The sequence below is a fragment of the Rhipicephalus microplus genome, chromosome 8 (genome assembly GCF_043290135.1).
Source record: "Rhipicephalus microplus isolate Deutch F79 chromosome 8, USDA_Rmic, whole genome shotgun sequence".
NCBI classification, from domain to species: Eukaryota; Metazoa; Arthropoda; class Arachnida; order Ixodida; family Ixodidae; genus Rhipicephalus; species Rhipicephalus microplus.
In genome coordinates, this window is record NC_134707.1 from 125,799,201 (window position 1) to 125,867,953 (window position 68,753).

At 51.8% G+C, this 68,753-nt stretch overlaps 3 non-coding genes across 3 annotated transcripts; all 3 read left to right on the forward strand.

Annotated features, from left to right (window-relative positions):
* Positions 1-17,800: 17,800 nt before the first annotated feature.
* On the forward strand, positions 17,801-17,874 carry TRNAS-GCU (transfer RNA serine (anticodon GCU)). The gene has a single exon. It is a non-coding gene; the product is annotated as a tRNA-Ser (tRNA).
* Positions 17,875-23,073: 5,199 nt separating this feature from the next.
* On the forward strand, positions 23,074-23,147 carry TRNAS-GCU (transfer RNA serine (anticodon GCU)). Its single transcript has one exon. It is a non-coding gene; the product is annotated as a tRNA-Ser (tRNA).
* A 4,171-nt stretch (positions 23,148-27,318) lies between these two features.
* TRNAS-GCU (transfer RNA serine (anticodon GCU)) lies at positions 27,319-27,392 on the forward strand. Its single transcript has one exon. It is a non-coding gene; the product is annotated as a tRNA-Ser (tRNA).
* The last annotated feature ends 41,361 nt before the right edge of the window (positions 27,393-68,753 follow it).

Consider the following 68,753-nt stretch of genomic DNA (forward strand, 5'->3'; position numbering starts at 1 on the left):
GGTTCGAGCCCACCCGGTGGTGGTGCGCCGGTTTTTTTTTCTTTGGGCTGATAGCTCTGAAGAAATGTTCTGACGGTGATGAGTGTGGAGCACGACTGTCTCCGTGGCGCAATTGGCTAGCACGTTTGGCTGTTAACCGAAAAATTGGAGTTTCAAGCCCTCCCGAAAGTGGTTTGTCGCTTTTTTATTTGCGCAGATAGCTTTAAAGATATGTTCTGATGGTGGTGAGAGTGGAGCACGATGTCTCCCTGGAGCAATTTGCTAGCGCGATCGGCTGTTAACTGAAAGGTTGGAGGTTCGAGCCCTCCCGGGAGTGGTGTGTTGCTTTTTTTTCTTTGGGCTGATAGCTTTGAAGATATGTTTTTATGGTGGTGAGAGTGGAGGAGGACTGTCTCTGTGGCGCAATTGGCTAGGGCGATCCGCTGTTGACCGAAAGGTTGGAGGTTCGAGCACACCTGATGGTGGTGCGGCGCTTCTTTTTCTTTGGGCTGATAGCTCTGAAGAAATGTTCTGACGGTGGTGAGAGTGGAGCACGACTGTCTTCGGTGCGCAATTGGCTAGCGCGATCGGCTGCTAACCGAAAGGTTGGAGGTTCGAGCCCTCCCGAGAGTGGTGTGTTGGTTTTTCTCTTTCCGCTGATAGCTTTGAAGATATGTTCTGATGGTGGTTAGAGTGGAGGAGGACTGTCTCCGTGGCGCAACTGGCTAGATTGATCTGCAGTTGACCGAAAGGTTGGAGATTCGAGCCCTGCCGGGAGTGGTGTGTTGCTTTTTTCTTTGCGCTGATAGCTTTGAAGATATGTTCTGATGGTGGTGAGAGTGGAGCACGACTGTCTCCGTGGCGCATTTGACTGGCGCGATCGGCTGTTAACTGAAAGGTTGGAGGTTCGAGCCCTCCCGTGAGTGGTGTGTTTCTTTTTTTCTTTGCGCTGTTAGCTTTGAAGATATGTTCTGAAGGTGGTGAGAGTGGAGCACGACTGTCTCCGTGAAGCAATTTGCTAGAGCGATGGGCTGTTAACTGAAAGGTTGGAGGTTGGAGCCCTCCCGGGAGTGGTGTGTTGCTTTTTTTCCACTGATAGCTTTGAAGATATGTTCTGATGGTGGTGATAGTGGAGCACGACTGTCTCCGTAGCGCAATGGGCTAGCGCGATGGGCTGTTAACCGAAAGGTTGGAGGTTCAAGCCAACCCGGTGGTGGTGCGGCGCTTCTTTTTCTTTGGGCTGATAGCTCTGAAGAAATGTTCTGAAGGTGGTGAGAGTGGAGCACGACTGTCTCCGTGGCGCAATTGGCTAGCGCGATCGGCTGTTAACCGAAAGTTTGGAGGTTCGAGCAAAGCTGATGGTGGTGCGGCGCTTCTTTTTCTTTGGGCTGATAGCTCTGAAGAAATGTTCTGACGGTGGTGAGAGTGGAGCACGACTGTCTTCGTGGCGCAATTGGCTAGCGCGATCGGCTGCTAACCGCAAGGTTGGAGGTTCGAGCCCTCCCGGGAATGGTGTGTTGCTTTTTTTCTTTGCGCTGTTAGCTTTGAAGATATGTTCTGATGGTGGTGAGAGTGGAGCACGACTGTCTCCGTGGCGCAATTGGCTAGTGCGATCGGCTGTTAACCGAAAGTTTGGAGGTTCGAGGTCTCCCGGGAGTGGTGTGTTGCTTTTTTCTTTGCACTGATAGCTTTGAAGATATGTTCTGATGATGCTGAGAGTGGAGCACGACTGTATCCGTGGCGCAATTGGCTAGCACGACCGGCTGTTAGCCGAAAGGTTGAAGGTTTGAGCCCTCCCAGGAGTGGTGTGTTGCTTTTTTCTTTGCGCTGATAGCTTTGAAGATATGTTCTGATGGTGGTGAAAGTGGAGCACGACTGTTTCCGTGGCGCCATTGGCTAGCACGTTCGGCTGTTAACCAAAAATTGGAGGTTTGAGCCCTCCCGAAAGTGGTGTGTCGCTTTTTTCTTTGCACAGATAGCTTTGAAGATATGTTCTGATGGTGGTGAGAGTGGAGCACGACTGTCTCCGTGGCGCTATTGGCTAGCGCGATCGGCTGTTAACCAAAAGGTTGGAGGTTCGAGCCCTCCCGGGAGTGGTGTGTCGCTTTTTTCTTTGCTCTGATAGCTTTGAAGAAATGTTCTGATGGTGGTTAGAGTGGAGCACGATGTCTCTGTGGCGCAATTTGCTAGCGCGATCGGCTGTTAACCGAAAGGTTGGAGGTTCGAGCCCTCCCGGGAGTGGTGTGTTGCTTTTTTCTTTGTGCTGATAGCTTTGAAGATATGTTCTGTTGGTGATGAAAGTGGAGCACGACTGTCTCCGTGGCACAATTGGCTAGCGCGATCGGCTGTTAACTGAAAGGTTGGAGGTTCGAGCACTCCCGGGAGTGGTGTGTTGCTTTTTTTTCTTTGGGCTGATAGCTTTGAAGATAGGTTCTGATGATGGTGAGAGTGGAGGAGGACTGTCTCCGTGGCGCGATTGGCTAGCGCGATCTGCTGTTGACCGAAAGGTTGGAGGTTCGAGCCCACCCGGTGGTGTTGCGGCGCTTCTTTTTTTTGGGCTGATAGCTCTGAAGAAATGTTCTGACGGTGGTGAGAGTGGAGGAGGACAGTCTCCGTGGCGCAATTGGCTAGCGCGATCTGCAGTTGACCGAAAGGTTGGAGGTTCGAGACCACCCGGTGGTGGTGCGGCACTTCTTTTTCCTTGGGCTGATAGCTCTGAAGAAATGTTCTGATGGTGGTGAGAGAGGAGCACGACTGTCTCCGTGGCGCAATTGACTAGCACGTTCGGCTGTTAACCGAAAAATTGGAGGTTTGAACCCTCCCAGGAGTGGTGTGTTGCTTTTTTCTTTGCGCTAATAGCTTTGAAGATATGTTCTGAAGGTGGTTAGTGGAGCACGACTGTCTCCGTGGCGCAATTGGCTAGCGCGGTCGGCTGTTAACCGAAAGGATGGAGGTTCGAGCCCACCCGGTTGTGTGTTGCTTTTTTCTTTGCGCTGATAGCTTTGAAGATATGTTCTGATGGTGGTGAGAGAGGAGGAGGACTGTCTCCGTGGCGCAACTGGCTAGCGCGATCTGCACTTGACCGAAAGGTTGGAGGTTCGAGCCCACCCGGTGGTGGTGCGGCGCTTCTTTTTCCTTGGGCTGATAGCTCTGAAGAAATGTTCTGATGGTGGTGAGAGAGGAGCACGACTGTCTCCGTGGCGCAATTTGCTAGCGCGATCGGCTGTTAACCGAAAGTTTGAAGGTTCGAGCCCTCCCGGGAGTTGTGTGTTGCTTTTTTCGTTGCGCTGATAGCCTTTAAGATATTGCCGCATTCAACCTGCAGAGGGGAGCTCGCACAGCCAGAGAAGAAGACGAAGCTCTTGCCCGGTCCTCTTTCCGAGCGCCTTTCATTCTTAATTAAAGTGAGCTCTTCTATATTGAACTCCTGCTGTGTCTGCGTCGTGACACTGGTGGAGGTGCTGGGTACATGTCCAGGACACCTTCCAACAGCCCGGGATCTAGTTCACAAAAACTGCCGCTCGTCGAAACACCCGTTCACCGCGCCAGCCGCCGCCTGTTAGGCCTGAGCCCAGAGTTCGGTCCTTGGACGGAAAACACGACCACACCGGGAAGCAGTTGCCCCACCATGACGAGCCCATGCACGACACAGGTGACTGTTTTCACCCCTAAAACTCCTGTGGACTTTCATGGCAACACATATGAGGACGCAGATGACTGGCTTGAGGAGTTCAAGCGCACAGCCAACGTTAACGGGTGGAACGCCGCACAGAAGTTGGGGTACGTGTATTTCCCTCTTCAAGACGGGGCTCGCACGTGGTTCACGAATCGCGTGTGGTCAACGTGGGACGAGTTCCGGCGGAAGTTCCTGGACACCTTCGCAAACACCGAAAGGCGGGAGCAGGCACAACGACTCCTTGAATCACGGATACAAAAGCCCAACGAGTCTGTTGCAATGTTTGTTGAGGACATGGCTCGTCTCTTTCATCGAGCCGATCCCGATATGTCCGAGAACAGAAAGATCAGCCACCTCATGCGTGGTGTTAAAGAGCAGCTGTTTGCTGGTCTCGTACGGAACCCACCTTCAAGCGTCGACGAATTTTCGAAGGACGCGACCGCCATAGAACGCGCACTACAGCTACGGTACCGCCAGTACGACCGTCCAAACAACAGCGGACAAATCAGCGCAACCGCCGTGACCACCGTGACACCTGACGAGCGTTCTTTGCGTGACCTGATACGCGAAATTGTACAAGAAGAGGTGAAGAAGCTCGCTGCCACACCGGATGACTGCGCGAATGCGTCGGTCACAGAAGTTGTTCGCCAAGAAATAAGGCAAGCACTTTCACTTCCCGAGCCGTACACTGAAATAGTTAGGCCAACATATGCAGATATTCTCCGTCGACAGCCTAGATCTAACGTGCCGCCACCTCAACAGTACCACCAGCAACAGCCGCCGACAGTGCCTTGGTACTACAGGGAAACGTCGACGCCGATGCGACCCCCACTCCGCAAAACCGACATATGGCGTACCCTTGACTACAGGCCCCTGTGCTTCCATTGTGTGAAAACAGGCCACATCGTGCGGTATTGTCCTCATCGCGTTGCCGGGTATCAAGGATTTCCGTCCACTACCCCTCGGCGCTATTTTGACGGAAGACGCAACGTTGAAACGAGCGCGACGATCCCGCTAGACGTTTCTCCTGGGTTCCGGTCACGCTCGCCCTCCCCAGGTCAATTTCCCCGATCTAATAGGGGTAGCACCACGGACATGGCGAGAGGAAGGTCTCTCAGTCCACGCCGGGGAAACTAAAAGCAGCGACCTTAGGGGGGAAGGTTGCCAATTGCCGAAGATTTGAAAATCCCCCATTACCGCCGCATGAAGTGCCGCACATTTCGAATGAACCGACGAAAGACGAGATTGTCACCGCCGACATTACACTTTCAATTGACGGTCACGACGTGACCGCACTGGTCGACACTGGTGCGGACTTTTCAATAATGAGTGCGAATCTGGCCGACCAACTCAAGAAGGTAAAAATGGAATGGACGGGGCCGCAAATTAGAGGAGCCGGAGGCCAGCTGCTGACACCTACCGGAAAGTGCACCGCACGAATCAAGATTGGGGATTCATCATTCGTGGCAACCTTCGTTATTCTTGCTGAGTGTTGTAAACAGGCCATCTTGGGTATGGATTTCCTGCGGGAGTACGGTGCCATTATAAATATACCGGACGGTGTACTGACCTTCTCAGCGGACCATAGCGCAGTGCTGCAGCGCAAGCCCATTCGCGTGATTGACGACGTGACCATGCCACCGTTGTCATGCCGCCTCGTCTCTGTCACGTGTAACCCGCAGCATAGTGGAGAAGGTGCCGCGGAACAAATATCGACGCTTTTACTCTCTCGAGGAATCGCTATTGCCAGAAGTCTCGTCACTGTAGTGTCTGGGCAAGCAGAGGGCCTGTTGACAAACTTCAGCAACGAGCGTCGACACATTGCAGAGGGTACCACAGTTGCATACTTCGAATAAATTGTAGAATTCCGCGAGTGCTTCGCAGTACAACAGGCAGAGACACCGGCCGCTTCAACACCACTGCCTGTCGACGTGAGCACAGATTTATCGCCAGCGCAGAGGCAGAGTCTTCTAGATATTCTCGGCCAGTTTGAAGATTGTTTTTCGTCGACCTCGAGAGTAAATCAAACGCCACTGACAAAGCACCGAATTATAACGGAAGAGACGGCAAGACCAATTCGACAAAACCCATACCGCGTGGCACCGAAAGAACGCGAAGCAATCCAAGAACAAGTCCAGAAAATGCTCAATGATGACATCATTCAGCCGTCAAACAGCCCTTGGGCATCACCGGTAGTGCTAGTTAAGAAGAAAGACGGCAGCTTACGCTTCTGTGTGGACTACCGCAAGCTGAACCGCGTGACAAAGAAAGACGTATATCCACTACCGCGTATTGCCGATTCACTTGACAGGCTGAGGCATGCACGCTTCTTCTCGTCAATGGACCTGAAAAGCGGTTATTGGCAAATCGAGGTAGATGAGCGGGACAGAGAAAAGACTGCTTTTGTTACGCCTGACGGGCTTTACGAATTTAAAGTCTTGCCCTTCGGATTGTGCTCAGCCCCAGCAACATTTCAGAGACTGATGGATACCGTCCTATCAGGCCTTAAGTGGCAGACGTGTCTGGTATACCTCGACGACGTCATTGTTTTCTCACCAACATTCGAGGAACATCTAAGACGGCTGCTATTAGTATTTCGAGCAATACGGTCCGCTGGCTTATCGCTGAAACCTGAGAAATGTCATTTCGGTTTCAAGGAACTCCGAATCTTAGGACATGTGGTGAGCCATGAAGGTGTTCGTCCGGACCCCGACAAGATCGACGCCGTCCGAAAATTTCCGGTGCCAACAAAAAAGAAGGCCGTAAGACGTTTTCTTGGCCTTTCCGCCTACTACCGCAGATTTATCGCCAATTTCTCGCACATAGCGTCGCCTTCAACACGCATAACGAGAGACGATGTTCCATTTTTATGGGGCGAAGAGGAACAAGCAGCATTTGACGGTCTACGACAGCGCCTGCAGACACCCCCTGTGCTTGCTCACTTTGACGAGGACGCTCCAACCATGATCCACACTGATGCCAGCAACGTAGGTTTAGGCGCTGTACTCGTCCAGTGGCAAGACTCAGCCGAGAGAGTGATTGCATATGCAAGTAGGACGCTTTCCCGTGCCGAGTCCCATTATTCCACAACGGAAAGGAATGTCTTGCTGTAGTATGGGCAGTTCTGAAGTTTCGCCCATACCTCTACGGCCGTCCCTTCCACGTAGTCAGCGACCACCACTCTCTTTGCTGGCTGACCAACTTGAAGGACCCATCCGGTCGGCCAGCGCGCTGGAGCTTACGCCTACAAGAATTCGATATGACGGTCGTCTATAAGTCGGGAGGACAGCACTCTGATGCTGATTGCTTATCCAGGTCGCCTATAAAGCAAGATGATGTCTCAGAAGATGATTACATGGCATTTTTAGGAGTGGTCGACACGGTCACCATTTCGTCTAAGCAGAAGGAAGACAGTGAGTTGCTCCCTCTTATTAATTTTCTTAACGGCCAGTCTACAAGCGTTCCCAAGATATTTGCAAGGAGCCTGCCATCATTCTGCTTGCGCAGTGGTGTCCTATACAAGAAGAACTTTGCCCCCAGCGGAAATGCCCACTTACTTGTCGTCCCGATATCCATTCGCGATGAGATCCTGAGCGCTTGCCACGATGAGCCAACCTCCGGCCACCTCGGATACACGCGCACATTGGCCAGAATCCAACAAAAGTACTACTGGCCGAAGCTTCTAGGCACTGTAAAGCATTACGTCCGCACGTGCCTCGATTGTCAACGACGAAAATCACCACCTTTAAAACCAGCCGGATTGTTGCAACCAGTTCAAGTGCCCATCATGCCTTTTGCACAAATCGGAATGGATCTCCTTGGACCATTTCCGACTTCGCATACTGGAAATAAGTGGGTAATTGTCGCTACGGACTATCTTACTCGCTACGCAGAAACAAAGGCTTTATCAAGTGGAACCGCAGTAGAAGCGGCACGATTTTTCATTGAAAATATCGTTCTGAGGCATGGCGCTCCTAGAATTATAATAACAGACAGAGGTACCGCTTTCACGGCCATGCTCCTCAAGTCAGTGCTTGAGTTGAGTGGAACAGCGCATCGAAAAACTACCTCCTACCACCCACAAACCAACGGCTTAACAGAACGCCTCAACAAGACAATTGCTGATATGCTTAGTATGTACATCGATGTGGATCATAAAAATTGGGACGACGTTCTACCATACGTGACGTTTGCCTATAATACGGCGCAGCAGGAAACTACACGGAGCACGCCATTTAGTCTTCTTTATGGCCATGAAGTGACGACAATGCTTGATGCCATGCTGCTGCACGACTGCGAGGATACAGACACGGATGTTCAAGCCTTTACCCAACGAGCTGAAGAGGCACGGCAGCTAGCACGCGTGCGAATCGCCCGACAGCAGAGTTACGACGCACAACGTTATAACCTGCGACACCGATACGTCACTTATCAACCAGGCGAGAAAGTGTGGGTCTGGAGCCCTATTCGCTGACGCGGCCTTTGTGAAAAGCTACTGAAGAAGTACTTTGGTCCTTACAATGTTATACGGCGCCTAAGTGACGTGAATTATGAGGTCATCCCTGACAGTTCTTCGCGAGCTCAAAAATCTGAAATCGTACATGTTGTGCGGATGAAGCCATATTGCACTGAGCTAGTTGCGTAATACGTAAACTATATATACACCGCGTATTCTGTAGCCGAGCATCGGGTCGATGCTCTTTCTGGAGGGAGGCAAATGCCGCATTCAACCTGCAGAGGGGAGCTCGCACAGCCAGAGAAGAAGACGAAGCTCTTGCCCGGTCCTCTTTCCGAGCGCCTTTCATTCTTAATTAAAGTGAGCTCTTCTATATCGAACTCCTGCTGTGTCTGCGTCGTGACAATATGTTCTGATGGTGGCGAGAGTTGAGCACGACTGTTTCCGTGGCGCAATTGGCTAGCACGTTCGGCTGTTAACCGAAAAATTGGAGGTTTGAGCCCTCCCGGGAGTGGTGTGTTGCTTTTTTCTTGGCGCTGATAGCTTTCAAGATATGTTCTGATGGTGGTGAGAGCGGAGCACGACCGCCTCCGTGGCGCAATTGGCTAGCGCGATGGGCTGTTAACTGAAAGGTTGGAGGTTCGAGCCCTCCCGGCAGTGGTGGGTTGCTTTTTTTTTCTTTGGGCTGATAGCTTTGAAGATATGTTTTGATGGTGGTGAGAGTGGAGGAGGACTGTCTCCGTGGCGCAATTGGCTAGTGCGATCTGCTGTTGACCGAAAGGTTGGAGGTTCGAGCACACCTGGTGGTGGTGCGGCGCTTCTTTTTCTTTGGGCTGATAGCTCTGAAAAAATGTTCTGACGGTGGGGAGAGTGGAGCACGACTGTCTCCGTGGCGCAATTGGCTAGCGCGATCGGCTGCTAACCGAAAGGTTGGAGGTTCGAGCCCTCCCGGGAGTGGTGTGTTGCTTTTTTTCGTTGCGCTGTTAGCTTTGAAGATATGTTCTGATGGTATGAGAGTGGAGCCCGACTGTCTCCGTGGCGCAATTGGCTAGTGCGATCAGCAGTTAACCGAAAGGTTGGAGGTTCGAGCCCTCCCGGGAGTGGTGTGTTGCTTTTTTTTCTTTGGGCTGATAGTTTGAAGATATGTACTGATGGTGGTGAGAGTGGAGGAGGACTGTCTCCGTGGCGCAATTGGCTAGCGCGGCCTGCTGTTGACCGAAAGGTTGGAGGTTCGAGCCCACCCGATGGTGGTGCGGCGCTTGTTTTTCTTTGGGCTGATAGCTCTGAAGAAATGTTCTGACGGTGGTGAGAGTGGAGCACGACCGTGTCCGTGGCGCCATTGGCTAGCGTGATCGGCTGCTAACCGAACGGTTGGAGGTTCGAGCCCTCCCGGGAGTGGTGTGTTGCTTTTTTTCTTTGCGCTGTTAGCTTTGATTAATGTTCTGATGGTGTTGACAGTGGAGCACGACTGTCTCCATGGCGCATTTGGCTAGCGCGATCTGCAATTGCCCGAAAGGTTGGAGATTCGAGCCCTCCCGGGAGTGGTGTTGCTTTTTTCTTTGCGCTGATAGCTTTGAAGATATGTTCTGATGGTGGTGAGTGTGGAGCACGACTGTCTCCGTGGCGCCATTGGCTAGCGCGATCTGCAGTTGACCGAAAGGTTGGAGGTTCGAGCCAACCCGGTGGTGGTGTGGCGCTTCTTTTCCTTGGGCTGATAGCTCTGAAAAATTGTCCTGATGGTGGTGAGAGAGGAGCACGACTGACTCCGTGGCGCAATGGGGTACCACGTTCGGCTCTTAACCGAAAAATTGAAGGTTTGAGCCCTCCCAGGAGTAGTGTGTTGCTTTTTTCTTTGCGCTGATAGCTTTGAAGATATGTTCTGAAGGTGGTGAGTGGAGCACGACTGTCTCCGTGGCGCAATTGGCTAGCACGATCGGCTGTTAACCGAAAGGTTTGAGGTTCGAGCCCACCCGGTGGTGGTGCGGCGCTTTTTTTTTTCTGTGGGCTGATAGCTCTGAAGAAATGTTCTGATGGTGGTTAGAGTGGAGCACGTCTATCTCCGTGGCGCAATTGGCTAGCGCGATCGGCTGCTAACCGAAAGGTTGGAGGTTCGAGCCCTCCCGGGAGTGGTTTGTTGCTTTTTTTCTTTGCGCTGTTAGCTTTGAAGATATGTTCTGATGGTGGTGAGAGTGGAGCACGACTGTCTTCGTGACGCAATTGGCTAGTGCGATCGGCTGTTAACCGAAAGTTTGGAGGTTCGAGCCCTCCCGGGAGTGGTGTGTTGCTTTTTTCTTTGCACTGATAGCTTTGGAGATATGTTCTGATGATGCTGAGAGTGGAGCACGACTGTCTCCGTGGCGCAATTGGCTAGCACGACCGGCTGTTAGCCGAAAGGTTGAAGGTTTGAGCCCTTCCAGGAGTGGTGTGTTGCTTTTTTCTTTGCGCTGATAGCTTTGAAGATAAGTTCTGATGGTGGTGAAAGTGGAGCACGACTGTTTCCGTGGCGCCATTGGCTAGCACGTTCGGCTGTTAACCAAAAATTGGAGGTTTGAGCCCTCCCGGAAGTGGTGCGTCGCTTTTTTCTTTGCACAGATAGCTTTGAAGATATGTTCTGATGGTGGTGAGAGTGGAGCACGACTGTCTCCGTGGTGCTATTGGCTAGCGCGATCGGCTGTTAACCGAAAGGTTGGAGGTTCGAGCCCTCCCGGGAGTGGTGTGTTGCTTTTTTCTTTGCGTTGATAGCTTTGAAGAAATGTTCTGATGGTGGTTAGAGTGGAGCACGATGTCTCTGTGGCGCAATTTGCTAGCGCGATCGGCTGTTAACCGAAAGGTTGGAGGTTCGAGCCCTCCCGGGAAAGTTGTGTTGCTTTTTTCTTTGCGCTGATAGCTTTGAAGATATGTTCTGATGGTGGTGAGAGTGGAGCACGACTGTCTCCGTGGCGCAATTGGCTAGCGCGATCGGCTGTTAACTGAAAGGTTTGAAATTCAAGCTCTCCCGGGAGTGGTGTGTTGCTTTTTTCTTTGCGCTGATAGCTTTGAAAAATTGTCCTGATGGTGGTGAGAGAGGAGCACGACTGTCTCCGTGGCGCAATTGGGTACCACGTTCGGCTCTTAACCGAAAAATTGAAGGTTTGAGCCCTCCCAGGAGTAGTGTGTTGCTTTTTTCTTTGCGCTGATAGCTTTGAAGATATGTTCTGAAGGTGGTGAGTGGAGCACGACTGTCTCCGTGGCGCAATTGGCTAGCACGATCGGCTGTTAACCGAAAGGTTGGAGGTTCGAGCCCACCCTGTGGTGGTGCGGCGCTTTTTTTTCTTTGGGCTGATAGCTCTGAAGAAATGTTCTGATGGTGGTTAGAGTGGAGCACGTCTGTCTCCGTGGCGCAATAGGCTAGCGCAATCGGCTGCTAACCGAAAGGTTGGAGGTTCGAGCCCTCCCGGGAGTGGTGTGTTGCTTTTTTTCTTTGCGCTGTTAGCTTTGAAGATATGTTCTGATGGTGGTGAGAGTGGAGCACGACTGTCTTCGTGACGCAATTGGCTAGTGCGATCGGCTGTTAACCGAAAGTTTGGAGGTTCGAGCCCTCCCGGGAGTGGTGTGTTGCTTTTTTCTTTGCACTGATAGCTTTGGAGATATGTTCTGATGATGCTGAGAGTGGAGCACGACTGTCTCCGTGGCGCAATTGGCTAGCACGACCGGCTGTTAGCCGAAAGGTTGAAGGTTTGAGCCCTTCCAGGAGTGGTGTGTTGCTTTTTTCTTTGCGCTGATAGCTTTGAAGATAAGTTCTGATGGTGGTGAAAGTGGAGCACGACTGTTTCCGTGGCGCCATTGGCTAGCACGTTCGGCTGTTAACCAAAAATTGGAGGTTTGAGCCCTCCCGGAAGTGGTGTGTCGCTTTTTTCTTTGCACAGATAGCTTTGAAGATATGTTCTGATGGTGGTGAGAGTGGAGCACGACTGTCTCCGTGGCGCTATTGGCTAGCGCGATCGGCTGTTAACCGAAAGGTTGGAGGTTCGAGCCCTCCCGGGAGTGGTGTGTTGCTTTTTTTCTTTGCGCTGTTAGCTTTGAAGATATGTTCTGATGGTGGTGAGAGTGGAGCACGACTGTCTTCGTGACGCAATTGGCTAGTGCGATCGGCTGTTAACCGAAAGTTTGGAGGTTCGAGCCCTCCCGGGAGTGGTGTGTTGCTTTTTTCTTTGCGCTGATAGCTTTGAAGAAATGTTCTGATGGTGGTTAGAGTGGAGCACGATGTCTCTGTGGCGCAATTTGCTAGCGCGATTGGCTGTTAACCGAAAGGTTGGAGGTTCGAGCCCTCCCGGGAAAGGTGTGTTGCTTTTTTCTTTGCGCTGATAGCTTTGAAGATATGTTCTGATGGTGGTGAGAGTGGAGCACGACTGTCTCCGTGGCGCAATTGGCTAGCGCGATCGGCTGTTAACTGAAAGGTTTGAAATTCAAGCTCTCCCGGGAGTGGTGTGTTGCTTTTTTCTTTGCGCTGATAGCTTTGAAGATATGTTCTGATGGTGGTGAGAGTGGAGCACGATGTATCTGGGCGCAATTGGCTAGCGCGATCGGCTGTTAACCGAAAGGTTGGAGGTTCGAGCCCACCCAGTGGTGGTGCGGGGCTTTTTTCTCTTTGGGCTGATAGCTTTGAAGAAATGTTATGACGGTGGTTAGAGTGAAGCACGACTGTCTCCGTGGCGTAATTGGCTAGCGCGATCGGCTTTTAACCGAAAAGTTGGAGGTTCGAGCCCTCCCAGGAGTGGTGTGTTGCTTTTTTCTTTGCGCTGATAGCTTTGAAGATATGTTCTGATGGTGGTGGGAGTGCAGGAGGACTGTCTCCGTGGCGCAACTGGCTAGCGCAATCTGCAGTTGACCGAAAGGTTGGAGGTTCGAGCCCACCCGGTGGTGGTGCGGCGCTTCTTTTTCCTTGGGCTGATAGCTCTGAATAAATGTTCTGATGATGGTGAGAGAGGAGCACGACTGTCTCCATGGCGCAATTTGCTAGCGCAATCGGCTGTTAACCGAAAGGTTGAAGGTTCGAGCCCTCCCGGGAGTGGTGTGTTGCTTTTTTCTTTGCGCGGATAGCTTTGAAGATATGTTCTGATGGTGTTGAGAGTGGAGCACGACCGTCTCCATGGCGCAATTGGCTAGCGCGATCGGCTGTTAACCGAAAAGTTGGAGGTTCGAGCCCACCCGGTGGTGGTGCGCCGGTTTTTTTTCTTTGGGCTTATAGCTCTGAAGAAATGTTCTGACGGTGATGAGTGTGGAGCACGACTGTCTCCGTGGCGCAATTGGCTAGCACGTTTGGCTGTTAACCGAAAAATTGGAGTTTCAAGCCCTCCCGAAAGTGGTTTGTCGCTTTTTTATTTGCGCAGATAGCTTTGAAGATATGTTCTGATGGTGGTGAGAGTGGAGCACGATGTCTCCCTGGCGCAATTTGCTAGCGCGATCGGCTGTTAACTGAAAGGTTGGAGGTTCGAGCCCTCCTGGGAGTGGTGTGTTGCTTTTTTTTTCTTTGGGCTGATAGCTTTGAAGATATGTTTTTATGGTGGTGAGAGTGGAGGAGGACTGTCTCCGTGGCGCAATTGGCTAGGGCGATCTGCTGTTGACCAAAAGGTTGGAGGTTCGAGCACACCTGATGGTGGTGCGGCGCTTCTTTTTCTTTGGGCTGATAGCTCTGAAGAAATGTTCTGACGGTGGTGAGAGTGGAGCACGACTGTCTTCGTGGCGCAATTGGCTAGCGCGATCGGCTGCTAACCGAAAGGTTGAAGGTTTGAGCCCTCCCAGGAGTGGTGTGTTGCTTTTTTCTTTGCGCTGATAGCTTTGAAGATATGTTCTGATGGTGGTGAAAGTGGAGCACGACTGTTTCCGTGGTGCCATTGCCTAGCACGTTCGGCTGTTAACCAAAAATTGGAGGTTTGAGCCCTCCCGGAAGTGGTGTGTCGCTTTTTTCTTTGCACAGATAGCTTTGAAGATATGTTCTGATGGTGGTGAGAGTGGAGCACGACTGTCTCCGTGGCGCTATTGGCTAGCGCGATCGGCTGTTAACCGAAAGGTTGGAGGTTCGAGCCCTCCCGGGAGTGGTGTGTCGCTTTTTTCTTTGCGCTGATAGCTTTGAAGAAATGTTCTGATGGTGGTTAGAGTGGAGCACGATGTCTCTGTGGCGCAATTTGCTAGCGCGATCGGCTGTTAACCGAAAGGTTGGAGGTTCGAGCCCTCCCGGGAGTGGTGTGTTGCTTTTTTCTTTGCGCTGATAGCTTTGAAGATATGTTCTGATGGTGGTGAAAGTGGAGCACGACTGTCTCCGTGGCGCAATTGGCTAGCGCGATCACCTGTTAACTGAAAGGTTGAGGTTCGAGAACTCCCGGGAGTGGTGTGTTGCTTTTTTTTCTTTGGGCTGATAGCTTTGAAGATATGTTCTGATGGTGGTAAAAGTGGAGGAGGACTGTCTCCGTGGCGCAATTGGCTAGCGCGATCTGCAGTTGACCGAAAGTTTGGAGATTCGAGCCCTCCCAGGAGTAGTGTGTTGGTTTTTTGTTTGCGCTGATAGCTTTGAAGATATGTTCTGATGGTGGTGAGCGTGGAGCACAACTTTCTCCGTGGCGCAATTGGCTTGCGCGATCGGCTGTCAACCGAAAAGTTGGAGGTTCGAGCCCACCCGGTGGTGGTGCGGCGGTTTTTTTTTTCTTTGGGCTGATAGCTCTGAAGAAATGACTGACGGTGGTGAGTGTAGCGCACGACTGTCTCCGTGGCGCAATTGGCTAGCGCTATCTGCAGTTGACCGAAAGGTATGAGATTCGAGCCCTCCCGGGAGTGGTGTGTTGCTTTTTTCTTTGCGCTGTTAGCTTTGAAGATGTGTTCTGATGGTGGAGAGAGTGGAGCACGACTGTCTCCGTGGCGCATTTGGCTGGCGCGATCGGCTGTTAACTGAAAGGTTGGAGATTCGAGCCCTCCCGGGAGTGGTGTGTTGCTTTTTTTTTCTTTGGGCTGATAGCTTTGAAGAAATGTTCTGATGGTGGTTAGCGAGGAGCACGACTGTCTCCGTGGCGCAATTGGCTAGCACGATCGGCTGTTAACCGAAAGGTTGAAGGTTCGAGACCTCCCGGGAGTTGTGTGTTGCTTTTTTCGTTGCGCTGATAGCTTTGAAGATATGTTCTGATGGTGGTGAGAGTGGAGCACGATGTCTCCGTGGCGCAATTTACTAGCGCGATCGGCTGTTAACTGAAAGGTTGGAGGTTCGAGTCCTCCCGGGAGTGGTGTGTTGCTTTTTTTTCTTTGGGCTGATAGCTTTGAAGATATGTTCTGATGGTGGTGAGATTGGAGGAGGACTGTCTCCATGGCGTGATTGGCTAGCGCGATCTGCTGTTGACCGAAAGGTTGGAGGTTCGAGCCCACCCGGTGGTGGTGCGGCGCTTCTTTTTTTTGGGCTGATAGCTCTGAAGAAATGTTCTGACGGTGGTGAGAGTGGAGGAGGACTGTTTCCGTGGCGCAATTGGCTAGCGCGATCTGCAGTTGACCGAAAGGTTGGAGGTTCGAGACAGCCCGGTGGTGGTGCGGCGCTTCTTTTTCCTTGGGCTGATAGCTCTGAAGAAATGTTCTGATGGTGGTGAGAGAGAAGCGCGACTGTCTCCGTGGCGCAATTGGCTAGCACGTTCGGCTGTTAACCGAAAAATTGGAGGTTTGAGCCCTCCCAGGAGTGGTGTGTTGCTTTTTTCTTTGCGCTAATAGCTTTGAAGATATGTTCTGAAGGTGGTTAGTGGAGCACGACTGTCTCCGTGGCGCAATTTGCTATCGCGATCAGCTGTTAACCGAAAGGTTGGAGGTTCGAGCCCACCCGGTGGTGGTGCGGGGCTTTTTTTTCTTTGGGCTGATAGCTTTGAAGAAATGTTATGACGGTGGTTAAAGAGAAGCACGACTGTCTCCGTGGCGTAATTGGCTAGCGCGATCGGCTGTTAACCGAAAGGTTGGAGGTTCGAGCCCTCCCAGGAGTGGTGTGTTGCTTTTTTCTTTGCGCTGATAGCTTTGAAGATATGTTCTGATGGTGGTGAGAGTGGAGGAGGACTGTCTCCGTGGCGCAAATGGCTAGCGCGATCTGCACTTGACCGAAAGGTTGGAGGTTCGAGCCCACCCGGTGGTGGTGCGGCGCTTCTTTTTCCTTGGGCTGATAGCTCTGAAGAAATGTTCTGATGGTGGTGAGAGAGGAGCACGACTGTCTACGTGGCGCAGTTTGCTAGCGCGATCGGCTGTTAACCGAAAGTTTGAAGGTTCGAGCCCTCCCGGGAGTGGTGTTGCTTTTTTCTTTCCGCTGATAGCTTTAAAGATATGTTCTGATGGTGGTGAGAGTGGAGCACGACTGTCTCCGTGGCGCATTTGGCTGGCGCGATCGGCTGGTAACTGAAAGGTTGGAGGTTCGAGCCCTCCCGGGAGTGGTGTGTTGCTTTTTTTTCTTTGGGCTGATAGCTTTGATGATATGTTCTGATGGTGTGAGAGTGGAGGAGGACTGTCTCCGTGGTGCAATTGGCTAGCGCGATCTGCAGTTGACCGAAAGGTTGGAGGTTCGAGCCCACCCGGGAATGGTGTGTTGCTTTTTTTCTTTGCGCTGTTAGCTTTGAAGATATATGACTAATTATGAAATGGAAGCGCACAACGTAGAAGCAGACGGAAAGACAGGGACAAGCGCTACAGGGTAGCGCTTGTCCCTGTCTTTCCGTCTGCTTCTACGTTGTGCGCTTCCATTTCATAATTAGTCATGTATCACCAACTCGCCCAATCAACCATTTTGAAGATATGTTGTGATGGTGGTGAGAGTGGAGCACGACTGTCTCCGTGGCGCAATTGGCTAGTGCGATCGGCTGTTAATCGAAAGTTTGTAGGTTCGAGCCCTCCCGGGAGTGGTGTGTTGCTTTTTTCTTTGCACTGATAGCTTTGAAGATATGTTCTGATGATGCGGAGAGTGGAGCACGACTGTCTCCGTGGCGCAATTGGCTAGCACGACCGGCTGTTAGCCGAAAGGTTGAAGGTTTGAGCCCTCCCGGGAGTGGTGTGTTGCTTTTTTCTTTGCACTGATAGCTCTGAAGAAATGTCCTGATGGTGGTGAGAGAGGAGCACGACTGTCTCCGTGGCGCAATTGGGTACCACGTTCGGCTCTTAACCGAAAAATTGGAGGTTTGAGCCCTCCCAGGAGTAGTGTGTTGCTTTTTTCTTTGCGCTAATAGCTTTGAAGATATGTTCTGAAGGTGGTTAGTGGAGCACGACTGTCTCCGTGGCGCAATTGGCTAGCACGATCGGCTGTTAACCGAAAGGTTGGAGGTTCGAGCCCACCCGGTGGTGGTGCGGCGCTTTTTTTTCTTTGGGCTGATAGCTCTGAAGAAATGTTCTGATGGTGGTTAGAGTGGAGCACTTCTGTCTCCGTGGCGCAATTGGCTAGCGCGATCGGCTGTTAACCGAAAGGTTGGAGGTTCGAGCCCTCCCGGGAGTGGTATGTTGCTTCTTTCTTTGCACTGATAGCTTTGACGATATGTTCTGATGGTGGTGAGAGGAAGCACGACTGTCTCCGTGGCGGAATTTGCTAGCGCGATCGGCTGTTAACAGAAAGTTTGAAGGTTCGAGCCCTCCCGGGAGTTGTGTGTTGCTTTTTTCGTTGCGCTGATAGCTTTTAAGATATGTTCTGATGGTGGTGAGAGTGGAGCACGACTGTCTCCGTGGCGCAATTGGCTAGCGCGATCGGCTGCTAACCGAAAGGTTGGAGGTTCGAGCCCTCCCGGGAATGGTGTGTTGCTTTTTTTCTTTGCGCTGTTAGCTTTGAAGATATGTTGTGATGGCGGTGAGAGTGGAGCACGACTGTCTCCGTGGCGCAATTGGCTAGTGCGATCGGCTGTTAATCGAAAGTTTGTAGGTTCGAGCCCTCCCGGGAGTGGTGTGTTGCTTTTTTCTTTGCACTGATAGCTTTGAAGATATGTTCTGATGATGCTGAGAGTGGAGCACGACTGTCTCCGTGGCGCAATTGGCTAGCACGACCGGCTGTTAGCCGAAAGGTTGAAGGTTTGAGCCCTTCCAGGAGTGGTGTGTTGCTTTTTTCTTTGCGCTGATAGCTTTGAAGATAAGTTCTGATGGTGGTGAAAGTGGAGCACGACTGTTTCCGTGGCGCCATTGGCTAGCACGTTCGGCTGTTAACCAAAAATTGGAGGTTTGAGCCCTCCCGGAAGTGGTGTGTCGCTTTTTTCTTTGCACAGATAGCTTTGAAGATATGTTCTGATGGTGGTGAGAGTGGAGCACGACTGTCTCCGTGGTGCTATTGGCTAGCGCGATCGGCTGTTAACCGAAGGTTGGAGGTTCGAGCCCTCCCGGGAGTGGTGTGTTGCTTTTTTCTTTGCGCTGATAGCTTTGAAGAAATGTTCTGATGGTGGTGAGAGTGGAGCACGACTGTCTGCGTGGCGCAATTGGCTAGCGCGATCGGCTGTTAACTGAAAGGTTTGAAATTCAAGCTCTCCCGGGAGTGGTGTGTTGCTTTTTTCTTTGCGCTGATAGCTTTGAAGATATGTTCTGATGGTGGTGAGAGTGGAGCACGATGTATCTGGGCGCAATTGGCTAGCGCGATCTGCTGTTGACCGAAAGGTTGGAGGTTCCAGCACACCTGATGGTGGTGCGGCGCTTCTTTTTCTTTGGGCTGATAGCTCTGAAGAAATTTTCTGACGGTGGTGAGAGTGGAGCACGACTGTCTTCGTGGCGCAATTGGCTAGCGCGATCGGCTGCTAACCGAAAGGTTGGAGGTTCGAGCCCTCCCGGGAATGGTGTGTTGCTTTTTTTCTTTGCGCTGTTAGCTTTGAAGATATGTTGTGATGGTGGTGAGAGTGGAGCACGACTGTCTCCGTGGTGCTATTGGCTAGCGCGATCGGCTGTTAATCGAAAGTTTGTAGGTTCGAGCCCTCCCGGGAAAGGTGTGTTGCTTTTTTCTTTGCGCTGATTGCTTTGAAGAAATGTTCTGATGGTGGTGAGAGTGGAGCACGACTGTCTCCGTGGCGCAATTGGCTAGCGCGATCGGCTGTTAACTGAAAGGTTTGAAATTCAAGCTCTCCCGGGAGTGGTGTGTTGCTTTTTTCTTTGCGCTGATAGCTTTGAAGATATGTTCTGATGGTGGTGAAAGTGGAGCACGACTGTCTCCGTGGCGCAATTGGCTAGCGCGATCGGCTGTTAACTGAAAGTTTGGAGGTTCGAGCACTCCCGGAAGTGGTGTGTTGCTTTTTTTTCTTTGGGCTTATAGCTCTGAAGAAATGTTCTGACGGTGATGAGTGTGGAGCACGACTGTCTCCGTGGCGCAATTGGCTAGCACGTTTGGCTGTTAACCGAAAAATTGGAGTTTCAAGCCCTCCCGAAAGTGGTTTGTCGCTTTTTTATTTGCGCAGATAGCTTTGAAGATATGTTCTGATGGTGGTGAGAGTGGAGCACGATGTCTCCCTGGCACAATTTGCTAGCGCGATCGGCTGTTAACTGAAAGGTTGGAGGTTCGAGCCCTCCCGGGAGTGGTGTGTTGCTTTTTTTTCTTTGGGCTGATAGCTTTGAAGATATGTTTTTATGGTGGTGAGAGTGGAGGAGGACTGTCTCCGTGGCGCAATTGGCTAGGGCGATCTGCTGTTGACCAAAAGGTTGGAGGTTCCAGCACACCTGATGGTGGTGCGGCGCTTCTTTTTCTTTGGGCTGATAGCTCTGAAGAAATGTTCTGACGGTGGTGAGAGTGAAGCACGACCGTCTTCGTGGCGCAATTGGCTAGCGCGATCGGCTGCTAACCGAAAGGTTGGAGGTTCGAGCCCTCCCGGGAGTGGTGTGTCGCTTTTTTCTTTGCGCTGATAGCTTTGAAGAAATGTTCTGATGGTGGTTAGAGTGGAGCACGATGTCTCTGTGGCGCAATTTGCTAGCGCGATCGGCTGTTAACCGAAAGGTTGGAGGTTCGAGCCCTCCCGGGAGTGGTGTGTTGCTTTTTTCTTTGCGCTGATAGCTTTGAAGATATGTTCTGATGGTGGTTAAAGTGGAGCACGACTGTCTCCGTGGCGCAATTGGCTAGCGCGATCGGCTGTTAACTGAAAGGTTGGAGGTTCGAGCACTCCCGGAAGTGGTGTGTTGCTTTTTTTTCTTTGGGCTGATAGCTTTGAAGATATGTTCTGATGGTGGTAAAAGTGGAGGAGGACTGTCTCCGTGGCGCAATTGGCTAGCGCGATCTGCAGTTGACCGAAAGTTTGGAGATTCGAGCCCTCCTAGGAGTAGTGTGTTGCTTTTTTGTTTGCGCTGATAGCTTTGAAGATATGTTCTGATGGTGGTGAGCGTGGAGCACGACTTTCTCCGTGGCGCAATTGGCTAGCGCGATCGGCTGTCAACCGAAAAGTTGGAGGTTCGAGCCCACCCGGTGGTGGTGCGGCGGTTTTTTTTTTCTTTGGGCTGATAGCTCTGAAGAAATGTTCTGACGGTGGTGAGTGTAGCGGACGACTGTCTCCGTGGCGCAATTGGCTAGCGCTATCTGCAGTTGACCGAAAGGTTTGAGATTCGAGCCCTCCCGGGAGTGGTGTGTTGCTTTTTTCTTTGCGCTGATAGCTTTGAAGATGTGTTCTGATGGTGGTGAGAGTGGAGCACGACTGTCTCCGTGGCGCATTTGGCTGGCGCGATCGGCTGTTAACTGAAAGGTTGGAGATTCGAGCCCTCCCGGGAGTGGTGTGTTGCTTTTTTTTTCTTTGGGCTGATAGCTTTGAAGAAATGTTCTGATGGTGGTTAGAGAGGAGCACGACTGTCTCCGTGGCGCAATTGGCTAGCACGATCGGCTGTTAACCGAAAGGTTGAAGGTTCGAGACCTCCCGGGAGTTGTGTGTTGCTTTTTTCGTTGCGCTGATAGCTTTGAAGATATGTTCTGATGGTGGTGAGAGTGGAGCACGATGTCTCCGTGGCGCAATTTGCTAGCGCGATCAGCTGTTAACTGAAAGGTTGGAGGTTCGAGCCCTCCCGGGAGTGGTGTGTTGCTTTTTTTTCTTTGGGCTGATAGCTTTGAAGATATGTTCTGATGGTGGTGAGATTGGAGGAGGACTGTCTCCGTGGCGCGATTGGCTAGCGCGATCTGCTGTTGACCGAAAGGTTGGAGGTTCGAGCCCACCCGGTGGTGGTGCGGCGCTTCTTTTTTTTGGGCTGATAGCTCTGAAGAAATGTTCTGACGGTGGTGAGAGTGGAGGAGGACTGTTTCCGTGGCGCAATTGGCTAGCGCGATCTGCAGTTGACCGAAAGCTTGGAGGTTCGAGACCACCCGGTGGTGGTGCGGCGCTTCTTTTTCCTTGGGCTGATAGCTCTGAAGAAATGTTCTGATGGTGGTGAGAGAGAAGCGCGACTGTCTCCGTGGCGCAATTGGCTAGCACGTTCGGCTGTTAACCGAAAAATTGGAGGTTTGAGCCCTCCCAGGAGTGGTGTGTTGCTTTTTCCTTTGCGCTAATAGCTTTGAAGATATGTTCTGAAGGTGGTTAGTGGAGCACGACTGTCTCCGTGGCGCAATTGGCTATCGCGATCGGCTGTTAACCGAAAGGTTGGAGGTTCGGGCCCACCCGTGGTGGTGCGGGGCTTTTTTTTCTTTGGGCTGATAGCTTTGAAGAAATGTTATGACGGTGGTTAGAGAGAAGCACGACTGTCTCCGTGGCGTAATTGGCTAGCGCGATCGGCTGTTAACCGAAAGGTTGGAGGTTCGAGCCCTCCCAGGAGTGGTGTGTTGCTTTTTTCTTTGCGCTGATAGCTTTGAAGATATGTTCTGATGGTGGTGAGAGTGGAGGAGGACTGTCTCCGTGGCGCAACTGGCTAGCGCGATCTGCACTTGACCGAAAGGTTGGAGGTTCGAGCCCACCCGGTGGTGGTGCGGCGCTTCTTTTTCCTTGGGCTGATAGCTCTGAAGAAATGTTGTGATGGTGGTGAGAGAGGAGCACGACTGTCTACGTGGCGCAGTTTGCTAGCGCGATCGGCTGTTAACCGAAAGTTTGAAGGTTCGAGCCCTCCCGGGAGTGGTGTTGCTTTTTTCTTTCCGCTGATAGCTTTAAAGATATGTTCTGATGGTGGTGAGAGTGGAGCACGACTGTCTCCGTGGCGCATTTGGCTGGCGCGATCGGCTGGTAACTGAAAGGTTGGAGGTTCGAGCCCTCCCGGGAGTGGTGTGTTGCGTTTTTTTCTTTGGGCTGATAGATTTGATGATATGTTCTGATGGTGTGAGAGTGGAGGAGGACTGTCTCCGTGGCGCAATTGGCTAGCGCGATCTGCAGTTGACCGAAAGGTTGGAGGTTCGAGCCCACCCGGTGGTGGTGCGGCGCTTCTTTTCCTTGGGCTGATAGCTCTGAAGAAATGTCCTGATGGTGGTGAGAGAGGAGCACGACTGTCTCCGTGGCGCAATTGGGTACCACGTTCGGCTCTTAACCGAAAAATTGGAGGTTTGAGCCCTCCCAGGAGTAGTGTGTTGCTTTTTTCTTTGCGCTGATAGCTTTGAAGATATGTTCTGAAGGTGGTGAGTGGAGCACGACTGTCTCCGTGGCGCAATTGGCTAGCACGATCGGCTGTTAACCGAAAGGTTGGAGGTTCGAGCCCACCCGGTGGTGGTGCGGCGCTTTTTTTTCTTTGGGCTGATAGCTCTGAAGAAATGTTCTGATGGTGGTTAGAGTGGCGCACGTCTGTCTCCGTGGCGCAATTGGCTAGCGCGATCGGCTGTTAACCGAAAGGTTGGAGGTTCGAGCCCTCCCGGGAGTGGTATGTTGCTTCTTTCTTTGCACTGATAGCTTTGAAGATATGTTCTGATGGTGGTGAGAGGAAGCACGACTGTCTCCGTGGCGGAATTTGCTAGCGCGATCGGCTGTTAACAGAAAGTTTGAAGGTTCGAGCCCTCCCGGGAGTTGTGTGTTGCTTTTTTCGTTGCGCTGATAGCTTTTAAGATATGTTCTGATGGTGGTGAGAGTGGAGCACGACTGTCTCCGTGGCGCAATTGGCTAGCGCGATCGGCTGCTAACCGAAAGGTTGGAGGTTCGAGCCCTCCCGGGAATGGTGTGTTGCTTTTTTTCTTTGCGCTGTTAGCTTTGAAGATATGTTGTGATGGTGGTGAGAGTGGAGCACGACTGTCTCCGTGGCGCAATTGGCTAGTGCGATCGGCTGTTAATCGAAAGTTTGTAGGTTCGAGCCCTCCCGGGAGTGGTGTGTTGCTTTTTTCTTTGCACTGATAGCTTTGAAGATATGTTCTGATGATGCTGAGAGTGGAGCACGACTGTCTCCGTGGCGCAATTGGCTAGCACGACCGGCTGTTAGCCGAAAGGTTGAAGGTTTGAGCCCTTCCAGGAGTGGTGTGTTGCTTTTTTCTTTGCGCTGATAGCTTTGAAGATAAGTTCTGATGGTGGTGAAAGTGGAGCACGACTGTTTCCGTGGCGCCATTGGCTAGCACGTTCGGCTGTTAACCAAAAATTGGAGGTTTGAGCCCTCCCGGAAGTGGTGTGTCGCTTTTTTATTTGCACAGATAGCTTTGAAGATATGTTCTGATGGTGGTGAGAGTGGAGCACGACTGTCTCCGTGGTGCTATTGGCTAGCGCGATCGGCTGTTAACCGAAGGTTGGAGGTTCGAGCCCTCCCGGGAGTGGTGTGTTGCTTTTTTCTTTGCGCTGATAGCTTTGAAGAAATGTTCTGATGGTGGTGAGAGTGGAGCACGACTGTCTGCGTGGCGCAATTGGCTAGCGCGATCGGCTGTTAACTGAAAGGTTTGAAATTCAAGTTCTCCCGGGAGTGGTGTGTTGCTTTTTTCTTTGCGCTGATAGCTTTGAAGATATGTTCTGATGGTGGTGAGAGTGGAGCACGATGTATCTGGGCGCAATTGGCTAGCGCGATCTGCTGTTGACCGAAAGGTTGGAGGTTCCAGCACACCTGATGGTGGTGCGGCGCTTCTTTTTCTTTGGGCTGATAGCTCTGAAGAAATGTTCTGACGGTGGTGAGAGTGAAGCACGACCGTCTTCGTGGCGCAATTGGCTAGCGCGATCGGCTGCTAACCGAAAGGTTGGAGGTTCGAGCCCTCCCGGGAGTGGTGTGTCGCTTTTTTCTTTGCGCTGATAGCTTTGAAGAAATGTTCTGATGGTGGTTAGAGTGGAGCACGATGTCTCTGTGGCGCAATTTGCTAGCGCGATCGGCTGTTAACCGAAAGGTTGGAGGTTCGAGCCCTCCCGGGAGTGGTGTGTTGCTTTTTTCTTTGCGCTGATAGCTTTGAAGATATGTTCTGATGGTGGTGAAAGTGGAGCACGACTGTCTCCGTGGCGCAATTGGCTAGCGCGATCGGCTGTTAACTGAAAGGTTGGAGGTTCGAGCACTCCCGGAAGTGGTGTGTTGCTTTTTTTTCTTTGGGCTGATAGCTTTGAAGATATGTTCTGATGGTGGTAAAAGTGGAGGAGGACTGTCTCCGTGGCGCAATTGGCTAGCGCGATCTGCAGTTGACCGAAAGTTTGGAGATTCGAGCCCTCCCAGGAGTAGTGTGTTGCTTTTTTGTTTGCGCTGATAGCTTTGAAGATATGTTCTGATGGTGGTGAGCGTGGAGCACGACTTTCTCCGTGGCGCAATTGGCTAGCGCGATCGGCTGTCAACCGAAAAGTTGGAGGTTCGAGCCCACCCGGTGGTGGTGCGGCGGTTTTTTTTTCTTTGGGCTGATAGCTCTGAAGAAATGTTCTGACGGTGGTGAGTGTAGCGGACGACTGTCTCCGTGGCGCAATTGGCTAGCGCTATCTGCAGTTGACCGAAAGGTTTGAGATTCGAGCCCTCCCGGGAGTGGTGTGTTGCTTTTTTCTTTGCGCTGATAGCTTTGAAGATGTGTTCTGATGGTGGTGAGAGTGGAGCACGACTGTCTCCGTGGCGCATTTGGCTGGCGCGATCGGCTGTTAACTGAAAGGTTGGAGATTCGAGCCCTCCCGGGAGTGGTGTGTTGCTTTTTTTTTCTTTGGGCTGATAGCTTTGAAGAAATGTTCTGATGGTGGTTAGAGAGGAGCACGACTGTCTCCGTGGCGCAATTGGCTAGCACGATCGGCTGTTAACCGAAAGGTTGAAGGTTCGAGACCTCCCGGGAGTTGTGTGTTGCTTTTTTCGTTGCGCTGATAGCTTTGAAGATATGTTCTGATGGTGGTGAGAGTGGAGCACGATGTCTCCGTGGCGCAATTTGCTAGCGCGATCAGCTGTTAACTGAAAGGTTGGAGGTTCGAGCCCTCCCGGGAGTGGTGTGTTGCTTTTTTTTCTTTGGGCTGATAGCTTTGAAGATATGTTCTGATGGTGGTGAGATTGGAGGAGGACTGTCTCCGTGGCGCGATTGGCTAGCGCGATCTGCTGTTGACCGAAAGGTTGGAGGTTCGAGCCCACCCGGTGGTGGTGCGGCGCTTCTTTTTTTTGGGCTGATAGCTCTGAAGAAATGTTCTGACGGTGGTGAGAGTGGAGGAGGACTGTTTCCGTGGCGCAATTGGCTAGCGCGATCTGCAGTTGACCGAAAGCTTGGAGGTTCGAGACCACCCGGTGGTGGTGCGGCGCTTCTTTTTCCTTGGGCTGATAGCTCTGAAGAAATGTTCTGATGGTGGTGAGAGAGAAGCGCGACTGTCTCCGTGGCGCAATTGGCTAGCACGTTCGGCTGTTAACCGAAAAATTGGAGGTTTGAGCCCTCCCAGGAGTGGTGTGTTGCTTTTTCCTTTGCGCTAATAGCTTTGAAGATATGTTCTGAAGGTGGTTAGTGGAGCACGACTGTCTCCGTGGCGCAATTGGCTATCGCGATCGGCTGTTAACCGAAAGGTTGGAGGTTCGAGCCCACCCGGTGGTGGTGCGGGGCTTTTTTTTCTTTGGGCTGATAGCTTTGAAGAAATGTTATGACGGTGGTTAGAGAGAAGCACGACTGTCTCCGTGGCGTAATTGGCTAGCGCGATCGGCTGTTAACCGAAAGGTTGGAGGTTCGAGCCCTCCCAGGAGTGGTGTGTTGCTTTTTTCTTTGCGCTGATAGCTTTGAAGATATGTTCTGATGGTGTTGAGAGTGGAGGAGGACTGTCTCCGTGGCGCAACTGGCTAGCGCGATCTGCACTTGACCGAAAGGTTGGAGGTTCGAGCCCACCCGGTGGTGGTGCGGCGCTTCTTTTTCCTTGGGCTGATAGCTCTGAAGAAATGTTGTGATGGTGGTGAGAGAGGAGCACGACTGTCTACGTGGCGCAGTTTGCTAGCGCGATCGGCTGTTAACCGAAAGTTTGAAGGTTCGAGCCCTCCCGGGAGTGGTGTTGCTTTTTTCTTTCCGCTGATAGCTTTAAAGATATGTTCTGATGGTGGTGAGAGTGGAGCACGACTGTCTCCGTGGCGCATTTGGCTGGCGCGATCGGCTGGTAACTGAAAGGTTGGAGGTTCGAGCCCTCCCGGGAGTGGTGTGTTGCGTTTTTTTCTTTGGGCTGATAGATTTGATGATATGTTCTGATGGTGTGAGAGTGGAGGAGGACTGTCTCCGTGGCGCAATTGGCTAGCGCGATCTGCAGTTGACCGAAAGGTTGGAGGTTCGAGCCCACCCGGTGGTGGTGCGGCGCTTCTTTTCCTTGGGCTGATAGCTCTGAAGAAATGTCCTGATGGTGGTGAGAGAGGAGCACGACTGTCTCCGTGGCGCAATTGGGTACCACGTTCGGCTCTTAACCGAAAAATTGGAGGTTTGAGCCCTCCCAGGAGTAGTGTGTTGCTTTTTTCTTTGCGCTGATAGCTTTGAAGATATGTTCTGAAGGTGGTGAGTGGAGCACGACTGTCTCCGTGGCGCAATTGGCTAGCACGATCGGCTGTTAACCGAAAGGTTGGAGGTTCGAGCCCACCCGGTGGTGGTGCGGCGCTTTTTTTTCTTTGGGCTGATAGCTCTGAAGAAATGTTCTGATGGTGGTTAGAGTGGCGCACGTCTGTCTCCGTGGCGCAATTGGCTAGCGCGATCGGCTGTTAACCGAAAGGTTGGAGGTTCGAGCCCTCCCGGGAGTGGTATGTTGCTTCTTTCTTTGCACTGATAGCTTTGAAGATATGTTCTGATGGTGGTGAGAGGAAGCACGACTGTCTCCGTGGCGGAATTTGCTAGCGCGATCGGCTGTTAACAGAAAGTTTGAAGGTTCGAGCCCTCCCGGGAGTTGTGTGTTGCTTTTTTCGTTGCGCTGATAGCTTTTAAGATATGTTCTGATGGTGGTGAGAGTGGAGCACGACTGTCTCCGTGGCGCAATTGGCTAGCGCGATCGGCTGCTAACCGAAAGGTTGGAGGTTCGAGCCCTCCCGGGAATGGTGTGTTGCTTTTTTTCTTTGCGCTGTTAGCTTTGAAGATATGTTGTGATGGTGGTGAGAGTGGAGCACGACTGTCTCCGTGGCGCAATTGGCTAGTGCGATCGGCTGTTAATCGAAAGTTTGTAGGTTCGAGCCCTCCCGGGAGTGGTGTGTTGCTTTTTTCTTTGCACTGATAGCTTTGAAGATATGTTCTGATGATGCTGAGAGTGGAGCACGACTGTCTCCGTGGCGCAATTGGCTAGCACGACCGGCTGTTAGCCGAAAGGTTGAAGGTTTGAGCCCTTCCAGGAGTGGTGTGTTGCTTTTTTCTTTGCGCTGATAGCTTTGAAGATAAGTTCTGATGGTGGTGAAAGTGGAGCACGACTGTTTCCGTGGCGCCATTGGCTAGCACGTTCGACTGTTAACCAAAAATTGGAGGTTTGAGCCCTCCCGGAAGTGGTGTGTCGCTTTTTTCTTTGCACAGATAGCTTTGAAGATATGTTCTGATGGTGGTGAGAGTGGAGCACGACTGTCTCCGTGGTGCTATTGGCTAGCGCGATCGGCTGTTAACCGAAGGTTGGAGGTTCGAGCCCTCCCGGGAGTGGTGTGTTGCTTTTTTCTTTGCGCTGATAGCTTTGAAGAAATGTTCTGATGGTGGTGAGAGTGGAGCACGACTGTCTGCGTGGCGCAATTGGCTAGCGCGATCGGCTGTTAACTGAAAGGTTTGAAATTCAAGCTCTCCCGGGAGTGGTGTGTTGCTTTTTTCTTTGCGCTGATAGCTTTGAAGATATGTTCTGATGGTGGTGAGAGTGGAGCACGATGTATCTGGGCGCAATTGGCTAGCGCGATCTGCTGTTGACCGAAAGGTTGGAGGTTCCAGCAGAGCTGATGGTGGTGCGGCGCTTCTTTTTCTTTGGGCTGATAGCTCTGAAGAAATGTTCTGACGGTGGTGAGAGTGGAGCACGACTGTCTTCGTGGCGCAATTGGCTAGCGCGATCGGCTGCTAACCGAAAGGTTGGAGGTTCGAGCCCTCCCGGGAATGGTGTGTTGCTTTTTTTCTTTGCGCTGTTAGCTTTGAAGATATGTTGTGATGGTGGTGAGAGTGGAGCACGACTGTCTCCGTGGCGCAATTGGCTAGTGCGATCGGCTGTTAATCGAAAGTTTGTAGGTTCGAGCCCTCCCGGGAGTGGTGTGTTGCTTTTTTCTTTGCACTGATAGCTTTGAAGATATGTTCTGATGATGCGGAGAGTGGAGCACGACTGTCTCCGTGGCGCAATTGGCTAGCACGACCGGCTGTTAGCCGAAAGGTTGAAGGTTTGAGCCCTCCCGGGAGTGGTGTGTTGCTTATTTCTTTGCACTGATAGCTTTGGAGATATGTTCTGATGATGCTGAGAGTGGAGCACGACTGTCTCCGTGGCGCAATTGGCTAGCACGACCGGCTGTTAGCCGAAAGGTTGAAGGTTTGAGCCCTTCCAGGAGTGGTGTGTTGCTTTTTTCTTTGCGCTGATAGCTTTGAAGATAAGTTCTGATGGTGGTGAAAGTGGAGCACGACTGTTTCCGTGGCGCCATTGGCTAGCACGTTCGGCTGTTAACCAAAAATTGGAGGTTTGAGCCCTCCCGGAAGTGGTGTGTCGCTTTTTTCTTTGCACAGATAGCTTTGAAGATATGTTCTGATGGTGGTGAGAGTGGAGCACGACTGTCTCCGTGGTGCTATTGGCTAGCGCGATCGGCTGTTAACCGAAGGTTGGAGGTTCGAGCCCTCCCGGGAAAGGTGTGTTGCTTTTTTCTTTGCGCTGATTGCTTTGCAGAAATGTTCTGATGGTGGTGAGAGTGGAGCACGACTGTCTCCGTGGCGCAATTGGCTAGCGCGATCGGCTGTTAACTGAAAGGTTTGAAATTCAAGCTCTCCCGGGAGTGGTGTGTTGCTTTTTTCTTTGCGCTGATAGCTTTGAAGATATGTTCTGATGGTGGTGAAAGTGGAGCACGACTGTCTCTGTGGCGCAATTGGCTAGCGCGATCGGCTGTTAACTGAAAGGTTGGAGGTTCGAGCACTCCCGGAAGTGGTGTGTTGCTTTTTTTTCTTTGGGCTTATAGCTCTGAAGAAATGTTCTGACGGTGATGAGTGTGGAGCACGACTGTCTCCGTGGCGCAATTGGCTAGCACGTTTGGCTGTTAACCGAAAAATTGGAGTTTCAAGCCCTCCCGAAAGTGGTTTGTCGCTTTTTTATTTGCGCAGATAGCTTTGAAGATATGTTCTGATGGTGGTGAGAGTGAAGCACGATGTCTCCCTGGCACAATTTGCTAGCGCGATCGGCTGTTAACTGAAAGGTTGGAGGTTCGAGCCCTCCCGGGAGTGGTGTGTTGCTTTTTTTTCTTTGGGCTGATAGCTTTGAAGATATGTTTTTATGGTGGTGAGAGTGGAGGAGGACTGTCTCCGTGGCGCAATTGGCTAGGGCGATCTGCTGTTGACCAAAAGGTTGGAGGTTCGAGCACACCTGATGGTGGTGCGGCGCTTCTTTTTCTTTGGGCTGATAGCTCTGAAGAAATGTTCTGACGGTGGTGAGAGTGAAGCACGACCGTCTTCGTGGCGCAATTGGCTAGCGCGATCGGCTGCTAACCGAAAGGTTGGAGGTTCGAGCCCTCCCGGGAGTGGTGTGTCGCTTTTTTCTTTGCGCTGATAGCTTTGAAGAAATGTTCTGATGGTGGTTAGAGTGGAGCACGATGTCTCTGTGGCGCAATTTGCTAGCGCGATCGGCTGTTAACCGAAAGGTTGGAGGTTCGAGCCCTCCCGGGAGTGGTGTGTTGCTTTTTTCTTTGCGCTGATAGCTTTGAAGATATGTTCTGATGGTGGTGAAAGTGGAGCACGACTGTCTCCGTGGCGCAATTGGCTAGCGCGATCGGCTGTTAACTGAAAGGTTGGAGGTTCGAGCACTCCCGGAAGTGGTGTGTTGCTTTTTTTTCTTTGGGCTGATAGCTTTGAAGATATGTTCTGATGGTGGTAAAAGTGGAGGAGGACTGTCTCCGTGGCGCAATTGGCTAGCGCGATCTGCAGTTGACCGAAAGTTTGGAGATTCGAGCCCTCCCAGGAGTAGTGTGTTGCTTTTTTGTTTGCGCTGATAGCTTTGAAGATATGTTCTGATGGTGGTGAGCGTGGAGCACGACTTTCTCCGTGGCGCAATTGGCTAGCGCGATCGGCTGTCAACCGAAAAGTTGGAGGTTCGAGCCCACCCGGTGGTGGTGCGGCGGTTTTTTTTTTCTTTGGGCTGATAGCTCTGAAGAAATGTTCTGACGGTGGTGAGTGTAGCGCACGACTGTCTTCGTGGCGCAATTGGCTAGCGCTATCTGCAGTTGACCGAAAGGTTTGAGATTCGAGCCCTCCCGGGAGTGGTGTGTTGCTTTTTTCTTTGCACTGATAGCTTTGAAGATGTGTTCTGATGGTGGTGAGAGTGGAGCACGACTGTCTCCGTGGCGCATTTGGCAGGCGCGATCGGCTGTTAACTGAAAGGTTGGAGATTCGAGCCCTCCCGGGAGTGGTGTGTTGCTTTTTTTTTCTTTGGGCTGATAGCTTTGAAGAAATGTTCTGATGGTGGTTAGAGAGGAGCACGACTGTCTCCGTGGCGCAATTGGCTAGCACGATCGGCTGTTAACCGAAAGGTTGAAGGTTCGAGACCTCCCGGGAGTTATGTGTTGCTTTTTTCGTTGCGCTGATAGCTTTGAAGATATGTTCTGATGGTGGTGAGAGTGGAGCACGATGTCTCCGTGGCGCAATTTGCTAGCGCGATCAGCTGTTAACTGAAAGGTTGGAGGTTCGAGCCCTCCCGGGAGTGGTGTGTTGCTTTTTTTTCTTTGGGCTGATAGCTTTGAAGATATGTTCTGATGGTGGTGAGATTGGAGGAGGACTGTCTCCGTGGCGCGATTGGCTAGCGCGATCTGCTGTTGACCGAAAGGTTGGAGGTTCGAGCCCACCCGGTGGTGGTGCGGCGCTTCTTTTTTTTGGGCTGATAGCTCTGAAGAAATGTTCTGACGGTGGTGAGAGTGGAGGAGGACTGTTTCCGTGGCGCAATTGGCTAGCGCGATCTGCAGTTGACCGAAAGCTTGGAGGTTCGAGACCACCCGGTGGTGGTGCGGCGCTTCTTTTTCCTTGGGCTGATAGCTCTGAAGAAATGTTCTAATGGTGGTGAGAGAGAAGCGCGACTGTCTCCGTGGCGCAATTGGCTAGCACGTTCGGCTGTTAACCGAAAAATTGGAGGTTTGAGCCCTCCCAGGAGTGGTGTGTTGCTTTTTCCTTTGCGCTAATAGCTTTGAAGATATGTTCTGAAGGTGGTTAGTGGAGCACGACTGTCTCCGTGGCGCAATTGGCTATCGCGATCGGCTGTTAACCGAAAGGTTGGAGGTTCGAGCCCACCCGGTGGTGGTGCGGGGCTTTTTTTTCTTTGGGCTGATAGCTTTGAAGAAATGTTATGACGGTGGTTAGAGAGAAGCACGACTGTCTCCGTGGCGTAATTGGCTAGCGCGATCGGCTGTTAACCGAAAGGTTGGAGGTTCGAGCCCTCCCAGGAGTGGTGTGTTGCTTTTTTCTTTGCGCTGATAGCTTTGAAGATATGTTCTGATGGTGGTGAGAGTGGAGGAGGACTGTCTCCGTGGCGCAACTGGCTAGCGCGATCTGCACTTGACCGAAAGGTTGGAGGTTCGAGCCCACCCGGTGGTGGTGCGGCGCTTCTTTTTCCTTGGGCTGATAGCTCTGAAGAAATGTTGTGATGGTGGTGAGAGAGGAGCACGACTGTCTACGTGGCGCAGTTTGCTAGCGCGATCGGCTGTTAACCGAAAGTTTGAAGGTTCGAGCCCTCCCGGGAGTGGTGTTGCTTTTTTCTTTCCGCTGATAGCTTTAAAGATATGTTCTGATGGTGGTGAGAGTGGAGCACGACTGTCTCCGTGGCGCATTTGGCTGGCGCGATCGGCTGGTAACTGAAAGGTTGGAGGTTCGAGCCATCCCGGGAGTGGTGTGTTGCGTTTTTTTCTTTGGGCTGATAGATTTGATGATATGTTCTGATGGTGTGAGAGTGGAGGAGGACTGTCTCCGTGGCGCAATTGGCTAGCGCGATCTGCAGTTGACCGAAAGGTTGGAGGTTCGAGCCCACCCGGTGGTGGTGCGGCGCTTCTTTTCCTTGGGCTGATAGCTCTGAAGAAATGTCCTGATGGTGGTGAGAGAGGAGCACGACTGTCTCCGTGGCGCAATTGGGTACCACGTTCGGCTCTTAACCGAAAAATTGGAGGTTTGAGCCCTCCCAGGAGTAGTGTGTTGCTTTTTTCTTTGCGCTGATAGCTTTGAAGATATGTTCTGAAGGTGGTGAGTGGAGCACGACTGTCTCCGTGGCGCAATTGGCTAGCACGATCGGCTGTTAACCGAAAGGTTGGAGGTTCGAGCCCACCCGGTGGTGGTGCGGCGCTTTTTTTTCTTTGGGCTGATAGCTCTGAAGAAATGTTCTGATGGTGGTTAGAGTGGCGCACGTCTGTCTCCGTGGCGCAATTGGCTAGCGCGATCGGCTGTTAACCGAAAGGTTGGAGGTTCGAGCCCTCCCGGGAGTGGTATGTTGCTTCTTTCTTTGCACTGATAGCTTTGAAGATATGTTCTGATGGTGGTGAGAGGAAGCACGACTGTCTCCGTGGCGGAATTTGCTAGCGCGATCGGCTGTTAACCGAAAGTTTGAAGGTTCGAGCCCTCCCGGGAGTTGTGTGTTGCTTTTTTCGTTGCGCTGATAGCTTTTAAGATATGTTCTGATGGTGGTGAGAGTGGAGCACGACTGTCTCCGTGGCGCAATTGGCTAGGGCGATCTGCTGTTGACCGAAAGGTTGGAGGTTCGAGCACACCTGATGGTGGTGCGGCGCTTCTTTTTCTTTGGGCTGATAGCTCTGAAGAAATGTTATGACGGTGGTTAGAGAGAAGCACGACTGTCTCCGTGGCGCAATTGGCTAGCGCGATCGGCTGCTAACCGAAAGGTTGGAGGTTCGAGCCCTCCCGGGATTGGTGTGTTGCTTTTTTTCTTTGCGCTGTTAGCTTTGAAGATATGTTGTGATGGTGGTGAGAGTGGAGCACGACTGTCTCCGTGGCGCAATTGGCTAGTGCGATCGGCTGTTAATCGAAAGTTTGTAGGTTCGAGCCCTCCCGGGAGTGGTGTGTTGCTTTTTTCTTTGCACTGATAGCTTTGAAGATATGTTCTGATGATGCGGACAGTGGAGCACGACTGTCTCCGTGGCGCAATTGGCTAGCACGACCGGCTGTTAGCCGAAAGGTTGAAGGTTTGAGCCCTCCCAGGAGTGGTGTGTTGCTTTTTTCTTCGCGCTGATAGCTTAGAAGATAAGTTCTGATGGTGGTGAAAGTGGAGCACGACTGTTTCCGTGCGCCATTGGCTACCACGTTCGGCTGTTAACCACAAATTGGAGGTTTGAGCCCTCCCGGAAGTGGTGTGTCGCTTTTTTCTTTGCACAGATAGCTTTGAAGATATGTTCTGATGGTGGTGAGAGTGGAGCACGACTGTCTCCGTGGCGCTATTGGCTAGCGCGATCGGCTGTTAACCGAAAGGTTGGAGTTTCGAGCCCTCCCGGGAGTGGTGTGTTGCTTTTTTCTTTGCGCTGATAGCTTTGAAGAAATGTTCTGATGGTGGTTAGAGTGGAGCACGATGTCTCTGTGGCGCAATTCGCTAGCGCGATCGGCTGTTAACCGAAAGGTTGGAGGTTCGAGCCCTCCCGGGAGTGGTGTGTTGCTTTTTTCTTTGCGCTGATAGCTTTGAAGATATGTTCTGATGGTGGTGAGAGTGGAGCACGACTGTCTCCGTGGCGCATTTGGCTGGCGCGATCGGCTGTTAACTGAAAGGTTGGAGATTCGAGCCCTCCCGGGAGTGGTGTGTTGCTTTTTTTCTTTGGGCTGATAGCTTTGAAGAAATGTTCTGATGGTGGTTAGAGAGGAGCACGACTGTCTCCGTGGCGCAATTGGCTAGCACGATCGGCTGTTAACCGAAAGGTTGAAGGTTCGAGCCCTCCCGGGAGTTGTGTGTTGCTTTTTTCGTTGCGCTGAAAGCTTTGAAGATATGTTCTGATGGTGGTGAGAGTGGAGCACGATGTCTCCGTGGCGCAATTTGCTAGCGCGATCGGCTGTGAACTGAAAGGTTGGAGGTTCGAGCCCTCCCGGGAGTGGTGTGTTGCTTTTTTTTCCTCGGGCTGATAGCTTTGAAGATATGTTCTGATGGTGGTGAGAGTGGAGGAGGACTGTCTCCGTGGCGCAATTGGCTAGCGCGATCTGCTGTTGACCGAAAGGTTGGAGGTTCGAGCCCACCCGGTGGTGGTGCGGCGCTTCTTTTTTTGGGCTGATAGCTCTGAAGAAATGTTCTGATGGTGGTGAGAGCGGAGCACGACCGCCTCCGTGGCGCAATTGGCGAGCGCGATGGGCTGTTAACTGAAAGGTTGGAGGTTCGAGCCCTCCCGGCAGTGGTGTGTTGCTTTTTTTTCTTTGGGCTGATAGCTTTGAAGTTAAGTTTTGATGGTGGTGAGAGTGGAGGAGGACTGTCTCCGTGGCGCAATTGGCTAGAACGTTCGGATGTTAACCGAAAAATTGGAGGTTTGAGTCCTCCCAGGAGTGGTGTGTTGCTTTTTTCTTTGCGCTAATAGCTTTGAAGATATGTTCTGAAGGTGGTGAGTGGAGCACGACTGTCTCCGTGGCGCAATTGGCTAGCGCGATCGGCTGTTAACCGAAAGGTTGGAGGTTCGAGCCCACCCGGTGGTGGTGCGGGGCTTTTTTCTCTTTGGGCTGACAGCTTTGAAGAAATGTTATGGCGGTGGTTAGAGTGAAGCACGACTGTCTCCGTGGCGTAATTGGCTAGCGCGATCGGCTGTTAACCGAAAGGTTAGAGGTACGAGCCCTCCCAGGAGTGGTGTGTTGCTTTTTTCTTTGCGCTGATAGCTTTGAAGATATGTTCTGATGGTGGTGAGAGTGGAGGAGGACTGTCTCCGTAGCGCAATTGGCTAGCGCGATCTGCTGTTGACCGAAAGGTTGGAGGTTCGAGCACACCTGGTGGTGGTGCGGCGCTTCTTTTTCTTTGGGCTGATAGCTCTGAAGAAATGTTCTGACGGTGGGGAGAGTGGAGCACGACTGTCTCCGTGGTGCAATTGGCTAGCGCGATCGGCTGCTAACCGAAAGGTTGGAGGTTCGAGCCCTCCCGGGAGTGGTGTGTTGCTTTTTTTCGTTGCGCTGTTAGCTTTGAAGTTATGTTCTGATGGTGGTGAGAGTAGAGCACGACTGTCTCCGTGGCGCAATTGGCCAGTGCGATCAGCTGTTAACCGAAAGGTTGGAGGTTTGAGCCCTCCGGGAGTGGTGTGTTGCTTTTTTTTCTTTGGGCTGATAGCTTTGAAGATATGTACTGATGGTGGTGAGAGTGGAGGAGGACTGTCTCCGTGGCGCAATTGGCTAGCGCGACCTGCTGTTGACCGAATGGCTGGAGGTTCGAGCCCACCCGGTGGTGGTGCGGCGCTTCTTTTTCTTTGGGCTGATAGCTCTGAAAGAAATATTCTGACGGTGGTGAGAGTGGAGCACGACTGTGTCCGTGGCGCCATTGGCTAGCGTGATCGGCTGCTAACCGAAAGGTTGGAAGTTCGAGCCCTCCCGGGAGTGGTGTGTTGCTTAATTTCTTTGCGCTGTTAGCTTTGAAGATATGTTTTGATGGTGTTTAGAGTGGAGCACAACTGTCTCCGAGGCGCAATTGGCTAGCGCGATCTCCAATTGACCGAAAGGTATGAGATTCGAGCCCTCCCGGGAGTGGTGTTGCTTTTTTCTTTGCGCTGATAGCTTTGAAGATATGTTCTGATGGTGGTGAGAGTGGAGCACGACTGTCTCCGTGGCGCATTTGGCTGGCGCGATCGGCTGTTAACTGAAAGGTTGGAGGTTCAAGCCCTCCCGGGAGTGGTGTGTTGCTTTTTTTTCTTTGGGCTGATAGCTTTGATGATATGTTCTGATGGTGTGAGAGTGGAGGAGGACTGTCTCCGTGGCGCAATTGGCTAGCGCGATCTGCAGTTGACCGAAAGATTGGAGGTTCGAGCCCACCCGGTGGTGGTGCGGCGCTTGTTTTTCCTTGGGCTGATAGCTCTGAAGAAATGTCCTGATGGTGGTGAGAGAGGAGCACGACTGTCTCCGTGGCGCAATTGGGTACCACGTTCGGCTCTTAACCGAAAAATTGGAGGTTTGAGCCCTCCCAGGAGTAGTGTGTTGCTTTTTTCTTTGCGCTGATAGCTTTGAAGATATGTTCTGAAGGTGGTGAGTGGAGCACGACTGTCTCCGTTGCGCAATTGGCTAGCACGATCGGCTGTTAACCGAAAGGTTGGAGGTTCGAGCCCACCCGGTGGTGGTGCAGCGCTTTTTTTTCTTTGGGCTGATAGCTCTGAAGAAATGTTCTGATGGTGGTTAGAGTGGAGCACGTCTGTCTCTGTGGCGCAATTGGCTAGCTCGATCGGCTGTTAACCGAAAGGTTGGAGGTTCGAGCCCTCCCGGGAGTGGTATGTTGCTTTTTTCTTTGCACTGATAGCTTTGAAGATATGTTCTGATGGTGGTGAGAGAGGAGCACGACTGTCTCCGTGGCGCAATTTGCTAGCGCGATCGGCTGGTAACCGAAAGTTTGAAGGTTCGAGCCCTCCCGGGAGTTGTAAGTGGCTTTTTTCGTTGCGCTGATAGCTTTTAAGATATGTTCTGATGGTGGTGAGAGTGGAGCACGACTGTCTCCGTGGCGCAATTGGCTAGGGCGATCTGCTGTTGACCGAAAGGTTGGAGGTTCGAGCACACCTGATGGCGGTGCGGCGCTTCTTTTTCTTTGGGCTGATAGCTCTGTAGAAATGTTCTGACGGTGGTGAGAGTGGAGCACGACTGTCTTCGTGGCGCGATTGGCTAGCGCGATCGGCTGCTAACCGAAAGGTTTGAGGTTCGAGCCCTCCCAGGAGTGGTGTGTTGCTTTTTTTCTTTGCGCTGTTAGCTTTGAAGATATGTTCTGATGGTGGTGAGAGTGGAGCACGACTGTCTCCGTGGCGCAATTGGCTAGTGCGATCGGCTGTTAACCGAAAGTTTGGAGATTCGAGCCCTCCCGGGAGTGGTGTGTTGCTTTTTTATTTGCACTGATAGCTTTGAATATATGCTCTGATGATGCTGAGAGTGGAGCACGACTGTCTCCGTGGCGCAATTGGCTAGCACGACCGGCTGTTAGCCGAAAGGTTGAAGGTTTGAGCCCTCCCAGGAGTGGTGTGTTGCTTTTTTCTTTGCGCTGATAGCTTTGAAGATAAGTTCTGATGGTGGTGAAAGTGGAGCACGACTGTTTCCGTGGCGCCATTGGCTAGCACGTTCGGATGTTAACCAAAAATTGGAGGTTTGAGCCCTCCCGGAAGTGGTGTGTCGCTTTTTTCTTTGCACAGATAGCTTTGAAGATATGTTCTGATGGTGGTGAGAGTGGAGCACGACTGTCTCCGTGGCGCTATTGGCTAGCGCGATTGGCTGTTAACCGAAAGGTTGGAGGTTCGAGCCCTCCCGGAAGTGGTGTGTTGCTTTTTTCTTTGCGCTGATAGCTTTGAAGATATGTTCTGATGGTGGTGAGCGTGGAGCACGAATGTCTCCGTGGCGCATTTGGCTGGCGCGATCGTCTGTTAACTGAAAGGTTGGAGATTCGAGCCCTCCCGGGAGTGGTGTGTTGCTTTTTTTCTTTGGGCTGATAGCTTTGAAGAAATGTTCTGATGGTGGTTAGAGAGGGGCACGACTGTCTCCGTGGCGCAATTGGCTAGCACGATCGGCTGTTAACCGAAAGGTTGAAGGTTCGAGCCCTCCCGGGAGTTGTGTGTTGCTTTTTTCGTTGCGCTGATAGCTTTAAGATATGTTCTGATGGTGGTGAGAGTGGAGCACGATGTCTCCGTGGCGCAATTTGCTAGCGCGATCGGCTGTTAACTTAAAGGTTGGAGGTTCGAGCCCTCCCGGGAGTGGTGTGTTACTTTTTTTTCTTTGGGCTGATAGCTTTGAAGAAATGTTCTGATGGTGGTGAGAGTGGAGGAGGACTGTCTCCGTGGTGTAATTGGCTAGCGCGATCTGCAGTTGACCGAAAGGTTGGAGGTTCGAGACCACCCGGTGGTGGTGCGGCGCTTCTTTTTCCTTGGGCTGATAGCTCTGAAGAATTGTTCTGATGGTGGTGAGAGAGGAGCACGACTGTCTCCGTGGAGCAATTGGCTAGAACGTTCGGCTGTTAACCGAAAAATCGGAGGTTTGAGCCCTCCCAGGAGTGGTGTGTTGCTTTTTTCTTTGCGCTAATAGCTTTGAAGATATATTCTGAAGGTGGTGAGTGGAGCACGACTGTCTCCGTGGCGCAATTGGCTAGCGCGATCGGCTGTTAACCGAAAGGTTGGAGGTTCGAGCCCACCCGGTGGTGGTGCGGGGCTTTTTTCTTTTTGGGCTGATAGCTTTGAAGAAATGTTATGACGGTGGTTAGAATGAAGCATGACTGTCTCCGTGGCGTAATTGGCTAGCGCGATCGGTGTTAACCGAAAGGTTGGAGGTTCGAGCCCTCCCAGGAGTGGTGTGTTGCTTTTTTCTTTGCGCTGATAGCTTTGAAGATATGTTCTGATGGTGGTGAGAGTGGAGGAGGACTGTCTCCGTGGCGCAATTGGCTAGCGCGATCTGCTGTTGACCGAAAGGTTGGAGGTTCGAGCACACCTGGTGGTGGTGCGGCGCTTCTTTTTCTTTGGGCTGATAGCTCTGAAGAAATGTTCTGAAGGTGGGGAGAGTGGAGCACGACTGTCTCCGTGGTGCAATTGGCTAGCGCGATCGGCTGCTAACCGAAAGGTTGGAGGTTCGAGCCCTCCCGGGAGTGGTGTGTTGCTTTTTTCGTTGCGCTGTTAGCTTTGAAGATAAGTTCTGATGGTGGTGAGAGTGCAGCATGACTGTCTCCGTGGCGCGATTGGCTAGTGCGATCGGCTGTCAACCGAAAGGTTGGAGGTTCAAGCCCTCCCGGGAGTGGTGTGTTGCTTTTTTCTTTTCGCTGATAGCTTTGAAGATAAGTTCTGATGGTGGTGAAAGTGGAGCACGACTGTTTCCGTGGCGCCATTGGCTAGCACGTTCGGCTGTTAACCAAAAATTGGAGGTTTGAGCCCTCGCGGAAGTGGTGTGTCGCTTTTTTCTTTGCACAGATAGCTTTGAAGATATGTTCTGATGGTGGTGAGAGTGGAGCACGACTGTCTCCGTGGCGCTATTGGCTAGCGCGATCGGCTGTTAACCGAAAGGTTGGAGGTTCGAGCCCTCCCGGGACTGGTGTGTTGCTTTTTTCTTTGCGCTGATAGCTTTGAAGAAATGTTCTGATGGTGGTTAGAGTGGATCACGATGTATCTGTGGCGCAATTTGCTAGCGCGATCGGCTGTTAACCGAAAGGTTGGAGGTTCGAGCCCTCCCGGGAAAGGTTGGTTACTTTTTTCTTTGCGCTGATAGCTTTGAAGATATGTTCTGATGGTGGTGAGAGTGGAGCACGACTGTCTCCGTGGCGCAATTGGCTAGCGCGATCGGCTGTTAACTGAAAGGTTTGAGGTTCGAGCCCTCCCGGGAGTGGTGTGTTGCTTTTTTCTTTGCGCTGATAGCTTTGAAGACATGTTCTGATGGTGGTGAGAGTGGAGCACGATGTATCTGGGCGCAATTGGCTAGCGTGATCGGCTGTTAACCGACAGGTTGGAGGTTCGAGCCCTCCCGAGAGTGGTGTGTTGCTTTTTTTCTTTCCGCTGATAGCTTTGAAGATATGTTCTGATGGTGGTGAGAGTGGAGCACGACTGTCTTCGTGGCGCAATTGGCTAGCGCGATCGGCTGTTAACTGAAAGGTTGGAGGTTTGAGCCCTCCCAGGAGTGGTGTGTTGCTTTTTTCTTTGCGCTGATAGCTTTGAAGATATGTTCTGATGGTGGTGAGCGTGGAGCACGGCTGTCTCCGTGGCGCAATTGGCAAGCGCGATCGGCTGTCAACCGAAAAGTTGGAGGTTCGAGCCCACCCGGTGGTGGTGCGGCGGTTTTTTTTTTCTTTGGCCTGATAGCTCTGAAGAAATGTTCTGATGGTGGTTAGAGAGGAGCACGACTGTCTCCGTGGCGCAATTGGCTAGCACGATCGGCTGTTAACCGAAAGGTTGAAAGTTCGAGCCCTCCCGGGAGTTGTGTGTTGCTTTTTTCGTTGCGCTGATAGCTTTGAAGATATGTTCTGATGGTGGTGAGAGTGGAGCACGATGTCTCCGTGGCGCAATTTGCTAGCGCGATCGGCTGTTAACTGAAAGGTTGGAGGTTCGAGCCCTCCCGGGAGTGGTGTGTTGCTTTTTTTTCTTTGGGCTGATAGCTTTGAAGATATGTTCTGATGGTGGTGAGAGTGGAGCACGACTGTCTCCGTGGCGCAATTGGCTAGCGCGATCGGCTGTTAACTAAAAGGTTTGAGGTTCGAGCCCTCCCGGGAGTGGTGTGTTGTTTTTTTCTTTGCGCTGATAGCTTTGAAGATATGTTCTGATGGTGGTGAGAGTGGAGCACGACTGTCTCCGTGGCGCATTTGGCTGGCGCGATCGGCTGTTAACTGAAAGGTTGGAGATTCGAGCCCTCCCGGGAGTGGTGTGTTGCTTTTTTTCTTTGGGCTGATAGCTTTGAAGAAATGTTCTGATGGTGGTTAGAGAGGGGCACGACTGTCTCCGTGGCGCAATTGGCTAGCACGATCGGCTGTTAACCGAAAGGTTGAAGGTTGGAGCCCTCCCGGGAGTTGTGTGTTGCTTTTTTCGTTGCGCTGATAGCTTTGAAGATATGTTCTGATGGTGGTGAGAGTGGAGCACGATGTCTCCGTGGCGCAATTTGCTAGCGCGATCGGCTGTTAACTGAAAGGTTGGAGGTTCGAGCCCTCCCGGTAGTGGTGTGTTACTTTTTTTTCTTTGGGCTGATAGCTTTGAAGAAATGTTCTGATGGTGGTGAGAGTGGAGGAGGACTGTCTCCGTGGCGCAATTGGCTAGCGCGATCTGCAGTTGACCGAAAGGTTGGAGGTTCGAGACCACCCGGTGGTGGTGCGGCGCTTCTTTTTCCTTGGGCTGATAGCTCTGAAGAATTGTTCTGATGGTGGTGAGAGAGGAGCACGACTGTCTCCGTGGAGCAATTGGCTAGAACGTTCGGCTGTTAACCGAAAAATTGGAGGTTTGAGCCCTCCCAGGAGTGGTGTGTTGCTTTTTTCTTTGCGCTAATAGCTTTGAAGATATATTCTGAAGGTGGTGAGTGGAGCACGACTGTCTCCGTGGCGCAATTGGCTAGCGCGATCGGCTGTTAACCGAAAGGTTGGAGGTTCGAGCCCACCCGGTGGTGGTGCGGGGCTTTTTTTCTTTTTGGGCTGATAGCTTTGAAGAAATGTTATAACGGTGGTTAGAGTGAAGCACGACTGTCTCCGTGGCGTAATTGGCTAGCGCGATCGGTGTTAACCGAAAGGTTGGAGGTTCGAGCCCTCCCAGGAGTGGTGTGTTGCTTTTTTCTTTGCGCTGATAGATTTGAAGATATGTTCTGATGGTGGTGAGAGTGGAGGAGGACTGTCTCCGTGGCGCAATTGGCTAGCGCGATCTGCTGTTGACCGAAAGGTTGGAGGTTCGAGCACACCTGGTGGTGGTGCGGCGCTTCTTTTTCTTTGGGCTGATAGCTCTGAAGAAATGTTCTGAAGGTGGGGAGAGTGGAGCACGACTGTCTCCGTGGTGCAATTGGCTAGCGCGATCGGCTGCTAACCGAAAGGTTGGAGGTTCGAGCCCTCCCGGGAGTGGTGTGTTGCTTTTTTCGTTGCGCTGTTAGCTTTGAAGATAAGTTCTGATGGTGGTGAAAGTGGAGCACGACTGTTTCCGTGGCGCCATTGGCTAGCACGTTTGGCTGTTAACCAAAAATTGGAGGTTTGAGCCCTCCCGGAAGTGGTGTGTCGCTTTTTTCTTTGCACAGATAGCTTTGAAGATATGTTCTGATGGTGGTGAGAGTGGAGCACGACTGACTGTCTCCGTGGCGCTATTGGCTAGCGCGATCGGCTGTTAACCGAAAGGTTGGAGGTTCGAGCCCTCCCGGGAGTGGTGTGTTGCTTTTTTCTTTGCGCTGATAGCTTTGAAGAAATGTTCTGATGGTGGTTAGAGTGGAGCACGATGTCTCTGTGGCGCAATTTGCTAGCGCGATCGGCTGTTAACCGAAAGGTTGGAGGTTCGAGCCCTCCCGGGAAAGGTTGGTTACTTTTTTCTTTGCGCTGATAGCTTTGAAGATATGTTCTGATGGTGGTGAGAGTGGAGCACCACTGTCTCCGTGGCGCAATTGGCTAGCGCGATCGGCTGTTAACTGAAAGGTTTGAGGTTCGAGCCCTCCCGGGAGTGGTGTGTTGCTTTTTTCTTTGCGCTGATAGCTTTGAAGACATGTTCTGATGGTGGTGAGAGTGGAGCACGATGTATCTGGGCGCAATTGGCTAGCGCGATCGGCTGTTAACTGAAAGGTTGGAGGTTCGAGCCCTCCCGGGAGTGGTGTGTTGCTTTTTTTTCTTTGGGCTGATAGCTTTGAAGATATGTTCTGATGGTGGTGAGAGTGGAGCACGACTGTCTCCGTGGCGCAATTGGCTAGCGCGATCGGCTGTTAACTAAAAGGTTTGAGGTTCGAGCCCTCCCGGGAGTGGTGTGTTGTTTTTTTCTTTGCGCTGATAGCTTTGAAGATATGTTCTGATGGTGGTGAGAGTGGAGCACGACTGTCTCCGTGGCGCATTTGGCTGGCGCGATCGGCTGTTAACTGAAAGGTTGGAGATTCGAGCCCTCCCGGGAGTGGTGTGTTGCTTTTTTTCTTTGGGCTGATAGCTTTGAAGAAATGTTCTGATGGTGGTTAGAGAGGGGCACGACTGTCTCCGTGGCGCAATTGGCTAGCACGATCGGCTGTTAACCGAAAGGTTGAAGGTTGGAGCCCTCCCGGGAGTTGTGTGTTGCTTTTTTCGTTGCGCTGATAGCTTTGAAGATATGTTCTGATGGTGGTGAGAGTGGAGCACGATGTCTCCGTGGCGCAATTTGCTAGCGCGATCGGCTGTTAACTGAAAGGTTGGAGGTTCGAGCACACCTGGTGGTGATGCGGCGCTTCTTTTTCTTTGGGCTGATAGCTCTGAAGAAATGTTCTGAAGGTGGGGAGAGTGGAGCACGACTGTCTCCGTGGTGCAATTGGCTAGCGCGATCGGCTGCTAACCGAAAGGTTGGAGGTTCGAGCCCTCCCGGGAGTGGTGTGTTGCTTTTTTCGTTGCGCTGTTAGCTTTGAAGATAAGTTCTGATGGTGGTGAAAGTGGAGCACGACTGTTTCCGTGGCGCCATTGGCTAGCACGTTTGGCTGTTAACCAAAAATTGGAGGTTTGAGCCCTCCCGGAAGTGGTGTGTCGCTTTTTTTTGCACAGATAGCTTTGAAGATATGTTCTGATGGTGGTGAGAGTGGAGCACGACTGACTGTCTCCGTGGCGCTATTGGCTAGCGCGATCGGCTGTTAACCGAAAGGTTGGAGGTTCGAGCCCTCCCGGGAGTGGTGTGTTGCTTTTTTCTTTGCGCTGATAGCTTTGAAGAAATGTTTTGATGGTGGTTAGAGTGGAGCACGATGTCTCTGTGGCGCAATTTGCTAGCGCGATCGGCTGTTAACCGAAAGGTTGGAGGTTCGAGCCCTCCCGGGAAAGGTTGGTTACTTTTTTCTTTGCGCTGATAGCTTTGAAGATATGTTCTGATGGTGGTGAGAGTGGAGCACGACTGTCTCCGTGGCGCAATTGGCTAGCGCGATCGGCTGTTAACTGAAAGGTTTGAGGTTCGAGCCCTCCCGGGAGTGGTGTGTTGCTTTTTTCTTTGCGCTGATAGCTTTGAAGACATGTTCTGATGGTGGTGAGAGTGGAGCACGATGTATCTGGGCGCAATTGGCTAGCGTGATCGGCTGTTAACCGAAAGGTTGGAGGTTCGAGCCCTCCCGAGAGTGGTGTGTTGCTTTTTTTCTTTCCGCTGATAGCTATGAAGATATGTTCTGATGGTGGTGAGAGTGGAGCACGACTGTCTTCGTGGCGCAATTGGCTAGCGCGATCGGCTGTTAACTGAAAGGTTGGAGGTTTGAGCCCTCCCAGGAGTGGTGTGTTGCTTTTTTCTTTGCGCTGATAGCTTTGAAGATATGTTCTGATGGTGGTGAGAGTGGAGCACGACTGTCTCCGTGGCGCAATTGGCTAGCGCGATCGGCTGTTAACTGAAAGGTTTGAGGTTCGAGCCCTCCCGGGAGTGGTGTGTTGCTTTTTTCTTTGCGCTGATAGCTTTGAAGACATGTTCTGATGGTGGTGAGAGTGGAGCACGATGTATCTGGGCGCAATTGGCTAGCGCGATCGGCTGTCAACCGAAAAGTTGGAGGTTCGAGCCCACCCGGTGGTGGTGCGGCGGTTTTTTTTTCTTTGGGCTGATAGCTCTGAAGAAATGTTCTGATGGTGGTTAGAGAGGAGCACGACTGTCTCCGTGGCGCAATTGGCTAGCACGATCGGCTGTTAACCGAAAGGTTGAAGGTTCGAGCCCTCCCGGGAGTTGTGTGTTGCTTTTTTCGTTGCGCTGATAGCTTTGAAGATATGTTCTGATGGTGGTGAGAGTGGAGCACGATGTCTCCGTGCCGCAATTTGCTAGCGCGATCGGCTGTTAACTGAAAGGTTGGAGGTTCGAGCCCTCCCGGGAGTGGTGTGTTGCTTTTTTTTCTTTGGGCTGATAGCTTTGAAGATATGTTCTGATGGTGGTGAGAGTGGAGCACGACTGTCTCCATGGCGCAATTGGCTAGCGCGATCGGCTGTTAACTAAAAGGTTTGAGGTTCGAGCCCTCCCGGGAGTGGTGTGTTGCTTTTTTCTTTGCGCTGATAGCTTTGAAGATATGTTCTGATGGTGGTGAGAGTGGAGCACGATGTATCTGGGCGCAATTGGCTAGCGCGATCGGCTGTTAACCGAAAGGTTGGAGGTTCGAGCCCTCCCGAGAGTGGTGTGTTGCTTTTTTTCTTTCCGCTGATAGCTTTGAAGGTATGTTCTGATGGTGGTGAGAGTGGAGCACGACTGTCTCCGTGGCGCAATTGGCTAACGCGATCGGCTGTTAACTGAAAGGTTGGAGGTTTGAGCCCTCCCAGGAGTGGTGTGTTGCTTTTTTCTTTGCGCTGATAGCTTTGAAGATATGTTCTGATGGTGGTGAGCGTGGAGCACGACTGTCTCCGTGGCGCAATTGGCTAGCGTGATCGGCTGTTAACCGAAAGGTTGGAGGTTCGAGCCCACCCGGTGGTGGTGCGGGGCTTTTTTCTTTTTGGGCTGATAGCTTTGAAGAAATGTTATGACGGTGGTTAGAGTGAAGCACGACTGTCTCCGTGGCGTAATTGGCTAGCGCGATCGGTGTTAACCGAAAGGTTGGAGGTTCGAGCCCTCCCAGGAGTGGTGTGTTGCTTTTTTCTCTGCGCTGATAGCTTTGAAGATAAGTTCTGATGGTGGTGAGAGTGGAGGAGGACTGTCTCCGTGGCGCAATTGGCTAGCGCGATCTGCTGTTGACCGAAAGGTTGGAGGTTCGAGCACACCTGGTGGTGGTGCGGCGCTTCTTTTTCTTTGGGCTGATAGCTATGAAGAAATGTTCTGAAGGTGGGGAGAGTGGAGCACGACTGTCTCCGTGGTGCAATTGGCTAGCGCGATCGGCTGCTAACCGAAAGGTTGGAGGTTCGAGCCCTCCCGGGAGTGGTGTGTTGCTTTTTTCGTTGCGCTGTTAGCTTTGAAGATAAGTTCTGATGGTGGTGAGAGTGCAGCACGACTGTCTCCGTGGCGCAATTGGCTAGTGCGATCGGCTGTTAACCGAAAGGTTGGAGGTTCGAGCCCTCCCGGGAGTGGTGTGTTGCTTTTATCTTTGCGCTGATAGCTTTGAAGATAAGTTCTGATGGTGGTGAAAGTGGAGCACGACTGTTTCCGTGGCGCCATTGGCTAGCACGTTCGGCTGTTAACCAAAAATTGGAGGTTTGAGCCCTCCCGGAAGTGGTGTGTCGCTTTTTTCTTTGCACAGATAGCTTTGAAGATATGTTCTGATGGTGGTGAGAGTGGAGCACGACTGTCTCCGTGGCGCTATTGGCTAGCGCGATCGGCTGTTAACCGAAAGGGTGGAGGTTCGAGCCCTCCCGGGAGTGGTGTGTTGCTTTTTTCTTTGCGCTGATAGCTTTGAAGAAATGTTCTGATGGTGGTTAGAGTGGAGCACGATGTCTCTGTGGCGCAATTTGCTAGCGCGATCGGCTGTTAACCGAAAGGTTGGAGGTTCGAGCCCTCCCGGGAAAGGTTGGTTACTTTTTTCTTTGCGCTGATAGCTTTGAAGATATGTTCTGATGGTGGTGAGAGTGGAGCACGACTGTCTCCGTGGCGCAATTGGCTAGCGCGATCGGCTGTTAACTGAAAGGTTTGAGGTTCGAGCCCTCCCGGGAGTGGTGTGTTGCTTTTTTTCTTTGGGCTGATAGCTTTGAAGATATGTTCTGATGGTGGTTAGAGTGGAGCACGACTGTCTCCGTGGCGCAATTGGCAAGCGCGATTGGCTGTTAACTAAAAGGTTTGAGGTTCGAGCCCTCCCGGGAGTGGTGTGTTGCTTTTTTCTTTGCGCTGATAGCTTTGAAGATATGTTCTGATGGTGGTGAGAGTGGAGCACGATGTATCTGGGCGCAATTGGCTAGCGCGATCGGCTGTCAACCGAAATGTTGGAGGTTCGAGCCCACCCAGTGGTGGTGCGGCGGTTTTTTTTTTCTTTGGGCTGATAGCTCTGAAGAAATGTTCTGATGGTGGTTAGAGAGGAGCACGACTGTCTCCGTGGCGCAATTGGCTAGCACGATCGGCTGTTAACCGAAAGGTTGAAAGTTCGAGCCCTCCCGGGAGTTGTGTGTTGCTTTTTTCGTTGCGCTGATAGCTTTGAAGATATGTTCTGATGGTGGTGAGAGTGGAGCACGATGTCTCCGTGGCGCAATTTGCTAGCGCGATCGGCTGTTAACTGAAAGGTTGGAGGTTCGAGCCCTCCCGGGAGTGGTGTGTTGCTTTTTTTTCTTTGGGCTGATAGCTTTGAAGATATGTTCTGATGGTGGTGAGAGTGGAGCACGACTGTCTCCGTGGCGCAATTGGCTAGCGCGATCGGCTGTTAACTAAAAGGTTTGAGGTTCGAGCCCTCCCGGGAGTGGTGTGTTGTTTTTATCTTTGCGCTGATAGCTTTGAAGATATGTTCTGATGGTGGTGAGAGTGGAGCACGACTGTCTCCGTGGCGCATTTGGCTGGCGCGATCGGCTGTTAACTGAAAGGTTGGAGATTCGAGCCCTCCCGGGAGTGGTGTGTTGCTTTTTTTCTTTGGGCTGATAGCTTTGAAGAAATGTTCTGATGGTGGTTAGAGAGGGGCACGACTGTCACCGTGGCGCAATTGGCTAGCACGATCGGCTGTTAACCGAAAGGTTGGAGGTTCGAGCCCACCCGGTGGTGGTGCGGGGCTTTTTTCTTTTTGGGCTGATAGCTTTGAAGAAATGTTATGACGGTGGTTAGAGTGAAGCACGACTGTCTCCGTGGCGTAATTGGCTAGCGCGATCGGTGTTAACCGAAAGGTTGGAGGTTCGAGCCCTCCCAGGAGTGGTGTGTTGCTTTTTTCTTTGCGCTGATAGATTTGAAGATATGTTCTGATGGTGGTGAGAGTGGAGGAGGACTGTCTCCGTGGCGCAATTGGCTAGCGCGATCTGCTGTTGACCGAAAGGTTGGAGGTTCGAGCACACCTGGTGGTGGTGCGGCGCTTCTTTTTCTTTGGGCTGATAGCTCTGAAGAAATGTTCTGAAGGTGGGGAGAGTGGAGCACGACTGTCTCCGTGGTGCAATTGGCTAGCGCGATCGGCTGCTAACCGAAAGGTTGGAGGTTCGAGCCCTCCCGGGAGTGGTGTGTTGCTTTTTTCGTTGCGCTGTTAGCTTTGAAGATAAGTTCTGATGGTGGTGAAAGTGGAGCACGACTGTTTCCGTGGCGCCATTGGCTAGCACGTTTGGCTGTTAACAAAAAATTGGAGGTTTGAGCCCTCCCGGAAGTGGTGTGTCGCTTTTTTCTTTGCACAGATAGCTTTGAAGATATGTTCTGATGGTGGTGAGAGTGGAGCACGACTGTCTCCGTGGCGCTATTGGCTAGCGCGATCGGCTGTTAACCGAAAGGTTGGAGGTTCGAGCCCTCCCGGGAGTGGTGTGTTGCTTTTTTCTTTGCGCTGATAGCTTTGAAGAAATGTTCTGATGGTGGTTAGAGTGGAGCACGATGTCTCTGTGGCGCAATTTGCTAGCGCGATCGGCTGTTAACCGAAAGGTTGGAGGTTCGAGCCCTCCCGGGAAAGGTTGGTTACTTTTTTCTTTGCGCTGATAGCTTTGAAGATATGTTCTGATGGTGGTGAGAGTGGAGCACGACTGTCTCCGTGGCGCAATTGGCTAGCGCGATCGGCTGTTAACTGAAAGGTTTGAGGTTCGAGCCCTCCCGGGAGTGGTGTGTTGCTTTTTTCTTTGCGCTGATAGCTTTGAAGACATGTTCTGATGGTGGTGAGAGTGGAGCACGATGTATCTGGGCGCAATTGGCTAGCGTGATCGGCTGTTAACCGAAAGGTTGGAGGTTCGAGCCCTCCCGAGAGTGGTGTGTTGCTTTTTTTCTTTCCGCTGATAGCTTTGAAGATATGTTCTGATGGTGGTGAGAGTGGAGCACGACTGTCTTCGTGGCGCAATTGGCTAGCGCGATCGGCTGTTAACTGAAAGGTTGGAGGTTTGAGCCCTCCCAGGAGTGGTGTGTTGCTTTTTTCTTTGCGCTGATAGCTTTGAAGATATGTTCTGATTGTGGTGAGCGTGGAGCACGGCTGTCTCCGTGGCGCAATTGGCTAGCGCGATCGGCTGTCAACCGAAAAGTTGGAGGTTCGAGCCCACCCGGTGGTGGTGCGGCGGTTTTTTTTTCTTTGGGCTGATAGCTCTGAAGAAATGTTCTGATGGTGGTTAGAGAGGAGCACGACTGTCTCCGTGGCGCAATTGGCTAGCACGATCGGCTGTTAACCGAAAGGTTGAAGGTTCGAGCCCTCCCGGGAGTTGTGTGTTGCTTTTTTCGTTGCGCTGATAGCTTTGAAGATATGTTCTGATGGTGGTGAGAGTGGAGCACGATGTCTCCGTGCCGCAATTTGCTAGCGCGATCGGCTGTTAACTGAAAGGTTGGAGGTTCGAGCCCTCCCGGGAGTGGTGTGTTGCTTTTTTTTTCTTTGGGCTGATAGCTTTGAAGATATGTTCTGATGGTGGTGAGAGTGGAGCACGACTGTCTCCATGGCGCAATTGGCTAGCGCGATCGGCTTTTAACTAAAAGGTTTGAGGTTCGAGCCCTCCCGGGAGTGGTGTGTTGCTTTTTTCTTTGCGCTGATAGCTTTGAAGATATGTTCTGATGGTGGTGAGAGTGGAGCACGATGTATCTGGGCGCAATTGGCTAGCGCGATCGGCTGTTAACCGAAAGGTTGGAGGTTCGAGCCCTCCCGAGAGTGGTGTGTTGCTTTTTTTCTTTCCGCTGATAGCTTTGAAGGTATGTTCTGATGGTGGTGAGAGTGGAGCACGACTGTCTCCGTGGCGCAATTGGCTAGCGCGATCAGCTGTCAACCAAAAAGTTGGAGGTTCGAGCCCACCCGGTGGTGGTGCGGCGGTTTTTTTTTCTTTGGGCTGATAGCTCTGAAGAAATGTTCTGACGGTGGTGAGTGTAGAGCACGACTGTCTCCGTGGCGCACTTGGCTAGAGCGATCTGCAGTTGACCGAAAGGTTGGAGATTCGAGCCCTCCCAGGAGTGGTGTGTTGCTTTTTTCTTTGCGCTAATAGCTTTGAAGATATATTCTGAAGGTGGTGAGTGGAGCACGACTGTCTCCGTGGCGCAATTGGCTAGCGTGATCGGCTGTTAACCGAAAGGTTGGAGGTTCGAGCCCACCCGGTGGTGGTGCGGGGCTTTTTTCTTTTTGGGCTGATAGCTTTGAAGAAATGTTATGACGGTGGTTAGAGTGAAGCACGACTGTCTCCGTGGCGTAATTGGCTAGCGCGATTGGTGTTAACCGAAAGGTTGGAGGTTCGAGCCCTCCCAGGAGTGGTGTGTTGCTTTTTTCTCTGCGCTGATAGCTTTTAAGATAAGTTCTGATGGTGGTGAGAGTGGAGGAGGACTGTCTCCGTGGCGCAATTGGCTAGCGCGCTCTGCTGTTGACCGAAAGGTTGGAGGTTCGAGCACACCTGGTGGTGGTGCGGCGCTTCTTTTTCTTTGGGCTGATAGCTATGAAGAAATGTTCTGAAGGTGGGGAGAGTGGAGCACGACTGTCTCCGTGGTGCAATTGGCTAGCGCGATCGGCTGCTAACCGAAAGGTTGGAGGTTCGAGCCCTCCCGGGAGTGGTGTGTTGCTTTTTTCGTTGCGCTGTTAGCTTTGAAGATAAGTTCTGATGGTGGTGAGAGTGCAGCTCGACTGTCTCCGTGGCGCAATTGGCTAGTGCGATCGGCTGTTAACCGAATGGTTGGAGGTTCGAGCCCTCCCGGGAGTGGTGTGTTGCTTTTTTCTTTGCGCTGATAGCTTTGAAGATAAGTTCTGATGGTGGTGAAAGTGGAGCACGACTGTTTCCGTGGCGCCATTGGCTAGCACGTTCGGCTGTTAACCAAAAATTGGAGGTTTGAGCCCTCCCGGAAGTGGTGTGTCGCTTTTTTCTTTGCACAGATAGCTTTGAAGATATGTTCTGATGGTGGTGAGAGTGGAGCACGACTGTCTCCGTGGCGCTATTAGCTAGCGCGATCGGCTGTTAACCGAAAGGGTGGAGGTTCGAGCCCTCCCGGGAGTGGTGTGTTGCTTTTTTCTTTGCGCTGATAGCTTTGAAGAAATGTTCTGATGGTGGTTAGAGTGGAGCACGATGTCTCTGTGGCGCAATTTGCTAGCGCGATCGGCTGTTAACCGAAAGGTTGGAGGTTCGAGCCCTCCCGGGAAAGGTTGGTTACTTTTTTCTTTGCGCTGATAGCTTTGAACATATGTTCTGATGGTGGTGAGAGTGGAGCACGACTGTCTCCGTGGCGCAATTGGCTAGCGCGATCGGCTGTTAACTGAAAGGTTTGAGGTTCGAGCCCTCCCGGGAGTGGTGTGTTGCTTTTTTCTTTGCGCTGATAGCTTTGAAGACATGTTCTGATGGTGGTGAGAGTGGAGCACGATGTATCTGGGCGCAATTGGCTAGCGTGATCGGCTGTTAACCGAAAGGTTGGAGGTTCGAGCCCTCCCGAGAGTGGTGTGTTGCTTTTTTTCTTTCCGCTGATAGCTTTGAAGATATGTTCTGATGGTGGTGAGAGTGGAGCACGACTGTCTTCGTGGCGCAATTGGCTAGCGCGATCGGCTGTTAACTGAAAGGTTGGAGGTTTGAGCCCTCCCAGGAGTGGTGTGTTGCTTTTTTCTTTGCGCTGATAGCTTTGAAGATATTTTCTGATGGTGGTGAGCGTGGATCACGGCTGTCTCCGTGGCGCAATTGGCTAGCGCGATCGGCTGTCAACCGAAAAGTTGGAGGTTCGAGCCCACCCGGTGGTGGTGCGGCGGTTTTTTTTTTCTTTGGGCTGATAGCTCTGAAGAAATGTTCTGATGGTGGTTAGAGAGGAGCACGACTGTCTCCGTGGAGCAATTGGCTAGCACGATCGGCTGTTAACCGAAAGGTTGAAGGTTCGAGCCATCCCGGGAGTTGTGTGTTGCTTTTTTCGTTGCGCTGATAGCTTTGAAGATATGTTCTGATGGTGGTGAGAGTGGAGCACGATGTCTCCGTGGCGCAATTAGCTAGCGCGATTGGCTGTTAACTGAAAGGTTGGAGGTTCGAGCCCTCCCGGGAGTGGTGTGTTGCTTTTTTTTCTTTGGGCTGATAGCTTTGAAGATATGTTCTGATGGTGGTTAGAGTGGAGCACGACTGTCTCCGTGGCGCAATTGGCTAGCGCGATTGGCTGTTAACTAAAAGGTTTGAGGTTCGAGCCCTCCCGGGAGTGGTGTGTTGCTTTTTTCTTTGCGCTGATAGCTTTGAAGATATGTTCTGATGGTGGTGAGAGTGGAGCACGATGTATCTGGGCGCAATTGGCTAGCGCGATCGGCTGTTAACCGAAAGGTTGGAGGTTCGAGCCCTCCCGAGAGTGGTGTGTTGCTTTTTTTCTTTCCGCTGATAGCTTTGAAGATATGTTCTGATGGTGGTGAGAGTGGAGCACGACTGTCTCCGTGGCGCAATTGGCTAGCGCGATCGGCTGTTAACTGAAAGGTTGGAGGTTTGAGCCCTCCCAGGAGTGGTGTGTTGCTTTTTTCTTTGCGCTGATAGCTTTGAAGATATGTTCTGATGGTGGTGAGCGTGGAGCACGACTGTCTCCGTGGCGTAATTGGCTAGCGCGATCGGCTGTCAACCAAAAAGTTGGAGGTTCGAGCCCACCCGGTGGTGGTGCGGCGGTTTTTTTTCTTTGGGCTGATAGCTCTGAAGAAATGTTCTGACGGTGGTGAGTGTAGAGAACGACTGTCTCCGTGGCGCAATTGGCTAGCGCGATCTGCAGTTGACCGAAAGGTTGGAGATTCGAGCCCTCCCGGGAGTGGTGTGTTGCTTTTTTCTTTGCGCTGATAGCGTTGAAGATATGTTCTGATGGTGGTGAAAGTGAAACACGACTGTCTCCGTGGCGCATTTGGCTGGCGCGATCGGCTGTTAACTGAAAGGTTGGAGATTTGAGCCCTCCCGGGAGTGGTGTGTTGCTTTTTTTCTTTGGGCTGATAGCTTTGAAGAAATGTTCTGATGGTGGTTAGAGAGGGGCACGACTGTCTCCGTGGCGCAATTGGCTAGCACGATCGGCTGTTAACCGAAAGGTTGAAGGTTCGAGCCCTCCCGGGAGCTGTGTGTTGCTTTTTTCGTTGCGCTGATAGCTTTGAAGATATGTTCTGATGGTGGTGAGAGTGGAGCACGATGTCTCCGTGGCGCAATTTGCTAGCGCGATCGGCTGTTAACTGAATGGTTGGAGGTTCGAGCCCTCCCGGGAGTGGTGTGTTACTTTTTTTTCTTTGGGCTGATAGCTTTGAAGAAATGTTCTGATGGTGTTGAGAGTGGAGGAGGACTCTTTCCGTGGCACAATTGGCTAGCGCGATCTGCAGTTGACCGAAAGGTTGGAGGTTCGAGACCACGCGGTGGTGGTGCGGCGCTTCTTTTTCCTTGGGCTGATAGCTCTGAAGAATTGTTCTGATGGTGGTGAGAGAGGAGCACGACTGTCTCCGTGGAGCAATTGGCTAGAACGTTCGGCTGTTAACCGAAAAATTGGAGGTTTGAGCCCTCCCAGGAGTGGTGTGTTGCTTTTTTCTTTGCGCTAATACCTTTGAAGATATATTCTGAAAGTGGTGAGTGGAGCACGACTGTCTCCGTGGCGCATTTGGCTAGCGCGATCGGCTGTTAACCGAAAGGTTGGAGGTTCGAGCCCACCCGGTGGTGGTGCGGGGCTTTTTTCTTTTTGGGCTGATAGCTTTGAAGAAATGTTATGACGGTGGTTAGAGTGAAGCACGACTGTCTCCGTGGCGTAATTGGCTAGTGCGATCGGCTGTTAACCGAAAGGTTGGAGGTTCGAGCCCTCCCAGGAGTCGTGTGTTGCTTTTTTCTTTGCGCTGATAGCTTTGAAGATATGTTCTGATGGTGGTGAGAGTGGAGGAGGACTGTCTCCGTGGCGCAATTGGCTAGCGCGATCTGCTGTTGACCGAAAGGTTGGAGGTTCGAGCACACCTGGTGGTGGTGCGGCGCTTCTTTTTCTTTGGGCTGATAGCTCTGAAGAAATGTTCTGACGGTGGGGAGAGTGGAACACGACTGTCTCCGTGGTGCAATTGGCTAGCGCGATCGGCTGCTAACCGGAAGGTTGGAGGTTCGAGCCCTCCCGGGAGTGGTGTGTTGCTTTTTTTTCGTTGCGCTGTTAGCTTTGAAGATAAGTTCTGATGGTGGTGAGAGTGGAGCACGACTGTCTCCGTGGCGCAATTGGCTAGTGCGATCGGCTGTTAACCGAAAGGTTGGAGGTTCGAGCCCTCCCGGGAGTGGTGTGTTGCTTTTTTCTTTGCGCTGATAGCTTTGAAGATAAGTTCTGATGGTGGTGAAAGTGGAGCACGACTGTTTCCGTGGCGCCATTGGCTTGCGCGATCTGCAGTTGACCGAAAGGTTGGAGGTTCGAGCACACCTGGTGGTGGTGCGGCGCTTCTTTTTCTTTGGGCTGATAGCTTTGAAGATATGTTCTGATGGTGGTGAGAGTGGAGCACGACTGTCTTCGTGGCGCAATTGGCTAGCGCGATCGGCTGCTAACCGAAAGGTTGGAGGTTCGAGCCCTCCCGGGAGTGGTGTGTTGCTTTTTTTCTTTGCGCTGTTAGCTTTGAAAATATGTTCTGATGGCGGTGAGAGTGGAGCACGACTGTCTCCGTGGCGCAAATGGCTAGTGCGATCGGCTGTTAACCGAAAGTTTGGAGGTTCGATCCCTCCCGGGAGTGGTGTGTGGCTTTTTTCTTTGCACTGATAGCTTTGAAGATATGTTCTGATGATGCTGAGAGTGGAGCACGACTGTCTCCGTGGCGCAATTGGCTAGCACGACCGTCTGTTAGCCGAAAGGTTGAAGGTTTGAGCCCTCCCAGGAGTGGTGTGTTGCTTTTTTCTTTGCGCTGATAGCTTTGAAGATAAGTTCTGATGGTGGTGAAAGTGGAGCACGACTGTTTCCGTGGCGCCATTGGCTAGCACGTTCGGCTGTTAACCAAAAATTGGAGGTTTGAGCCCTCCCGGAAGTGGTGTGTCGCTTTTTTCTTTGCACAGATAGCTTTGAAGACATGTTCTGATGGTGGTGAGAGTGGAGCACGACTGTCTCCGTGGCGCAATTGGCTAGCGCGATCGGCTGTTAACCGAAAGGTTGGAGGTTCGAGCTCTCCCGGGAGTGGTGTGTTGCTTTTTTCTTTGCGGTGATAGCTTTGAAGAAATGTTCTGATGGTGTTTAGAGTGGAACACGATGTCTCTGTGGCGCAATTTGCTAGCGCGATCGGCTGTTAACCGAAAGGTTGGAGGTTCGAGCCCTCCCGGGAGTGGTGTGTTGCTTTTTTCTTTGCGCTGATAGCTTTGAAGATATGTTTTGATGGTGGTGAGAGTGGAGCACGACTGTCTCCATGGCGCATTTGGCTGGCGCGATCGGCTGTTAACTGAAAGGTTTGAGATTCGAGCCCTCCCGGGAGTGGTGTGTTGCTTTTTTTCTTTCCGCTGTTAGCTTCGAAGATATGTTCTGATGGTGCTGAGAGTGGAGAACGACTGTCTCCGTGGCGCAATTGGCTAGTGCGATCGGCTGTTAACCGAAAGTTTGGAGGTTTGAGCCCTCCCGGGAGTGGTGTGTTGCTTTTTTCTTTGCACTGATAGCTTTGAAGATATGTTCTGATGATGCTGAGCGTGGAGCACGACTGTCTCCGTGGCGCAATTGGCTAGCACGACCGTCTGTTAGCCGAAAGGTTGAAGGTTTGAGCCCTCCCAGGAGTGGTGTGTTGCTTTTTTCTTTGCGCTGATAGCTTTGAAGATAAGTTCTGATGGTGGTGAAAGTGGAGCACGACTGTTTTCGTGGCGCCATTGGCTAGCACGTTCGGCTGTTAACCAAAAATTGGAGGTTTGAGCCCTCCCGGAAGTGGTGTGTCGCTTTTTTCTTTGCACAGATAGCTTTGAAGATATGTTCTGATGGTGGTGAGAGTGGAGCACGACTGTCTCCGTGGCGCTATTGGCTAGCGCGATCGGCTGTTAACCGAAAGGTTGGAGGTTCGAGCCCTCCCGGGAGTGGTGTGTTGCTTGTTTCTTTGCGCTGATAGCTTTGAAGAAATGTTCTGATGGTGGTTAGAGTGGAGCACGATGTCTCTGTGGCGCAATTTGCTAGCGCGATTGGCTGTTAACTGAAAGGTTGGAGGTTCGAGCCCTCCTGGGAGTGGCGTGTTGCTTTTTTCTTTGCGCTGATAGCTTTGAAGATATGTTTTGATGGTGGTGAGAGTGGAGCACGACTGTCTCCGTGGCGCATTTGGCTGGCGCGATCGGCTGTTAACTGAAAGGTTGGAGATTCGAGCCCTCCCGGGAGTGGTGTGTTGCTTTTTTTCTGTGGGCTGATAGCTTTGAAGAAATGTTCTGATGGTGGTTAGAGAGGAGCACGACTGTCTCCGTGGCGCAATGGGCTAGCACGATCGGCTGTTAACCGAAAGGTTGAAGGTTCGAGCCCTCCTGGGAGTTGTGTGTTGCTTTTTTCGTTGCACTGATAGCTTTGAAGATATGTTCTGATGGTGGTGAGAGTGGAGCACAATGTCTCCGTGGCGCAATTTGCTAGCGCGATCGGCTGTTAACTGAAAGGTTGGAGGTTCGAGCCCTCCCGGGAGTGGTGTGTTGCTTTTTTTTTCTTTGGGCTGATAGCTTTGAAGATATGTTCTGATGGTGGTGAGAGTGGAGGAGGACTGTCTTCGTGGCGCAATTGGCTAGCGCGATCTGCTGTTGACCGAAAGGTTGGAGGTTCGAGCACACCCGGTGGTGGTGCGGCGCTTCTTTTTTTTGGGCTGATAGCTCCGAAGAAATGTTCTGACGGTAGTGAGAGTGGAGGAGGACTGTCTCCGTGGCGCAATTGGCTAGCGCGATCTGCAGTTGACCGAAAGGTTGGAGGTTCGAGCACACCTGATGGTGGTGCGGCGCTTCTTTTTCTTTGGGCTGATAGCTCTGAAGAAATTTCTGACAGTGGTGAGAGTGGAGCACGACTGTCTTCGTGGCGCAATTGGCTAGCGCGATCGGCTGCTAACCGAAAGGTTGGAGGTTCGAGCCCTCCCGGGAGTGGTGTGTTGCTTTTTTTCTTTGCGCTGTTAGCTTTGAAGATATGTTCTGATGGCGGTGAGAGTGGAGCACGAATGTCTCCGTGGCGCAAATGGCTAGTGCGATCGGCTGTTAACCGAAAGTTTGGAGGTTCGATTCCTCCCGGGAGTGGTGTGTGGCTTTTTTCTTTGCACTGATAGCTTTGAAGATATGTTCTGATGATGCTGAGAGTGGAGCACGACTGTCTCCGTGGCGCAATTGGCTAGCACGACCGTCTGTTAGCCGAAACGTTGAAGGTTTGAGCCCTCCCAGGAGTGGTGTGTTGCTTTTTTCTTTGCGCTGATAGCTTTGAAGATAAGTTCTGATGGTGGTGAAAGTGGAGCACGACTGTTTCCGTGGCGCCATTGGCTAGCACGTTCGGCTGTTAACCAAAAATTGGAGGTTTGAGCCCTCCCGGAAGTGGTGTGTCGCTTTTTTCTTTGCACAGATAGCTTTGAAGATATGTTTTGATGGTGGTGAGAGTGGAGCACGACTGTCTCCATGGCGCATTTGGCTGGCGCGATCGGCTGTTAACTGAAAGGTTTGAGATTCGAGCCCTCCCGGGAGTGGTGTGTTGCTTTTTTTCTTTCCGCTGTTAGCTTCGAAGATATGTTCTGATGGTGGTGAGAGTGGAGAACGACTGTCTCCGTGGCGCAATTGGCTAGTGCGATCGGCTGTTAACCGAAAGTTTGGAGGTTTGAGCCCTCCCGGGAGTGGTGTGTTGCTTTTTTTCTTTGCACTGATAGCTTTGAAGATATGTTCTGATGATGCTGAGCGTGGAGCACGACTGTCTCCATGGCGCAATTGGCTAGCACGACCGTCTGTTAGCCGAAAGGTTGAAGGTTTGAGCCCTCCCAGGAGTGGTGTGTTGCTTTTTTCTTTGCGCTGATAGCTTTGAAGATAAGTTCTGATGGTGGTGAAAGTGGAGCACGACTGTTTTCGTGGCGCCATTGGCTAGCACGTTCGGCTGTTAACCAAAAATTGGAGGTTTGAGCCCTCCCGGAAGTGGTGTGTCGCTTTTTTCTTTGCACAGATAGCTTTGAAGATATGTTCTGATGGTGGTGAGAGTGGAGCACGACTGTCTCCGTGGCGCTATTGGCTAGCGCGATCGGCTGTTAACCGAAAGGTTGGAGGTTCGAGCCCTCCCGGGAGTGGTGTGTTGCTTGTTTCTTTGCGCTGATAGCTTTGAAGAAATGTTCTGATGGTGGTTAGAGTGGAGCACGATGTCTCTGTGGCGCAATTTGCTAGCGCGATTGGCTGTTAACTGAAAGGTTGGAGGTTCGAGCCCTCCTGGGAGTGGCGTGTTGCTTTTTTCGTTGCACTGATAGCTTTGAAGATATGTTCTGATGGTGGTGAGAGTGGAGCACGATGTCTCCGTGGCGCAATTTGCTAGCGCGATCGGCTGTTAACTGAAAGGTTGGAGGTTCGAGCCCTCCCGGGAGTGGTGTGTTGCTTTTTTTTCTTTGGGCTGATAGCTTTGAAGATATGTTCTGATGGTGGTGAGAGTGGAGGAGGACTGTCTCCGTGGCGCAATTGGCTAGCGCGATCTGCTGTTGACCGAAAGGTTGGAGGTTCGAGCCCACCCGGTGGTGGTGCGGCGCTTCTTTTTTTTGGGCTGATAGCTCCGAAGAAATGTTCTGACGGTGGTGAGAGTGGAGGAGGACTGTCTCCGTGGCGCAATTGGCTAGCGCGATCTGCAGTTGACCGAAAGGTTGGAGGTTCGAGACCACCCGGTGGTGGTGCGGCGCTTCTTTTTCCTTGGGCTGATAGCTCTGAAGAAATGTTCTGATGGTGGTGAGAGAGGAGCACGACTGTCTCCGTGGAGCAATTGGCTAGAACGTTCGGCTGTTAACCGAAAAATTGGAGGTTTGAGCCCTCCAGGAGTGGTGTGTTGCTTTTTTCTTTGCGCTAATAGCTTTGAAGATATGTTCTGAAGGTGGTGAGTGGAGCACGACTGTCTCCGTGGCGCAATGGGCTAGCGCGATCGGCTGTTAACCGAAAGGTTGGAGGTTCGAGCCCACCCGGTGGTGGTGCGGGGCTTTTTTCTTTTTGGGCTGATAGCTTTGAAGAAATGTTATGACGGTGGTTAGAGTGAAGCACGACTGTCTCCGTGGCGTAATTGGCTAGCGCGATCGGCTGTTAACCGAAAGGTTGGAGATTCGAGCCCTCCCAAGAGTGGTATATTGCTTCTTTCTTTGCGCTGATAGCTTTGAAGATATGTTCTGATGGTGGTGAGAGTGGAGGAGGACTGTCTCCATGGCGCAATTGGCTAGCGCGATCTGCTGTTGACCGAAAGGTTGGAGGTTCGAGCACACCTGGTGGTGGTGCGGCGCTTCTTTTTCTTTGGCTGATAGCTCTGAAGAAATGTTCTGACGGTGGGGAGAGTGGAGCTCGACTGTCTCCGTGGTGCAATTGGCTAGCGCGATCGGCTGCTAACCGAAAGGTTGGAGGTTCGAGCCCTCCCGGGAGAGGTGTGTTGCTTTTTTTCGTTGCGCTGTTAGCTTTGAAGATATGTTCTGATGGTGGTGAGAGTGGAGCACGACTATCTCCGTGGCGCAATTGGCTAGCGCGACCTGCTGTTGACCGAATGGGTGGAGGTTCGAGCCCACCCGCTGGTGGTGCGGCGCTTCTTTTTCTTTGGGCTGATAGCTCTGAAGAAATGTTCTGACGGTGGTGAGAGTGGAGCACGACTGTGTCCGTGGCGCCATTGGCTAGCGTGATCGGCTGCTAACCGAAAGGTTGGAGGTTCGAGCCCTCCCGGGAGTAGTGTGTTGCTTTTTTTCTTTGCGCTGTTAGCTTTGAAGATATGTTCTTATGGTGTTGAGAGCGGAGCACGACTGTCTCCGTGGCGCAATTGGCTAGCGCGATCGCCAATTGATCGAAAGTTTGGAGATTCGAGCCCTCCCGGGAGTGGTGTTGCTTTTTTCTTTGCGCTGATAGCTTTGAAGATATGTTCTGATGGTGGTGAGAGTGGAGCACGACTGTCTCCGTGGCGCATTTGGCTGGCGCGATCGGCGTTTAACTGAAAGGTTGGTGGTTCGAGCCCTCCCGGGAGTGGTGTGTTGCTTTTTTTTCTTTGGGCTGATAGCTTTGATGATATGTTCTGATGGTGTGACAGTGGAGGAGGACTGTCTCCGTGGCGCAATTGGCTAGCGCGATCTGCAGTTGACCGAAAGGTTGGAGTTTCGAGCCCACCCGGTGGTGGTGCGGCGCTTGTTTTTCCTTGGGCTGATAGCTCTGAAGAAATGTACTGATGGTGGTGAGAGAGGAGCACGACTGTCTCCGTGGCGCAATTGGGTACCACGTTCGGCTCTTAACCGAAAAATTGGAGGTTTGAGCCCTCCCAGGAGTAGTGTGTTGCTTTTTTCTTTGCGCTGATAGCTTTGAAGATATGTTCTGAAGGTGGTGAGTGGAGCACGACTGTCTCCGTTGCGCAATTGGCTAGCACGATCGGCTGTTAACCGAAAGTTTGGAGGTTCGAGCCCACCCGGTGGTGGTGCGGCGCTTTTTTTTCTTTGGGCTGATAGCTCTGAAGAAATGTTCTGATGGTGGTTAGAGTGGAGCACGTCTGTCTCCGTGGCGCAATTGGCTAGCTTGATCGGCTGTTAACCGAAAGGTTGGAGGTTCGAGCACTCCCGGGAGTGGTATGTTGCTTTTTTCTTTGCACTGATAGCTTTGAAGATATGTTCTGATGGTGGTGAGAGAGGAGCACGACTTTCTCCGTGGCGCAATTTGCTAGCGCGATTGGCTGTTAACCGAAAGTTTGAAGGTTCGAGCCCTCCCGGGAGTTGTGTGTGGCTTTTTTCGTTGCGCTGATAGCTTTTAAGATATGTTCTGATGGTGGTGAGAGTGGAGCACGACTGTCTCCGTGGCGCAATTGGCTAGGGCGATCTGCTGTTGACCGAAAGGTTGGAGGTTCGAGCCCTCCCGGGAGTGGTGTGTTGCTTTTTTTCTTTGCGCTGTTAGCTTTGAAGATATGTTCTGATGGTGGTGAGAGTGGAGCACGACTGTCTCCGTGGCGCAATTGGCTAGCACGACCGGCTGTTAGCCGAAAGGTTGAAGGTTTGAGCCCTCCCAGGAGTGGTGTGTTGCTTTTTTCTTTGCGCTGATAGCTTTGAAGATAAGTTCTGATGGTGGTGAAAGTGGAGCACGACTGTTTCCGTGGCGCCATTGGCTAGCACGTTCGGCTGTTAACCAAAAATTGGAGGTTTGAGCCCTCCCGGAAGTGGTGTGTCGCTTTTTTCTTTGCACAGATAGCTTTGAAGATATGTTCTGATGGTGGTGAGAGTGGAGCACGACTGTCTCCGTGGCGCTATTGGCTAGCGCGATCGGCTGTTAACCGAAAGGTTGGAGGTTCGAGCCCTCCCGGGAGTGGTGTGTTGCTTTTTTCTTTGCGCTGATAGCTTTGAAGAAATGTTCTGATGGTGGTTAGAGTGGAGCACGATGTCTCTGTGGCGCAATTTGCTAGCGCAATCGGCTGTTAACCGAAAGGTTGGAGGTTCGAGCCCTCCCGGGAAAGGTGTGTTGCTTTTTTCTTTGCGCTGATAGCTTTGAAGATATGTTCTGATGGTGGTGAGAGTGGAGCACGACTGTCTCCGTGGCGCAATTGGCTAGCGCGATCGGCTGTTAACTGAAAGGTTTGAGGTTCGAGCCCTCCCGGGAGTGGTGTGTTGCTTTTTTCTTTGCGCTGATAGCTTTGAAGATATGTTCTGATGGTGGTGAGAGTGGAGCACGATGTATCTGGGCGCAATTGGCTAGCGCGATCGGCTGTTAACCGAAAGGTTGGAGGTTCGAGCCCTCCCGAGAGCGGTGTGTTATTTTTTTTTCTTTCCGCTGATAGCTTTGAAGATATGTTCTGATGGTGGTGAGAGTGGAGCACGACTGTCTCCGTGGCGCAATTGGCTAGCGCGATCGGCTGTTAACTGAAAGGTTGGAGGTTTGAGCCCTCCCAGGAGTGGTGTGTTGCTTTTTTCTATGCGCTGATAGCTTTGAAGATATGTTCTGATGGTGGTGAGCGTGGAGCACGACTGTCTCCGTGGCGCATTTGGCTGGCGCGATCGGCTGTTAACTGAAAGGTTGGAGATTCGAGCCCTCCCGGGAGTGGTGTGTTGCTTTTTTTCTTTGGGCTGATAGCTTTGAAGAAATGTTCTGATGGTGGTTAGAGAGGAGCACGACTGTCTCCGTGGCGCAATTGGCTAGCACGATCGGCTGTTAACAGAAAGGTTGAAGGTTCGAGCCCTCCCGGGAGTTGTGTGTTGCTTTTTTCGTTGCGCTGATAGCTTTGAAGATATGTTCTTATGGTGGTGAGAGTGGAGCACGATGTCTCCGTGGCGCAATTTGCTAGCGCGATCGGCTCTTAACTGAAAGGTTGGAGGTTCGAGCCCTCCCGGGAGTGGTGTGTTGCTTTTTTTTCTTTGGACTGATAGCTTTGAAGATATGTTCTGATGGTGGTGAGAGTGGAGGAGGACTGTCTCCGTGGTGCAATTGGCTAGCGCGATCTGCTGTTGACCGAAAGGTTGGAGGTTCGAGCCCACCCGGTGGTGGTGCGGCGCTTCTTTTTTTTGGGCTGATAGCTCTGAAGAAATGTTCTGACGGTGGTGAGAGTGGAGGAGGACTGTCTCCGTGGCGCAATTGGGTATCGCGATCTGCAGTTGACCGAAAGGTTGGAGGTTCGAGACCACCCGGTGGTGGTGCGGCGCTTCTTTTTCCTTGGGCTGATAGCTCTGAAGAAATGTTCTGATGGTGGTGAGAGAGGAGCACGACTGTCTCCGTGGAGCAATTGGCTAGAACGTTCAGCTGTTAACCGAAAAATTGGAGGTTTGAGCCCTCCCAGGAGTGGTGTGTTGCTTTTTTCTTTGCACTAATAGCTTTGAAGATATGTTCTGAAGGTGGTGAGTGGAGCACAACTGTCTCCGCACCGCAATTGGCTAGCGCGATAGGCTGTTAACCGAAAGGTTGGAGGTTCGAGCCCACCCGGTGGTGGTGAGGGGCTTTTTTCTCTTTGGGCTGATAGCTTTGAAGATATGTTCTGATGGTGGTGAGAGTGGAGCACGACTGTCTCCGTGGCGCAATTGGCTAGCGCGATCGGCTGTTAACTGAAAGGTTTGAGGTTCGAGCCCTCCCGGGAGTGGTGTGTTGCTTTTTTCTTTGCGCTGATAGCTTTGAAGATATGTTCTGATGGTGGTGAGAGTGAAGCACGATGTATCTGGGCGCAATTGGCTAGCGCGATCGGCTGTTAACCGAAAGGTTGGAGGTTCGAGCCCCCCCGAGAGTGGTGTGTTGCTTTTTTTCTTTCCGCTGATAGCTTTGAAGATATGTTCTGATGGTGGTGAGAGTGGAGCACGACTGTCTCCGTGGCGCAATTGGCTAGCGCGATCGGCTGTTAACTGAAAGGTTGGAGGTTTGAGCCCTCCCAGGAGTGGTGTGTTGCTTTTTTCTTTGCGCTGATAGCTTTGAAGATAAGTTCTGATGGTGGTGAGCGTGGAGCACGACTGTCTCCGTGGCGCGATTGGCTAGCGCGATCGGCTGTCAACCGAAAAGTTGGAGGTTCGAGCCCACCCGGTGGTGGTGCGGCGGTTTTTTTTCTTTGGGCTGATAGCTCTGAAGAAATGTTCTGACGGTGGTGAGTGTAGAGCACGACTGTCTCCGTGGCACAATTGGCTAGCGCGATCTGCAGTTGACCGAAAGGTTGGAGATTCGAGCCCTCCCGGGAGTGGTGTGTTGCTTTTTTCTTTGCGCTGATAGCTTTGAAGATATGTTCTGATGGTGGTGAGAGTGGAGCACGACTGTCTCCGTGGCGCATTTGGCTGGCGCAATCGGCTGTTAACTGAAAGGTTGGAGATTCGAGCCCTCCCGGGAGTGGTGTGTTGCTTTTTTTCTTTGGGCTGATAGCTTTGAAGAAATGTTCTGATAGTGGTTAGAGAGGAGCACGACTGTCTCCGTGGCGCAATTGGCTAGCACGATCGGCTGTTAACCGAAAGGTTGAAGGTTCGAGCCCTCCCGGGAGTTGTGTGTTGCTTTTTTCGTTGCGCTGATAGCTTTGAAGATATGTTCTGATGGTGGTGAGAGTGGAGCACGATGTCTCCGTGGCGCAATTTGCTAGCGCGATCGGCTGTTAACCGAAAGGTTGGAGGTTCGAGCCCTCCCGGGAGTGGTGTGTTGCTTTTTTCTTTGCGCTGATAGCTTTGAAGATATGTTTTGATGGTGGTGAGAGTGGAGCACGACTGTCTCCATGGCGCATTTGGCTGGCGCGATCGGCTGTTAACTGAAAGGTTTGAGATTCGAGCCCTCCCGGGAGTGGTGTGTTGCTTTTTTTCTTTCCGCTGTTAGCTTCGAAGATATGTTCTGATGGTGCTGAGAGTGGAGAACGACTGTCTCCGTGGCGCAATTGGCTAGTGCGATCGGCTGTTAACCGAAAGTTTGGAGGTTTGAGCCCTCCCGGGAGTGGTGTGTTGCTTTTTTCTTTGCACTGATAGCTTTGAAGATATGTTCTGATGATGCTGAGCGTGGAGCACGACTGTCTCCGTGGCGCAATTGGCTAGCACGACCGTCTGTTAGCCGAAAGGTTGAAGGTTTGAGCCCTCCCAGGAGTGGTGTGTTGCTTTTTTCTTTGCGCTGATAGCTTTGAAGATAAGTTCTGATGGTGGTGAAAGTGGAGCACGACTGTTTTCGTGGCGCCATTGGCTAGCACGTTCGGCTGTTAACCAAAAATTGGAGGTTTGAGCCCTCCCGGAAGTGGTGTGTCGCTTTTTTCTTTGCACAGATAGCTTTGAAGATATGTTCTGATGGTGGTGAGAGTGGAGCACGACTGTCTCCGTGGCGCTATTGGCTAGCGCGATCGGCTGTTAACCGAAAGGTTGGAGGTTCGAGCCCTCCCGGGAGTGGTGTGTTGCTTGTTTCTTTGCGCTGATAGCTTTGAAGAAATGTTCTGATGGTGGTTAGAGTGGAGCACGATGTCTCTGTGGCGCAATTTGCTAGCGCGATTGGCTGTTAACTGAAAGGTTGGAGGTTCGAGCCCTCCTGGGAGTGGCGTGTTGCTTTTTTCTTTGCGCTGATAGCTTTGAAGATATGTTTTGATGGTGGTGAGAGTGGAGCACGACTGTCTCCGTGGCGCATTTGGCTGGCGCGATCGGCTGTTAACTGAAAGGTTGGAGATTCGAGCCCTCCCGGGAGTGGTGTGTTGCTTTTTTTCTTTGGGCTGATAGCTTTGAAGAAATGTTCTGATGGTGGTTAGAGAGGAGCACGACTGTCTCCGTGGCGCAATGGGCTAGCACGATCGGCTGTTAACCGAAAGGTTGAAGGTTCGAGCCCTCCTGGGAGTTGTGTGTTGCTTTTTTCGTTGCACTGATAGCTTTGAAGATATGTTCTGATGGTGGTGAGAGTGGAGCACAATGTCTCCGTGGCGCGATTTGCTAGCGCGATCGGCTGTTAACTGAAAGGTTGGAGGTTCGAGCCCTCCCGGGAGTGGTGTGTTGCTTTTTTTTTCTTTGGGCTGATAGCTTTGAAGATATGTTCTGATGGTGGTGAGAGTGGAGGAGGACTGTCTTCGTGGCGCAATTGGCTAGCGCGATCTGCTGTTGACCGAAAGGTTGGAGGTTCGAGCACACCCGGTGGTGGTGCGGCGCTTCTTTTTTTTGGGCTGATAGCTCCGAAGAAATGTTCTGACGGTAGTGAGAGTGGAGGAGGACTGTCTCCGTGGCGCAATTGGCTAGCGCGATCTGCAGTTGACCGAAAGGTTGGAGGTTCGAGCACACCTGATGGTGGTGCGGCGCTTCTTTTTCTTTGGGCTGATAGCTCTGAAGAAATTTCTGACAGTGGTGAGAGTGGAGCACGACTGTCTTCGTGGCGCAATTGGCTAGCGCGATCGGCTGCTAACCGAAAGGTTGGAGGTTCGAGCCCTCCCGGGAGTGGTGTGTTGCTTTTTTTCTTTGCGCTGTTAGCTTTGAAGATATGTTCTGATGGCGGTGAGAGTGGAGCACGAATGTCTCCGTGGCGCAAATGGCTAGTGCGATCGGCTGTTAACCGAAAGTTTGGAGGTTCGATTCCTCCCGGGAGTGGTGTGTGGCTTTTTTCTTTGCACTGATAGCTTTGAAGATATGTTCTGATGATGCTGAGAGTGGAGCACGACTGTCTCCGTGGCGCAATTGGCTAGCACGACCGTCTGTTAGCCGAAACGTTGAAGGTTTGAGCCCTCCCAGGAGTGGTGTGTTGCTTTTTTCTTTGCGCTGATAGCTTTGAAGATAAGTTCTGATGGTGGTGAAAGTGGAGCACGACTGTTTCCGTGGCGCCATTGGCTAGCACGTTCGGCTGTTAACCAAAAATTGGAGGTTTGAGCCCTCCCGGAAGTGGTGTGTCGCTTTTTTCTTTGCACAGATAGCTTTGAAGACATGTTCTGATGGTGGTGAGAGTGGAGCACGACTGTCTCCGTGGCGCTATTGGCTAGCGCGATCGGCTGTTAACCGAAAGGTTGGAGGTTCGAGCCCTCCCGGGAGTGGTGTGTTGCTTTTTTCTTTGCGGTGATAGCTTTGAAGAAATGTTCTGATGGTGTTTAGAGTGGAACACGATGTCTCTGTGGCGCAATTTGCTAGCGCGATCGGCTGTTAACCGAAAGGTTGGAGGTTCGAGCCCTCCCGGGAGTGGTGTGTTGCTTTTTTCTTTGCGCTGATAGCTTTGAAGATATGTTTTGATGGTGGTGAGAGTGGAGCACGACTGTCTCCATGGCGCATTTGGCTGGCGCGATCGGCTGTTAACTGAAAGGTTTGAGATTCGAGCCCTCCCGGGAGTGGTGTGTTGCTTTTTTTCTTTCCGCTGTTAGCTTCGAAGATATGTTCTGATGGTGGTGAGAGTGGAGAACGACTGTCTCCGTGGCGCAATTGGCTAGTGCGATCGGCTGTTAACCGAAAGTTTGGAGGTTTGAGCCCTCCCGGGAGTGGTGTGTTGCTTTTTTTCTTTGCACAGATAGCTTTGAAGATATGTTCTGATGGTGGTGAGAGTGAAGCACGACTGTCTCCGTGGCGCAATTGGCTAGCGCGATCGGCTGTTAACTGAAAGGTTGGAGGTTTGAGCCCTCCCAGGAGTGGTGTGTTGCTTTTTTCTTTGCGCTGATAGCTTTGAAGATAAGTTCTGATGGTGGTGAGCGTGGAGCACGACTGTCTCCGTGGCGCGATTGGCTAGCGCGATCGGCTGTCAACCGAAAAGTTGGAGGTTCGAGCCCACCTGGTGGTGGTGCGGTGTTTTTTTTTCTTTGGGCTGATAGCTCTGAAGAAATGTTGTGACGGTGGTGAGTGTAGAGCACGACTGTCTCCGTGGCACAATTGGCTAGCGCGATCTGCAGTTGACCGAAAGGTTGGAGATTCGAGCCCTCCCGGGAGTGGTGTGTTGCTTTTTTCTTTGCGCTGATAGCTTTGAAGATATGTTCTGATGGTGGTGAGAGTGGAGCACGACTGTCTCCGTGGCGCATTTGGCTGGCGCGATCGGCTCTTAACTGAAAGGTTGGAGATTCGAGCCCTCCCGGGAGTGGTGTGTTGCTTTTTTTCTTTGGGCTGATAGCTTTGAAGAAATGTTCTGATGGAGGTTAGAGAGAAGCACGACTGTCTCCGTGGCGCAATTGGCTAGCACGATCGGCTGTTAACCGAAAGGTTGAAGGTTCGAGCCCTCCCGGGAGTTGTGTGTTGCTTTTTTCATTGCGCTGATAGCTTTGAAGATATGTTCTGATGGTGGTGAGAGTGGAGCACGATGTCTCCGTGGCGCAATTTGCTAGCGCGATCGGCTGTTAACTGAAAGGTTGGAGGTTCGAGCCTTCCCGGGAGTGGTGTGTTACTTTTTTTTCTTTGGGCTGATAGCTTTGAATATATGTTCTGATGGTGGTGAGAGTGGAGGAGGGCTGTCTCCGTGGCGCAATTGGCTAGCGCGATCTGCAGTTGACCGAAAGGTTGGAGGTTCGAGACCACCCGGTGGTGGTGCGGCGCTTCTTTTTCCTTGGGCTGATAGCTCTGAAGAAATGTTCTGATGGTGGTGAGAGAGGAGCACGACTGTCTCCGTGGAGCAATTGGCTAGAACGTTCGGCTGTTAACCGAAAAATTGGAGGTTTGAGCCCTCCCAGGAGTGGTGTGTTGCTTTTTTCTTTGCGCTAATAGCTTTGAAGATATATTCTGAAGGTGGTGAGTGGAGCACGGCTGTCTCCGTGGCGCAATTGGCTAGCGCGATCGGCTGTTAACCGAAAGGTTGGAGGTTCGAGCCCACCCGGTGGTGGTGCGGGGCTTTTTTCTTTTTGGGCTGATAGCTTTGAACAAATGTTATGACGGTGGTTAGAGTGAAGCACGACTGTCTTCGTGGCGCAATTGGCTAGCGCGATCGGCTGTTAACCGAAAGGTTGGAGGTTCGAGCCCTCCCAGGATTGGTGTGTTGCTTTTTTCTTTGCGCTGATAGCTTTGAAGATATGTTCTGATGGTGGTGAGAGTGGAGGAGGACTGTCTCCGTGGCGCAA